This window comes from Nothobranchius furzeri, chromosome 7 (genome assembly GCF_043380555.1).
Source record: "Nothobranchius furzeri strain GRZ-AD chromosome 7, NfurGRZ-RIMD1, whole genome shotgun sequence".
Taxonomy (NCBI): Eukaryota; Metazoa; Chordata; class Actinopteri; order Cyprinodontiformes; family Nothobranchiidae; genus Nothobranchius; species Nothobranchius furzeri.
The window spans coordinates 29620964-29693052 of record NC_091747.1 but is presented as its reverse complement, the minus strand read 5'-3'; the positions used below and the strand labels follow the sequence as shown (position 1 = coordinate 29693052).

The 72089-nt window shown below is 43.7% G+C and overlaps 2 protein-coding genes and 1 long non-coding RNA gene across 6 annotated transcripts; 1 reads left to right on the top strand and 2 right to left on the bottom strand.

Annotated features, from left to right (window-relative positions):
* Positions 1 to 22871: 22871 nt before the first annotated feature.
* Positions 22872 to 24694, bottom strand: LOC139070654 (uncharacterized). Its single transcript, XM_070553310.1, has 2 exons — positions 23710 to 24694; positions 22872 to 23489 (listed from the first exon to the last, which is right to left on the bottom strand). The coding sequence occupies exon 1, from the start codon at positions 24467 to 24469 to the stop codon at positions 23825 to 23827; it is 645 nt and encodes a 214-aa protein (XP_070409411.1). The 5' UTR covers positions 24470 to 24694; the 3' UTR covers positions 22872 to 23489; positions 23710 to 23824.
* Positions 24695 to 25353: 659 nt separating this feature from the next.
* Positions 25354 to 50649, bottom strand: LOC139070653 (N-lysine methyltransferase KMT5A-A-like). 4 transcript variants are annotated; one of them, XM_070553308.1, is made up of 7 exons: positions 49853 to 50649; positions 48395 to 48510; positions 44228 to 44384; positions 43140 to 44046; positions 42477 to 42578; positions 28380 to 28419; positions 25354 to 28287 (listed from the first exon to the last, which is right to left on the bottom strand). In XM_070553308.1, exons 4-7 carry the CDS (start codon positions 43239 to 43241, stop codon positions 27998 to 28000), a joined length of 534 nt encoding a protein of 177 aa, XP_070409409.1. In that variant the 5' UTR covers positions 43242 to 44046; positions 44228 to 44384; positions 48395 to 48510; positions 49853 to 50649; the 3' UTR covers positions 25354 to 27997. The 4 variants fall into 4 exon arrangements, with proteins under 4 accessions (XP_070409409.1, XP_070409410.1, XP_070409407.1 ...); XM_070553309.1 differs by having other exon boundaries at positions 25354 to 28272; XM_070553306.1 differs by lacking the exons at positions 25354 to 28287; positions 28380 to 28419; positions 42477 to 42578 and having other exon boundaries at positions 43273 to 43738; positions 43854 to 44046.
* Positions 50650 to 50931: 282 nt separating this feature from the next.
* LOC139070655 (uncharacterized) lies at positions 50932 to 52281 on the top strand. The gene is made up of 3 exons (XR_011521146.1): positions 50932 to 51887; positions 51955 to 52134; positions 52206 to 52281. It is a non-coding gene; the product is annotated as an uncharacterized lncRNA (long non-coding RNA).
* Positions 52282 to 72089: the final 19808 nt, after the last annotated feature.

Here is a 72089-nt window from a genome sequence, read left to right as displayed (position 1 = left end):
TGTCCCCAAGGGAATACGGCTGATAGACTTTCTGGGCGTTGGGTTTATTCTGCACCAGGGGTAATTGGTAAGTGGGTGGTCCCATGGACCTAGTGTGTCTTCTTTCTAGTTCTGGGGATGGAGGGTGGGAAAATTCAAGCAGGTCCTTTTCTTCCTTAGACTCTTCCTTTGTGGGCGGCTTCTGCCATTCCTCCTCTAGAAGAGATTCATGACTCTGACTGGCTGTTGGAGGGGAATCAGATGATTCATGTCCCACCAGAACCATCTTAACCACTACACTTTTATCAGGGTCTTTCTGCTCTTCACCTTTTAACTGGGAGGTTGCAAAAATTGGTGTTTGCTTTTGTTCAGGTGCTTCAGGCCATACTGGTGGGCAGTTTGCCCAAGGCGCTGAAGGGGGAGCATGGGAGCTCATACCCGTGTTGTAATCAGGAGCAACCAGGCCCTGACTGAAGTAGGGAGTGGTGAATTGTTTCTGTGAATTATCTATGTCCTGTCGTTTAGCTCTTAATTCGAACGGTGCAGCTGGGCTGGTTGCAGACGGACTGCTGTTTAATGTTTCATTTCTTATCAGAAAAGGATTATGTGTCTCAGGGGCTGTGGGACTGACTTTAACGTCTGATCCTGAGGTCATAGTTACACTTGACCACTCACTCATATTATCAAGTGGGACTTCAGGCTGAATGTCCAATGTACCGCTTGTAACTTTAATTAATGGATACATTCCAGCTGGCGGAGCAGTAGTAGAAGAATAAGGAGGTGGAGATTTATTTTCCTTCTTCACTTTTTTCATGTTGGGCCTGGCGGCGTTCCATAACATTATCCACTGCATGTATTTACTCACACGAGCTGCCTGCTTATCAACCTCACTTTTTACTTTCTTCCTTGTCAACATTCCAGCTTCCCTCAGAGTCTCTGCAGCTTCTTGCCTCTTATCTCTCGCTTCTGCAGCCTTTACTTCCCAAATCCTGCTCCAATTACCTCTGCTGTTAACATCTACTCCTCTTTCCTTCATCGCCTTCTCTGCTGACTTTCTCAATAGAACCTTATTTCTCGTGGCTTCAACTGGGCTGCTTGTCAAATTTATTACAGTCTCCATGCAAGCTAATTGCTCTCCCAGTGCACTCAGAATGTCATCAGGTCCCCATCCATCATCCTCCGTTCCACAATCATGTTCTTTTTCCATCATTCTGTTAGTATGTTGCTGATTTTGGCGACAATTTGGACTGACGAGGGTTTCAGCCCATAGGGGGCTCTAACTCACCAGTATTAATTAGTGAGACAGCGCCAATGACCTCTGTGGTATTTCCTTCTTCAACCTGTGTCTCAGCTGAGGAAATCTTGCCTAGAGCATCCACAAAGGCACGCTGTATTTCTCTCACTTACACATACAATTTGTTAGTACAGTTCATTCATTCATTACCCATCTTAACTGCGGTGGGTGTGTGGTGATCACCGCTTATTCAACTAATCCCTATTAGTTGTGATATGAAAAATCTATGTGTTTTCACACTTATCCTTACTATCTGCACTTGTGAGAGCAGATAATATGTTTGCTAAGCCTAAAGAGACTTATTCACTCTCATTTGGAGTTTATTCTGTCTCTTTTATTATGCAATTCAAGTTAATCAGTCAGCTCCATCTGTTTTACCGATAAAGCTGATTGAGACTTGACATTCATACAGCATGTTCTCTAACTATAACGTGTGTTTTGTGTCAAAAAAAATACAGTTTCATATCCACATTGCTTATTTCATGCAGAAACAGCCAAAAACATAGCTCATTTTTATGCAGAAACAGCCAAAAGCACTGCTCACTTCACGCAGAAACAGCCAAAACATAGCACATTTTATGCAAAAACGATCAAAAACATTTTTCTCATCTCATACAAAAGGTCCTCGACCTTTAAAATCTAGGGAGCTCTCTTTAGCCTCCCCTGCCCTTAACCCGAACCAGGTCCTCGACCTGTACTTTAGGGAGCTCTCTTTAGCCTCCCAGGGCCTCAACACAAACCAGGTCCTCGACCTGTGGACTTTTAGGGTTCCCACACCTATGGACTCTTCGCCAAGCTCTTATATAACCTTGTTATATTTCTATTCACTCGTCAGCAAATAGTGTGGTCAGCCACGACCTGGAAACTGGAATTTAGGGCTTCTCTAATAACCCTGGGCCTCCAACCCTTCTTCTGTACTATTTCCTTATCTCATTTATCATTAAACCATTACAAAAATCCTTATCTTATTTCACCATTAAACCATTACAAAAAATCTCTTATTTTTTCTGCACTTGTCTCCACTTTCTTCTCCAACTATTATTTTAGGACCACAGCTACTATGATTCTGGACACAAAGGCTTTGGATAAATCCAATGAGCAGATTTTAGATAATAGGCTCTGCTTACCTTAGTTTTCCACCGCGGTGTTTTGTGCCAAGATCGTTCACTGGGTTGGTTGGTCGAATCGTCCTCCAAAATCTCCTTTTTCTTCAAAAAGAAAAAATCCTGTTCGTGACGCCAAATTTTGTTGGTCTTTCTTCTGTTAGACCAAGCACGGGTACGGAGAAGATGGAGTTAAACACCTTTTGAGTTGGCAGAATGTGGAGACAAATGATCAGAAGTCCAGTCACTGTTTTCACCGCTCATGAGGGGGAGAGCCTTTGCAACATAAAGCAGGTCCCGCGACCTGCTCCCGTCAGTTGCTTCGGACAGACTCTCGCCGTTCTGCTGAAACGGCTGATTTTTATTGAAGAGTACAGGAATGTAACATACGCAGTTTGCCATACACACACGTGATTCTGCCATCTGCACCTGCAGATGCACGTCAGCTAATAGCCTTGTTAATGAAAGACCAATTCATCCCAAGGACATGCAACCTTGAGATGACCAGGACACATCCTGCAACATCCTTTGCTAACAAAGACAGTTGTTCTTGTATTGAGGAACTGAAGGAAGGAACACTTTCACTCCCTTTTTTGTGCAGGGGAAAACATGCCGCTGTTCAGCTTGAGCAGAAAAGGCACAGAGAGGTTTTCGATATTATAACAAGATTCCAAGAAAAGGCATATAATAATGTATTCATGATAATATATAAGGGGCATAAGTGAGAGATACATATTTGTTCATATAAAAGAGCTTATACTAATATAAAAGAGCTCATATGAGAATATATTTTCAGTAGCCGTGGCTCTCAGAGGTTCTCCAAAGCGCATCTCCATCCTCAGGTTGCCGGTGGAAACGGTTGAAAGCGCCTCCGAGTCATCCGCTGTGTTCAGATTAAAGGCAAAGAGTGTATACCCCTGTTGATATTCCAACCTATTAATCGATAGAGGCAAATCTTTCAATTGTCTTGAAGTGGCTGTAAACAGATTATAAAATTCTCTGACCGATGTTCCCTGGTAAAAAGTAGGTTGAAAGGCTTTCGAAGGAATCTGTTTTCCGTCTCTGGACAACGCCAGATATTCCACATTCATGTGGCGAAAATTAAATGGAGAAAGGTCCCTGCGTCCTGTGTAAGCCTCGTGGTCCACCAATCCCAAGACGATATATTTAGGAATGGCGCCGAGAAAGAGGTTCTCCAGATTACATATCCTCGAATTTTGTGGAATGGAATAAGTTTTGACGGTCACGCGTGAGAGCGGATACATGGCGTTTGCTTTTAGTAAAGCAGACTCGTGACCCAAACGTACGGCGGGTGAAATATTAACTTTCTTCACAAAAAGCGATGCACCCAACAGTTTCAGCTTGTAGGTGGAATCACGCGCCCCATCAGGCAAAAAGCATCGCACGCTCGTGTCAGTTTAATTCTGAGATCGACAGAATTTAAAAGAAGTCTTTCACAGAAAAATATATCAGAATGCAGGGGTCCTATCAGATCCACTTCTCTGGAGTTTTCTGTAAAAGTCGCTCGTTGATTAAGGCCTAAATTGCGTCCGTTAATTACAACGGTGGAATCGTGCGCACCTGCGGTGTCTTTGAAGAACAATCCCGCGCTGAATTGAGAATTCAAACTCGCTTCAGAAAAGTTCAGCAGGGTTTCGATAATCGCCCTGTACGGGTGCGTGGCGCTGGACTGTGAAATCAGACGGTCGCCGATAACCACGTCACATTGTGAGAAAATCGTGTTTATCGGGTAATTAATCAGACCGGTGGCAGCACCATTATCTAGCGGGCTGCCGTCATCGTTTGTAATTTTCACCCGCAAAAATAGAAGAGTGTCGTTTAAATCCAAATATTTCTCTCCATCTCCGGGGACAAAAAATTCCACAGGCCCGCCGTCCGTCAGGGCCGCTATGGGTAAAATTTCGCTGTAGATCTTATCTTCGATAGACAACTGCGTCATGGGGACGGTGAAGAGGTCCAGTTCACTCAGCGTACCTTCTGACGATTTGCTGTGGAGCAGTGACATGATTAAAAAATATCAGAGCCCGGCTGACGATACTTCTTCCTCTTTTGCTTGCGTTTTGTAACTGGAGCTTTGATGCGCCGGTCGCTTCGTGATGTAGATGTCTTTAAACGCCTGCCGGGGGGTCTTTTGCGAACTTGCCTCGACAGAACCATGAGGCCTGACCCCTCTTGGGCATTAGGGTCAGTGATTTTACCGACGGCTCTCGTCAACACATCTGACACGATTCCTGTAGCGGCCTTTTTGAGATGCGGTTTAGCCAGAGCAAATCCTTTTTTAACAAAAGGTGATATGAATCGAAACAGTCTTGAAAATATCGATCCAAAGCCAAGTCCGTACATATAAGGAACACCGCTAAAACCTGGTAAACCATGACCGGCCTGAGTGACGTAATAATTGATAAAACGGTTGGGATCGTTTCTCTGCAGGTGATAAATCATGTTTGCAAGACGTACGAGCGTAACTGACTCTCACCCTGTTTCACGAGCGTTATATTATTGTATTTCTTTGATGTGCGGGCGTGAAATGAAGCCTCACCATTGTTTTTCCGTATAAGAAGTGAATCGGCTCATTCTGATCAGATTTTATTTCGATATGAATGCTTTCTATATGATTCGTAGAAACACTGATGTAATCCACAGGGTTAAACACATGAGTGACCGTGTGACTGAAGGTCCCTTCAACTTTCACCGTACGTAATAAAGGCGCAAAGACGTCGCCGACCAACTGCTCGGTCACGACATCCGTGTAGCAGTAAAATTGATATAGACCATCTGTTAAATCAGGGGGGAGAGGCGCCGATTTGATCGGTTCATCAAAGCCGGAAGTACCTTCAGGCGTCAACCACTTACCCGCGTTGAAACCTAACAGATAGGCCAGAGGCGCTAAAAATCTAAATTCTATTTCATCGCCGATCTGATATTTGAGAATGGGGTCGGGAAATCTGTGAATGAGATAGAAATCAGGATCAATCTTTCTCATAGCAGTCTCACATTCCATTCTAAGTGTTTGGATAGCTTTATAATATCCGGGAGTAATCGGAGCTCTGTTGATTTTCTTAGGTTCTTTCACTCGTCGCCATTCAACAAACGCACGATCGTTCGATAAATTAAACCACGAGTGCACGTAAGTGATTTCAGACAGTCCCACTTGCCACCTGCCATTGAGATTGATGTGACGGGCTAGATCGGTTCTGTAACTGGCAGTCGTGTTATTTTTAAACACTTCGTTACTGGCATTAGAGGGTATTGTGATATAAAAACCCTCCTCTTGTCTCAGATCCATTTTTTTTTTATTGTATCTGTTTTTAAACGTCGTACAGGTCTGAGGCTTTAATCCAACTGGAAAATTTTTGAGGCCAGCCAAGCCATTTAACAAAAACTTGCTTCTGGCCTCTGTAAGTTCTGCGCTTTAAAATTTTTTCAATGTGGAAGGATCGTTCGGTCGATAAGTTTACTTTCTGCAATTCGGGTTCATAAAATGACCCTTCAATTTTTTTCCCCATCAAAATCTTTGAGTTTATAAACCGGCGGCGATCGATGAAGACACTCGTCCACGGTGAACAGCTCGTGCGTGAAACTCTGCTCATATTTTTTATCAAAAACACCTCTGAGTTTGGAAATTCTCACAACGTCACCCCTGTTAAACTTCATTTTCTATGCAGGCTTCGATGCGGTGGTCCCGTAAAGGTTGCGAAACACTTGCCATTGATTTTCCGTGTTCACTTCAAAGGGGGCCATTTTGATAGAAGTGTGGTAGCTATGATTATAACCTTTCACCAAATCTTGAATCACTTCTATGTAGCGATGGGTGTTTTTGGCTGTGAAATATCTCCACATTCTACCTTTTAGAGTCCTGTTTAATCTCTCCACAACGCTGGCCTTTACGCTGCTGGCTGTAGCAAAATGCACAATTTCGTGTTTCTTCATGAGGGCTTCAAATTTCTTATTAAAAAATTCTTTACCGGAATCCGTTTGCAATTTTTTAGGGACACCGCTGTCTTTCAAAACTGAAGCAAAAGCTTCTGTAACATCTTTCCCCGATTTGTTTTTCAGGGCTCGTACATAGGCTTTCTTTGAAAATACATCTATGACGGTTAATAGGTAATTAAAGCCGTCGTTTGATTTTGACAAGGCCTGCATGTCGCATTAGTCAGCTTGAAACTGTTTTAGCGGCCCCGAGACAAAAACCTTATTTCTCGGGAAATGAACTCTTGCAGGTTTGTGGAGTGTATAAGCGTCTTGTTCTGAGAGAAAATCGCGGGTCTTATCCGATGAAACTTTCTCCCCAATCTCTTGTTGTAAACTGGTTCTAAACCTTTCCACACCACCGTAACTACCCTGATGTTCTGGTGAAAAATAAACCTTTTTCATTACCTCCTCCATCTCTGATGAATGGTTGGCAAAAATGATGCATATTTGTTTTCATTAGTTCTTTTTATTTCATAAATTGTACACACAACCGTCAAATATAATGAATAAAATCACACAGTCTAATCATACTGTAAAAAACAACCGTCAAATATAATCTAAACACTAGTCAGAAATAAAATCTAATGACGCTACCGTCAGAAATAAAATCTAATCATACTGTCGTCAAATATAATGAATAAAATCACACAGTCTAATCATACTGTAAAAAACAGCCGTCAAATATAATCTAAACACTAGTCAGAACTAAAATCTGATCATACTGTCGTCAAATATAATAATAAATTTGTAGAAGAGAACTCCGCAGCCCGCTCACTCCATCACCACCCCGGACAGCGCGTCCAGGTCAGCTTTGGATAGGCGATCGTACACCAGAAAAATGTCTTTGTGAATGGGCATCACAGCCCTGAATCCGTGCAGCTGCATCACAGCCATGGTGAACAGAATCTCAGTGTCCAGAGGCTGGAAGCCGTGCAGACTGAGAAAACTTTGAAGAGCCGGCATCAGTTTAGGTGTTAAAACCCTGCGAATAATGTCCGTAAAGTGAAAATCGTAAAATAATTCATTTTCAGCTACGTAAAGACATTCGTGTTGCCGTTGACTGGGGTGATCGATCTTGCATCCGTGGCAGATGGTTGGTAAGTGAGCTTTGATCGCCATGTTGACCAAGTGAAGAAGACCCATTTTCACACGGTCTACTTTGTCTTCTGAAAACACCCAGTCAGGCAGACGGTGAGGCTCCTCATTGGTGCTCTGGATGTCGAGGGGTTGCACATCCTCCTCCTCCTCATGACCTGGCGGCGGCTCAGGGTTTGATGTCACCAAAGGTGGATCAGTACTCGCAGGAGTCCCGTCGACCCAGGGCCTGAATGGTACGTTCTCCGGAACCTCCGTGATGGTGGGGAGTCGTGGTAGCTTATCCTCTGGGAAACACGGTGGCGCCGATGCGGGCCTCGGACTGCCGTTGTATCTCGGCGGTGGTGGTGATGGTAGCGATCTGGACCTCGGACTGGTGTTGTATCTCGGTGGTGATAAATCCGTTAGTACCCAGCTCGGTGGTGGGCTCCATAGGTCTTCAAGGGTCGTCTGATTGTAGAACCCCGTCATGCTGATGCCTTAGATCGTCTGGATGAAATGGTTTCTAACTGTAAGCTCTTTATAACTAGTGCTGGGTGGGGGGGGGGGGGGGGCGTGGTATGATGATGCAACCTCCTCCTCCTCCTCCTAAGGCAGGTCTTAGAACTCCAGCTTTTTTCGCACTGTCAGAATGTCGTTCCAACAGCGGCTGGTACGAAAAAGTGAAGTAATACGATCCTCCACTTCATTTATTTTTTCACACCAGGCTTCGAAAGGTACAACCTGTAGAAGGCGGTAAATTCCGCATACAGAATGCACATTTTCCAGCACAAAAAAGAGCTCAAATCCTCTTACACGGACTGAGGCCTTGAACATCCACTCTCCATCTGCATCCTCTTCCCCCTCCCATGAAGCGCTGAATGCTGTCACAGTGTTCTGGATTTCATCCAACGTTGGAAGAGCTTGCGGCCCACTGCGATTGACAGGCGGACGAGGTCTCTCACCATCATCTCTGTACACCTTGCGTGGAACAGCCAGCCTGAGCACAGCCCAGTCGTTGTAGGAGAGAACCGCTGGTGAGTTTGATAAATACGATTTAAGAGGTTCGCCCTCAGCCACATCTTGGATTAGACACAGTTCCTTGGTGTCATAGCTGAACCGGTACCCAAAACTACCGGTATAGCCATAAGGTTCCAACTGCCATATTTGCTCCAAGATCTCTTTACCGCCGAAAGGAGGAACCTGCACTCTACAGATGTAGAATGTAGATTTGCGGGGAGGACCAATCCCAGCTGGCATCTGATGGATCGCGATGGATTTTTCACAAAGCATGGTTTTTGACAGCGGCGTATCCACGCTCTCTTCTTTCACTTTTTGAGTTGAAGTTGAAGCGTCGGATGTAGACACCTCTTCCTCGTGGCTTGGTGCTTCATTCATCTCCTCGTGGTTCATCATTTTTTCTTAGAGGTCGGCTTTTCACCATTTGGACACGATCTGAGCTTTTATAGGATTACACTCAGAAGGGAGGGGGCTGTGGGAACCACTGGGCTAACACTAAAAGAAACTTCACGCACCATTACACACATTAGGCTATGACGTGGGGGATCATGGACATCTGGACGTTCAACAATACGCCATTGATGCTGCGGCGTGGGGGGTCTAGGCCATCTGCTCGCTCAACAATACACATGTCCATTTGATTGATGATAGGGAAGGGGGGCAAGGTCAAAGGTCAAAATGAACAATAGATCTGAAAGGTCAAAAAGGTCAAAGAACAATAGACCTGTCAAAATGTTTGACGAAAGGTGTCTTATTAAGTCTCTCTGCCATCAGTACTTCCTTTTTAAGCTGAGAACCAACAAGCTGGGAAAATCTGTTGCATGTTACCAACCAAGAGTAAAAGCTGAACTCAGTGACCCAAGGAGGGTCCCCTTTTGACGCTGTGAACCACCTGTCGCTTTTACCTGGAGACAATCCAAGGACTAGTTTGTCGTGCTGTGACGCTGTACTACTGGCTCCAGTATTGAAAGGAGGGTCTGTGGACCTGACATTCTGGATCCGTGACAGAGGTCTCATTGAGGGTATGTGTGGATGTGACAAATATGGCGTCTCATGTGTTTATGCAACTACTCCGGTCAAACTCTGATCATAGTTAGGTGCAAAACATCATCCCACTCAGATTTGCCTCTCCGGATACGAGAGTTCTGATAATAACACTCATTCACACACACCATCCATATCATACCTCATGATCATACCTCATACATCCATCATTAGTAGAGTTAGTCTTGTTTAAACTGTTTAAAATTATTTAGTAATAAATCATGTTAAATGTTTGAAGGACTCTCTCTCTTCTCTTGTCTCTCAGTTATACAAAGTGTTACAAATCCCTACATTAAAAAGTTCCGATCTTCTGGTTAAACAACTCAGTGGTCCATTAGATGGATTTCATACTCGATATGCAATCTTAATGTCTTACGGTCCTTAATTAGATGTAAATTCACTTCATTACATAATACTAATGAAGTCCATGATGGAATATTAACCTTTTGATCTTAATCTAACTTTACCTTGCTACAGAGGTCTTTCGAAGCTTCACCACCTACTGCCAACCCAGAAACATATACAGTTTCCTCCATTGAAGAATCGGAAGAAGGACTGTCTCATGAGTCCTCCAACATAGAGGACTCAAATGTGATTTTGTCACCCACCACAGTATTTGTAAGGCATTCTTTATTTTTAACCTCTTGTAAACTAATTATATCTCCAATTACTGGTCTATGCTATTCTCAGTAATTATTGTCTGTTAAAGGTTCCATATCATGCTATATCAAAACTTTGACAGCAACGGTGGGCACAGTATGTGATAAGATATTACCATTGACTAGGGCTGCTCAATTAATTGGATTTTAATCACAATTACAATTTGAGTTTTGAACGATTATAAAAACAAAATGAGGCGACTATTTGCTCCTTCCTCTTGCACTGCTCCGAGTTACAAATCCTCCCACAATGTTGCCAACTTAGCAAATTTGTCGCTATTTCTAAAAGCTTTTCAGACCCTCTTCTTGACTTTTTAAATCCTAAAAGTACCTAGTGAACAACATAGAAGCATTTCTGGTGAACCTTAGCTACTTTCTGGATATCTGTCATCAACATTCCCTGCAGGTTAGCAAAACACTCGACCTGCGCTACGGACCGTCCTTCCGCACATTAGGGGAAGGGAATGATGTTGTGTCTGTCATGATAGAAACGGCTTACAGAATCGGCCTCCTCTTGGATAGCCAGAGTAAGTGACACACCAGCAGGCTCCTGAACTGCTATAAAACTGCAAAATGTGCACTTGCGGCATGTTAAACGCTCACACGCAGCTTGCACCTGCATTGCTATGAGATCAGGTTGGGATTGGGGGGTTGCAGCACACCTCCGATCGCTGCCTGGGACAATAATTGCATTAACTGATGGGACCTGTAAATAAATAGTTTAGAAGTGAATAGGATTCAGTTTCTCTCACTGATAAATATTAATTCTTCTCTCTGAGCAACACATTGCTGATTCTGCAAAATATGTTGCGTCTCTACAGATCTATGAATTTAATCATATCACAGCAGCCTCGTCTCGTTTCCTTCCATCTATCCGGGTCTGGTTTGCGGGGGCAGTCTCCCAACAAGGGCATTCCAGACCGTCCTCTCCCTGGCCACCTCCACCAGCTCGTCCAGTAGGACCCCAAGGCGTTCCTGGGCCAGTTCGAAGATGTACTTTCTCCAACGTGTCCTGGATCGACCAGGGGGCCTCTTGCCGGCAGGACATGCCTGAAACACCTCCCTGGGAAGGTGCCCAGTAGATATCCTAACAAGATGCCCAAACCACCTCAACTGACTCCTCTCGATATGGAGGAGCAGTGGCTCTACTCCAAGTCTCTACTGAACGTCCGAGCTCTGCACCCTATTCCTAAGGATCAGCCCAGCCACTCTGCAGAGAAAACTCTTTTTGGCCACTTGTATCTGTGATCTTGTTCTTTCAGTCATTACCCAAAGCTAAAGACCATAGGTAAGGACTGGGCGGTAGATTGACTGGTAAATCGAGAGCCTTGCTTTCCGGCTCAGCTCCTTCTTTGCTACAACAGACCGGTTCAGTGTCCGCATCACTGCTGATGCTTCCCCAAATCTGCCTGTTAATCTCCCACTCCCTGCCTTCCCTCACTCATAAACAAAACCCCAAGATTTAACTCCTCCACTTGAGGCAGGACCTCTCTCCCGACCTGGAGTTGGCAAGCCGCCTTTTTCCAGTTGAGAACCATGGTCTCAGACTTGGAGGTGACTATCCTCATCCCAACTGCTATACACTCTGCTGCAAACTTCTCCAGCAAGAGCTGTAGGTCAGAGCCTGATGAAACTAGTAGGCCTACAGGGTGGGCCATTTATATGGACACACCTTAATAAAATGGGAATGGTTGGTGATATTAACGTCCTGTTTGTGGCACATTAGTATACATTCCATGTCCCAAAAGCCAGTTTTTGTGTCCAGGGATTGGACTGCCAAAACTCCCGCCTGCCACCCGATCCACACCTGCCACCCGATCCACATTGCACCAGACCCTTCATGTTCCTCCTGCAGGTGGTGGGTCCACAGGTGGATGAGCCCATTTATCTGGTTCAAGCTGGGCCCGGCCGAATGAATGAATGAATGAATGAATGAATGATCAATTTATTCAGTCAGTCATTTTAAGATAATGTACAATAACATGTCATACAAATAGATACAAATACCATTTCTCACTAACATATGCTTTCATTTGTATATGGTGTCTATTTGGTATCTCATGACTGAATAGGTTTAGGCAGAAGCAATAGTTTATATAATTGCCTAACCTACTTACAAAACAATTTTTCAATTTCCCGTAATGAGCCAACAACCCAAATAAAAGTAAAACACAAATCCATCCATCAACATCAAATTAATACTCTTCAAAAATATTTTTACTGATAAGTTTTTTAAGAACTGAAAGAGAAGTTGCTCATTTAAATTCTATTTTAGCCTCATTCCAAAATTTTACTCCTATTACAGAGATACATCTCCTTTTCATGCCCTTTTTGGCTTTTTGTAGAACAAACATACATACACCTCCTAAATCCTATTTACTTTCCCTCTTTGCAAAAAACATTAGTATATTTTTTGGCAGAGCCGTTAATTTTACTCTAAACATAAGTTGCATTATTTTATAATAATATAGATCTTATAATTTCATAATCTGTGATTTTAAAAACAACGGGTCAGTATGAGCATAATAATTGCTCTTGTTTGTAACTCAAATAGATTTCTTTTGTATAGTTTTTATTTCATGTATATATGTTTTAAAAGTTGAACCCCATATTCCTATACAATATGCCATGTATGGTTGTATTAGTGAACAGTATATTAGACGTAAGGCCTTATGGTTTAGTATGTCCTTCAGCTTATATAATAGACCCAAAGATTTGGCAATTTTTCCTTTTATATAATTTAAATGATGCTTCCAGGGTAAGTTAGAGTCAATCACAACACCAAGAAATTTTATTTCAGACACTCTTTCAATTTCAGTATCTGAAATTGTTAATTTAAAGTCCCCATTTTTTACCTTCTTATTTCCAAAAATCATAAATTTAGTCGTTTTTATATTCAGTGATAGTTTATTTACATCAAACCAAGATTAGAGGATATTTAACTCTTTTTCGGCCTTCTTTAAAAGTTCTTTTATATCTTTACCTGAACAAACTAAATTTGTATCATCTGCAAACATTATAAATTTGAAAAAATCTGTCACGTTACATATGTCATTTATATATAAAGTAAATAATATAGGACCTATTACTGACCCTTGTGGAACTCCACAACTTATTTCTCTAAATCCAGATTTTATATCTTTAATTTTTACATACTGTTGTCTGTCTTTTAAGTAACTCTCTATCCAGGACTTTGCTATACCTCGTAGTCCATAATTTTCCATCTTTTTCAATAATCTCCTGTGGTCAATGGTGTCAAAAGCCTTCTTTAAATCAACAAATATGCTAATAGAGTTCTTCACTTTCACTTGCTTGGGCTATTTCTTCTACCATCTGCATTATCGCATAGGTAGTGGTTCTGTTTTTTCTAAATCCATATTGACTGTCACTTAATAATTTATTTTTAGTAATATATACGTCTAGCTGGTTCACAAATAATTTCTCGAGTATTTTTGAAAATTGTGGAATAATTGCTATTGGTCTATAGTTTTCCATAGAATGCTTATTTCCAGTTTTAAATACTGGGATCACTTTTGTTATCTTCATAGTTTTAGGAAAATGACCTTTATGTAGTGATAGCTTATATATATACAGGTGCTGGCCAGTAAATTAGAAAGGTTGAAAATATTTCAGTAATTCCATTCAAAACGTGAAACTTGTACATTATATTCATGCAATGCACACAGACCAATGTATTTCCGATGTTTATTACGTTTAATTTTGATATTTATAGGTGACAACCAATGAAAACATCAAATCTGGTATCTCAGAAAATTAGAATATTCTAAAGGCCAATGAAAAAATGTTTGTTTCTCTAATGTTGGCCAACTGAAAAGAATGAACATGAAAAGAATGTGCATGTATAGCACTCAATACTTAGTCGGGGCTCCTTTTGCCTCAATAACTGCAGTAATGCGGCGTGGCATGGACTCGATCAGTCTGTGGCACTGCTCAGGTGTTATGAGAGCCCAGGTTGCTCTGATAGTCGTCTTCAGCTCCTCTGCATTGTTGGGTCTAGCGTATTGCATCCTCCGCTTCACAATACCCCATAGATTTTCTATGGGGTTAAGGTCAGGCGAGTTTGCTGGCCAATCAAGGACAGGGATACCATGGTCCTTGAACCAGGTGCTGGTGGTTTTGGCACTGTGTGCAGGTGCCAAGTCCTGTTGAAAGGTGAAGTCTGCATCCCCATAAAGTTGGTCAGCAGCAGGAAGCATGAAGTGCTCTAAAACTTCCTGGTAGACGGCTGCATTGACCCTGGACCTCAGGAAACAGAGTGGGCCAACACCGGCAGATGACATGGCACCCCACACCATCACTGACGGTGGAAACTTTACACTGGACCTCATGCAACGTGGATTCTGTGCTTCTCCGCTCTTCCTCCAGACTCTGGGTCCTTGATTTCCAAAGGAAATGCAGAACTTGCTTTCATCAGAAAACATAACTTTGGACCACTCAGCATCAGTCCAGTCCTTTTTGTCCTTGGCCCAGGCGAGACGCTTCTTGCGCTGTTTCTTGTTCAAGAGTGGCTTGACACACGGAATGCGACACCTGAATCCCATGTCTTTCATGAGTCTCCTCGTGGTGGTTCTTGAAGCGCTGACTCCAGCTGCAGTCCACTCTTTGTGGATCTCCCCCACATTTTTGAATGGGTTTGTCGTCACAATTCTCTGCAGGGTGCGGTTATCCCTAGAGCTTGTACACTTTTTTCTACCACATTTTTTCCGTCCCTTCGCCTGTCTGTTAATGTGCTTGGACACAGAGCTCTGCGAACAGCCAGCTTCTTTAGCAATCACCTTTTGTGTCTTGCCCTCCTTGTGCAAGGTGTCAATGATTGTCTTTTGGACAGCTGTTAAGTCAGAAGTCTTCCCCATGATTGTGGTGCCTTCAAAACAAGACTGAGGGACCTTTTAAAGGCCTTTGCAGGTGTTTTGAGTAAATCAGCTGATTAGAGTGGCAGCAGGTGTCTTCTATATTCAGCCTTTTCAGAATATTCTAATTTTTTGAGATACCAAATTTGGAGTTTTCATTAGTTGTCACTTATGAATATCAAATTTAAATGTAATGAACATTGGAAATACATTGGTCTGTGTGCATTGCATGAATATAATGTACAAGTTTCACGTTTTGAATGGAATTACTGAAATATTTTCAACCTTTTGATGATATTCTAATTTACTGGCCAGCATGTCAATGGTCTCACAATAGAGAATATAACTTATTTTATAATTCCCATATCAATTTCATTTTCATCTGTGGATTTTTTGTTTTTAAATTTTCTTACTGTATTTACAACGTCAGTCTCACTTATCTCATGTAGAAACATTGAGTTGATATTACTCTTTACCAGATTATTAAAAGTATCTGCATCAGGTGTGACTGCTATCTCATTTGCTAATGAGGGGCAGACGCTTACAAAAAATTTGTTAAATTCTTCCACTATATTTATTAGATCATTTACTTTATGATTTGAACTATTTAGAAAGTAGTTTGGCCGTTCCAAAGTTGTCATCCTTTTTTGAATTATATTATTTAATATTTTCCACGTCCTACGAGTATCGTTTCTGTTTTTATCTAAAATTTCATCATAATATTGCTTCTTTCTAATCCTGAACACCGTGGGCAAAAACCTGGCTACCAGGCGTTCGCTCACGGACTCCAACCCCTGGCCTGGTATCAGGGTGGGACCCTGGTAACCCTCCAGGGTGAGTACTCTAGCTCTTTGATTTCACTTCCATGAAGAGTCTTCGGGACTGCACTTTGGCTCACCCTTCACCTAGGACCATTTTGTCATGGGTGACCCTACCAAGGGCACAAAGTGCCCCAGACAATATAGCTCCTAGGATCCTTGGGACACTCAAAGTCCTCCACTACGATATGGTGGCCTTTCAAAGAAGCATTGGAGGAAATGACATTATCACATAGTAAAAAATTCCAGAAAGAAGATTTTTCATGATATGGAACCTTTGATATTTAATTATAGAAATGGTTGGTCTTGGCAAATGTTCATCTGTTATGTGTGACGCATCCAAACCTTGAGTTAAATTGGTTAGTTAAATCAACAGATTTTGTAATCTTTATCAGGATGCCCGTGGGATACTAGCTGCTGTTCCAGGTGGCCGTGACATCACAAAAAGCCTGGATGAAAGTGGGTTCATATCCAGGAAAGGATTGCCCTTGTTCAAATACTGGCATCTCATATGATGGAAAAGTTTGGGGAGAGGTAAACCAAGTCTAAATTTAAACCAATAAAATGTTGTATCTGAAGTTATGCAATGTTCTATTTTTACAGGCCAGCGACATATGTTAGAGGCCCTGGCGGTGCCATTGGTGCAGACATTTCCATCATTAAATGACGGTACTGAGCCTGGGCATGTGAGTTTTAAGCCTATTTTATAAAACAATACTGGCAATTTGCCACAACTCTGAGACAGCATCAGGGAGTGTTTGGTTGTTTATAATTGGTCATACCATGGTAGTAATGTAGTGCAATCGAGTGCTTTTTACAAAATATTACACAATGGCGATTTGAAGGGGGTATGGTGCCGTGTCTGCGCTGGCACAGACTTTTGTTTAGCTTGGACATAACTTGTTTTTTTAGTGCGATTGAAGCCACGCTCCTTAAGTTTCTACAAAGCTGATGGGGTGGGACAACGAGACTGGGTGTATGGTTTAGGGGCAAGGATATGAAACATTGCAAAGGGTGATTGGGTTCTATTTCTCCCCCCAGGAAATCTGGCTATCCAGAAGCTGCAAGGGTTTGAAAGATGACAAAACCCACTATTATCCAGCAACAGGGTTCTTGGAAGAGAGGCTCAGAAATGTCAGAAAGAAGAGGGGGACTCTTGGACCCAGTGGAACTGGTGTGGCACAAGAGCCATGCAGGGCATATATACCAGGTAATACAATTGTGATTATCATAATTTGAGTACCTGCACTTCTACTGAGGCACAGTTCCTAATTGTCTAAGATGGCAGCACTTCAGGGCTGTGGCAAATATTATTTTTGTAATCGAGTGAACCATTTAATCTGATTAAAAAAATCTTCTAATGACTCAAGCTTCTTTAAGAGCTATCACTCAAAATGGAAGTGAGAAGTGTCATAATTTTCAACCCCCCCCTCCACCACCACCGCTGGAAAAATTCCTAGGGGAAACACTGAATTCCTTCAAATCTTACCACTAATTGCCTCTTCCAGCCAACAAATCTCAACCCTAATGTTGACAGTTCTTAAAGAAGTCCCACACAGGTTTTGGATGGTCCAGATTAAAAAGTCACACCTGAAATCCATCTTCTACTCAGCTACAGACATAATATGTAGTTCATATTTTTGCCCACTAGAGGGCAATAAGGGATCAGAAATATAACAGGGAAATGGGTTATTCAGACAGAACTCAGCCAGTGTGGAGAGTTGTATGTCCATGATTTAAAAATCATGTATCACAGAAGGTCTGTTTTCATATAACACATGAATGGAAAGTGTTATGTACATTGCATATTCCCTATACGGCTAAAACATGTTGCAAATGGATGTAAATAGATTTTCTTGGTGGTGAAAGGTGCCAGGTGCTCTTTTGGACACTAGGGGGAGTATGGACCGGAACTCTAAATATGGTCCCACCACTCCCACAGCGCCCTGGATTGGCTCAATTTGATTGAACATGTGCACAGGTGCTCCATAGCCAATTAATGCTTGTTAACTGGTTTGCACTGGACTGAACCAGTCAGAAGCAGAACCTGACAGTCACTGTGGACCCAGCTTTGATGACAGAGCAGGTTTGACGTGCTTTTACAAGCTATTAGCCTGATGAAGACTTATTTAGGAGTCGAAACGTTGTGTTTGAGTTTGGTTTTTTTTTTTTTTTTTTTTTTTTTGTAAATAGTTCCTTTCTTTGTTCCAGTTAACTTTTACTTTTGTTTAATAAGTTGCCAGTTGCCAAAAGTTGAAGCTGCAGTTTTTTGGTTCTTTTTTTTAAATTTACTTGTTTTTCTAGATAGTTGCTGCACAGTTAGCTAGTTTAGCACTTGTTTTTTACCATCAGATACTGCCGGGATGACTTGGGACTATTTCCTACCGGACGAGATGGAGGAGGAGTCAGGCTGGACACAGGTCCGTTATCAAGGGGGACGGAGGCAGGACGTACAGTGGAACCAACAGAAAAGAGGACGTTTACAGCTGTGCCGCCCTCCCCAGCACCGACAGCCTCGCTATCAGCGGGACCGCAGCTGGTAGTCGCAGTACCCCCAGAGACGCAGGTCCTACGTGTCAGCCGCCAGGTACGTTCCCTTATCCCCAGTGTCCATTTCAACCCTCCAGAAGCCGCAGCAGGGGCTTCAACAAATGCTACCAGAGTCGCGGACCCCCAAGCTGGAACCGACAACAGACATGCACTCGGTGACCTCCACAGGGAAGCTACACGCAGCAAGGCGCACAGAACTGGAACCGCTCAGAAGCACCACAAAGATCAGATGATCCAGACTTCACCATAAAGGTCAGAACTATGCATAGACTTCTTAAAGCGGTACATCATCTGAAAAACGTGTCTGACAATGACAATAACCCACCCAGTATCCAGAATATAACCGCCTACCTGTCCACGATCATTAAACCCGCTGCCCCGTCAACCAGAACTTCCACCCTAATAGATGGCAATGCCAGATGGTGGGCCTACACCACCATGTTGATCCTCAGACAGCACTATCAAGATCAGATGGAGGCAGAAAAACACACCCTGAAAGACCTTGGGGGAAACCTACTGGCTCCATTAGAAACAGCCACCAAATGGGCCAGAAGGAATCTGGGGAGATGGTTCAGACCAGAATCGGTTGAAGAGGTGCACATCTTCCTGATAACAGATGAGAAAAATGGATTACAAGAACCAACAACTCCCTCACCTGAAGACTCTGGACCTGGTGAACCGACATCGGCAGTGCCTGCAGACTCTGGGTCCTCCACGCAGACCACACCCCCTCTGCACACTCAACAACACGTGGAGCAGAGTGGGGATGAACTTTCTGTCACCTCTTCTGCATCCTCTCTCCACACTCCCAGGGATTCCTTGAGATTTCAATCTCCTCCTCTAGCCTCCTCTCCTAGCAACTATGACTGAACCATCCAGGGCGGACTGGTCGCCCGCAGCATCCAAAGAGGAAGAGCACAGCATTCTCTCCCTCCCTCTATTTTCAGCAACACCACCATCACCATCACCTCAGGCATGCAGCACTCCACAGATGACAGCTCTTCCCCAAAGACAGCAGAGATCATCCAGTCAGTGGGAAACTCACACCCAGAGGACAACAGGATCCTCACCTTCAGTAGTGATAGAGTCTCCACCTACCCTACCCAGCGGCGTCACAGCAATGGAACAGGTCACCGTGGATGACATAGTGGAGTATGAAGCAAAGCTACTCACAAACTCACCGGTTGCTGCTTCTGGCCGCTCACTGCCGGGTGCCACTAAACTCCGGAGAGACACACCGATCGCCCCCCGGCGCCGTATGGAAATGAGCACCCAAAGGCCTTCCAGCAAACAACTCCCCCACTGTTCACCACCGCCACCGGGACTGATGAATTACTTCATCTCAGGTAAATGCCACAACTAGGGTTGTCACGGTAACCGGTATAGCGGTAAACCCCGGTAAAAAAGTTGACAATAAAAATAACCGTCCAGTTTTTAAAAAACTATATTATCTCGGTGGGTTTACCGTGGGTTTACCGTGGCCGCGGTTTCGGCGCGATGACCCTTACCAGCCACCGTCGCTTCAGCTGAAGTTCCCGCTGCGCGCACACGCACTTTTTAATTTGCAACGGCACCAAAACTTTGAAGCTGAAATAATGGCCGAAGGAGGCGACGGCAGCGCCCAGGACATCCATCAGCCCTCAAAGAAGACTAAATCGGAAGTATGGGCATATTTGGGATTTCTGAAAAATGCTGAGGGACAGTTAATAGAAGACGGCTATCCCGTTTGCAGAACGTGCAGGAAACAAGTGTCTGCAAAAGGCAGCAACACTTCGAATCTAATGGCACATCTGCGTGACCATCACCCACGTCTCCACAGCCAGTGCAAGGTAAGATAACATTAGCGTTTTAGCTTAAATGCATGATGTGAGGACTTTTGGTTGAAGGAGAATGCAACGAGTCACTATATACTGCAGCCGCAGCGTCCTCTGCCAGCATTTAAACCGTGTCACGGACACCCTGTTGCTGGATGAAGCATCTTATTTGTTGATGATGAAGAGAAATACAATTAGTTCCTTGTCATTGATTTGTTTACTTATTCAATGCCATTTATACTTGAACATTTGGATTTGATTACATAGTGTAGTAGTTATTTTAGTAATTTGTTTAAAGTGGATATTTATTTTAAATACATATTTTTTAAGGTTGACTTGTACAGCGCTCAAGTCAAGTGTGGACTGGAGTTTTAGATTTTCATTTTGATAATGAAGAAAACAAGTATATGCGAAAACAAGTGGTGTTTCTTTGATTTGTTTACATATTGTTTATGTTTTGAATGTTTGGATTTGTATCATTTAAACCTGCACTGACTACTGTAACATGTTCCAGAAAAATAAGCTATTTGTTCCTTTACTTGTGAAAAGTTGCACTTTTGCTAAGGCTTTGTGTTATTTTAGGTTTAATAAACACTGTTAAACCTTTTCAGAACTATTTCAGTTTGTGTAGAACAGGACTATCAATGCTTTCTGAACATATGCAACACCGTTTAAAAAATACCGCGATAATACCGAAAACCGTGATAATTTTGGTCACAATAACCGTGAGGTTAAATTTTCATACCGTGACAACCCTAGCCACAACCAGACACACAAACACTTGTTATAAATCATGTGACTGGTCACTTAACCTGAAAGCAAAATATGTGGTCCTGGGGGATTCAAATGTTGGAAACCTACCTGCTACAAATGGAAGCAACAGCAGCAACATGTAGGTGGACAGTTGTCCTGGAGCCAAGTGGAGACATGTCACCAGCCTGTTTCTCAAAACTGGACAAACGGAGCAGGTAGAGAGGCTGATTCTCTCATTTGGCATTAATAACAGAACGCAGAAGGACAAGGAGCAAGCCATGCTCACACACCTGAATGTTTATTTTTCCCAGCTCAACAGGTTTATTCCTGCCCTGGACGCTGCCTATTTCATGGTTAAATCAGACAAGGTCCATTGGACCCGATTCACTGCAGCCAGAATGTGGGATCACTGGTCTGCCTGGTTAAAATAGGCAGCCCTGATGGCCTACCAGGACAGGCAGGGCATAAGAGAGAATTATAAGACACCTTTCGTCAAACTTTTTGACAGGTCTATTGTTCTTTGACCTTTTTGACCTTTCAGTCCTATTGTTCATTTGACCCTTGACCTTCCCCCCCCCTTCCTATCATTAATCAAATGGACAGGTGTATTGTTGATCGTCCAGATGGCCTAGACCCCCCACGCCGCATCATCAATGGCGTATTGTTGAACGTGTCCAGATGTCCATGATCCCCACGTCATAGGCTAATGTGTGTAATGGCGTGTGAAGTTTCTTTTTGTGATAGCCCATCGGTTCCCACAGCCCCCCTCCCTTCTGAGTGTAATCCTATTGTGTATAACTCTTTAAAAGCTCAGATCTGTCCGAATGGTGAAAAGCCGAGCTCTAAGAAAAAATGATGAACCACGAGGAGCTGAATGAAGCACCAAGCCGCGCTGAAGAAGTGTCTGATATGTTCCTCACCTAAATTCAACACACAGAAAGTTTTTGTCATCTAAATTGTACTGCAAATGCAGAGAAGCAATAAAAAGAAGGCCAGCCTCACCAGTGAGCAGAACCACATCAGTCTGACGCTGCAGCCTCACCAGTGAGCAGAACCACATCAGTCTGACGCTGCAGCCTCACCAGTGAGCAGAACCACCAGTGAGCAGAACCACATCAGTCTGACGCTGCAGCCCTTACATTTACCAGCCCTTACTGGCACACTATATCAGTCTAACCTCGTGGGACTTTTTATATCTCAAATAATGGATGAATCATCAGAGGCTGTAAACACACATACACACAAACTCTTCAGAGTGACACATTGTCTATGTCATTAATACTCTCTTTGAGATGTTCACGTTGGATTTCGTATGTTCAGTCTTAAACTTTGTGTTTAAATGTGTTATTTACATGCAGCTCTCAGACACTTTTTGACCAGAACTAAAACTATTGTGTAAAACTCTCTGTCCAGCAGCACCTCAAATAATGGATGAATCATCAGAGGCTGTAAGCACACACACACACACACACACACACACACACACACACACATTCTGGTTTTTGCCCCTTATGAGGCCCACCGGTTTTTCTATGCTTTATGGGATCCACCCTTTCCAGTGGTCCTACATCGCTTTTAAAAACAAGGTTAGATGTAAAAAAAAATCTAAATCATTAATATCACTTCAATTTAACACATTTCTAAAGTTTTGACCAAAAAGGTATTTGGCCACTTGTGGGGACCGTTTCTAGCATTGCATACTTGTGAGGTCCATTCACATACACACGTACATATCAAGTTTTTATATGTTAATGGGGCCCACGGTCACTATCTGCAGCTGCTGATACCAGTCTTTATTATTACTCCCAGTTTCCTCATGTTGGACTAAAATATTTTTTTGTAATAAGTGATTATGTATATGTGTGAACATTTCTATCTGCGATGACAGATTACAAGACATTCAGCTTCAAAGACAGTTTAATAACAAAATTGAAATGACCAATTTAATTACATTTTATGCCATATGCTTGTGATTTTTTTAATTATTAAATCATTAATCTAATCTCCACTGAATGTTTTAACAATATCAGTTTGAAGTTCTATGCAAACCCAACATTTTTTGTTACATTGGCATTGAAATTATGCGTTTCATTGGACTGCATTCAAAATGCCTTGTTATTACAGGTGTAAAAAATATACAAAAAAAACCTGTGAAATGTTTTTATTTGTACACAACGGAACAGCCATAAAACCTGAGCAAACCCTTACAAAAACAACAAAAAGTAACAACAAACACAACAAAGGACAAAACATTTTGACATCCAATGTTTTGCTTTTACCTCCGTTCAATTAGGTGCTTTCATACTACTTTTCTTCTCAGGGCTGTAATGCGATTTTTAACATAATATTTACCAGCTTTCCAGTCTCTGTTTCTGAGAGCTTCAGGTGCAGCAGTAATACAGCGCTGACACTCTTCTTTACCAGGAACTTGACTCCTCACGATAAATCTCCTCAAATGTTTGTCCACTGCAGCACACTCTTCTGGGGTCCAGCTTCTCTTGACAGCTGTTTGTTTTTCTGTGTGGACAAAAACAAAACAATGTAGGTTTTCTATTATAAAGAAGTTTTAATCTTGATTAACACTGTAAGACCCACTGTTTTAGAATTACAACAATTTTGGTTATTGTCCAAAATTATTCCACAAATTCAGTCTCATAAATCCCCAAGGCCCTCTGATGGTGGTCAGCACAAAACTTACTGCATGTAAACAAATCAGGTAACAGAATTCCATTTGTACCATTTCCATGTACTTGAAGAGAGGTCCAGAGTCTGGGGGCTACAGCAGCAGATGATCTGTCACCTTTGGTCTTTTGCCTTGAGCTGGACTAACAGTAGGCTTTGGTCACTGGACCTCAGGTACCTGCTGGGGTGTAGGGTCTGAGAAGAGCACCAAAGTATGGTGGTGCTTGTCCATGTAAGGCCCTATAAACCAGAACCATGATCTTGAAATGAACCCTGAAGTTGACTGGCAGCCACTGAAACTGGAGGAGAAGCGGGGTGATGTGGGTGTGTTTGGAGGTCCTGGTTAGAAGCTGAGCTGACAGGCATTCTGAACCACCTGTAGACGGTTCAGGGAGGTTCTGCTCAGACACGTGAAAAGAGTTGCAGTAGTCCAAGCGTGAGAAGATGAAGGTGTGGAGAACTGTCTCAAGTTCAGAGCAGGACAAAATGGGACTCAGCTTTGCAATGTTCCTGAGATGAAAGAAGGAAGAGCGAACAAGAGAACGGACTTGAGAATCCAGGGTGAGAGCCGGGTCAAAGGTCACACTAAGACTCCTGACGGAGGGTTTGGTGTGAGAAGCAAGCTGACCAAGATCTCTGACTTTGGGAACCAGCTTGTCTGGGGCACAGATGAGGATCTCAGTCTTATCTTCATTCAGCTGAAGAAAGCTCCCAGCCATCCAGGTTTTGATAGAGTCTAAGCAGGTGTGTAACAGCTGCAGCTTAGACATCTCATGGGGCTTAAAGGAGATGTACAGCTGGGATGTCATCTGCATAAAGATGGTAGGAGATTCCTCTGAAAGAGCTCAGGATGTGCTGAAGAGGAATCAGATAGAGGAAGATGAGTAGAGGCCCCAGTGCAGAACCTTGTGGGACATCATGGGTGAGGGAGGTGGTGGAGGACCTTGGAGATGGCCACAGCGTTTTTAAAGTAAGCAGGGACCTGACCATAAACCAGAGAAGCATTAATTGTGGAGAGCACGCTGGGATCGATGGACTGAGAAGCACTTTTAAACAAAGATGAGGGTAAGATGTAGAAGGGGCATGCAGAGGTCTTCATAGAGTTGGCTAGTTTAGTTAACTCAGGCAAAGAAACAGGAGCAAAGCTATGTAGGATGATGGGCCTGGTTGGAGTCAGGAGAGGCAGAGATAAGGCTGAGGGAGAGATGCTAGATTTGACCTTATTGACTTTGTCCACAAAGAAAGACAGAAAGTTCTCACAGTCTACAACAGAGTGAATGGAGGCTGTAGGAGAGGCAGGGGAGAAGATGCTTCTGATGGTGTTAAACAGCACCTTGGGATTCTCTTTGCTCTGGGACACCAGGTTGGAGAAATAGTCAACCTTTGCATCTCTGACTGCAGAGTTAAAGGAAGTCAGAAGATTCTTTAGATGCAGCAGATGGACATGGAGACGGGTTTTCTTCCACAAGCGCTTGTAACAACAACAAGCTACTGACCATCAACCTCTGTGACGGGTCAAACTGACCCGACATGTGCCTCTGCTTTTACCTGGAGCCGAGATGGCTGCTGAGACACACTCTCCTTCTGCAAGGACGGCAGAGGCTGGGTTCTGATAACCAGTCGTCAAGGACGCAGTGTGGGGAAGGAGGACAGCTGAACTGTTCATCTTATGATTTTAATAAAGAATGAGATCTGTTGATGAATTAATTAATATGATCAACTGCTGAATCAATTTGTGATCAAACTTGTAAATGATGTTTAATGGAGATGATGTGATAACGAATAATACACCACATATTGTTAAACACACAGCAGGCAAGAGCAGAGCTTCTCAAGGGCAAAGACGTCACGATCTGGGAATGCCCCGGGAAGGGGGGTTGTTCTACAAAACTACTGACAAGCGAGCTGAGAGTCAGTTCGTTGAGACTTCACAGGGCCCGTGAATTCCTCTTCGACAACATCAGAACTTTGGCACGCTGCCAGGTTCTGGACACTTGCAAGCAAGCTGAAAACACCAAATGAGTTCCACCGTCAACCGTGGAACGGTTTGCTTAAACTTGAGCCAATCAGAGACTGATTTTGACCAGTGGACTTTAACCTCAAAGCCTCACGGATTGGGAGACCAGCTGGGAGCGACCGTGTTCCTCCATCGACCGGGGTCCGTCCAAGACACCCCCCAGGTGATTTAGGGCACTCATGATCACTTCTTGTTCCAAAGCGACACAGTAGACTAACCCAAAACATCATTTCTGTTTCAGACAGATGAACTAAGCCCTCAGCTAAGCTCTGCTCTCATGCACATTTTAGCTCATTAAACATCAGGGAATTGTTAACTGTGTGAGATTTTAAATTGTGATTTATAAATTAAATTATTTTAAAATTGTTGAAGGTTGATCTTTATTCAAGCGAGTCTAAATACCTGAGAATAAAAAGTTCTTTAGGTCTTCTGAGAAAAATAAGCGTTGTCCGAATTAATATTCAATCAATATTAATCATTTCCAAAGGTTGTTAAAATAACATTCCTTATTTCACGTAAAGGGAGCATTCTCCACTTTAACACGCTCAATTTTTCTGCATTGGTGCTTTAGGCTGCAAAGGCTGTCATTAAATGATAATGATAAATGACCCGCGCTTGTATAGCACCTCTCAGAGTAAGGACTCCAATGCGCTTTACACTACAGTGTATCATTCATCCATTCACACACACATTCACACACTGATGGTGATGAGCTATGATGTAGCCACAGCTGCCCTGGGGCGCACTGACAGAGGCGAGGCTGCCGAGCACAGGCGCCACCGGTCCCTCTGACCTCCACCAGCAGGCAAGGTGGGTTAAGTGTCTTGCCCAAGGACACAACAGCAGCATTCTCTGTCCGGAGCCGGGATCGAACCTGCAACCTTCCGATTACTGGACAACCCGCTCAACCTGTTGAGCTACTGCTGGAAGCCGGCAGCCGTCGGCGAAACTGTAGCTACAAAACAGGTAAACAAAACAGTTTCTGTGTTTAAAAAAGAACGAAAGCATGGAATATGAACTGATTTCACCAGACAGCGACCGTTGTTACTGACATTACAAGTAGCGTTATAGTTAAGGTTAGTGTGCACTTACCTACTGTTTATAGGTTGCTCCAATCTCAGGGCACAGACTTCATGGAGAGATTGCATGGCTATTAAGACATTTTTTCTCCTCAATTCTGCACGAGTACACAGTTACAGCGAGTGGAGAACAAGTACATAGTTGAAGAGGAAAAATGTCAAGATGAAGCTGAGCGAGTTTAGTTCATGTCATCTAACCCGATGGCATACAGTATGCGTTTAAGCCAGTGATGAGGAGGAGGGGCGCAGCGGCTACGGACAAAGATGACAGTGAGGAGAGGGTTGGCAACCCTTTGTAGTGCAAATGCGGTCACTGCTCAGCCGTGGAGCAACAACCATGGAGTCCGTTTGCTGCCATGAAGGAGACTTGGATAATGATAGGTATTTTTAAAATGCTCCTCTTTTTAAGTAATAAAATAATAAACTTGTGGATTAAAGGTTTTTTTCTTATCCTCAGTTGTTTTCAGTTAAAGGGCCTTTTTGTCCTCTTCACTTGGTCTTACAGGATGGTTACATTGGAGGTTGCAAGAGTGAGTGGTAACTCGTAGCTTTGGAAACTGAATTCCTGGCTGTCAGTCATAAATTAAGTAGCCAGCAGGTTTTGGCTTTCAACAAAAACTCTGTGACTTGAGAAATCCCCGCCTTAGACATGCGGTGGTTGGCCAAACCTCCTGACAGAGATTTACGGGTCTTTGTTTGGAAGACTGTGGGTGGAATAAAACCATTTGGAGTGCAGAGGACTGACCGAGAGCTGAGGTGTCGAGAGGCCTGGAACAGGCTTCTGGCGTGTTGGCTCTCCGCTGCTTGTTCTGACAGTGTAAAACCCTCTTTTCCTTCTATTATTAATGTTTGTCACGTGTGTCTTAATGTACTGTACGTGCATATAAATATATGTGAGTCCTTTCTTGTAATAAAATCCTTCTTTGAATCTATTTTTGTCCGTCTCTCTCACCCATGTATGAGGTAAACGTGATTTAAATTGTTCTAAATAAAACTAATCTTTTAATCTCCCCCTTGTGCAATCACAATTATTCAGCAGATAAATGTGCTCAGGGAATTGTCCTGCGTCACTTTATCGTGGACCTACCAGATGTTCTATAATGAGAGAGGTGTTTTGTAGCTATGCTATCCCTGCGTGAAGTCCACGCAGAGAGATTGAAGCAACCTATAAGCAGCAGGTGGATGCACGCTAACCTAAAAGTTAAAGCTGCTTGTAATGTAAGGCAGTACTAACCCAATGTTCAGTTTTAAAACTGGGGTTGTGTTTGACTGTGTTGATTGTGCAGCCTCTGCATCAGACAGGTCTCCTGACAGAGTTGCAGGAGGAGGAGGTGGTTGGGACAAAGGAGGGAGATGGGGTTGTTGATGCTAATTTTTGTCATGCACTGTGTGAAAATGCACCAAAGGTAAGAACTGCATTGAAGCTCACCTGTTGCAGACACTCTTTGGTTTTGACTTTCTGATATGGAGGTACATTCTTGCCTGGATGACATGCTGACCTCATCGTCTGACCCCTTGTCACCTAGCACACAGACATCTGGACATAAATAATTACTTGTAAGAATAAAATACACAAAACAGGTAAAACAGATAATTTAGCATCAATTTAAGAACATTGCATACACATACCTTCAATGTCCTCTGCTAAAGGTCCCTCCATGTGAATGGTCTAAAAAGATAGTTGAACAAATATTGGAAAGCTGAACTTGTGGGCAATCTGCAAAAGTATACAACTATAGAATTATTCTCTTATCCGGTCATCATTACTCTTAGGGCAGGAAATTAACTTTTTCATCCACCAGATTCAAAATTTTACTGGCCACTCAATGTTCTTAATGCCGCCTTTACAAGAAAGGATAACCACAGGTTGACTTGCAATAGTGGATATTTCATCAAGGGAAGGAAAAAGCATTTGGGCACAAAATCCTCGATAACTTTAAGTAAATGACGTGTTTTCACCAGCTCCAGACTAGTGAATTTCAACGCAGCAGCAGCGGTGATGTTCGCACATCCTTTCCTAATAATACCGCCTATCATGTTAACGTCATTAGCTTTATATATACACCCCCACACTAGCAGGCTCCAGCGACTAAAGTCTACGCTGTGGTGAGATTTTTTCCCACTCTGTTGAAGAACAAGAAGAAAATATCATTTCTATAGCGCCTCTCAAGATAAAAATCATGAGGCGCTTCACAAAAACAAAAACAAAAAATATAAAAAATTGTAAAAATATAAAAAAGCACTTAGAAAATGTTTTAAAATATATTTAAAATAAGCAAGAATAGGCAATTGCGACTTAAAAGAAAAAATGTTAAGAAAGAGAGAGTGTGACTAGGAAAGAGGGAAATCAGTGGATCCTGAGGAAGGTGGAATAGGTGGGGAGAGCCGAATAAAGAGAGAGTGGTGAAGAAGGTCATACAAAAGCCAGCTTGAACAAGTGAGTCTTCAGCTGCTTTTTGAAGGAGACCACTGAGTCCACTGATCTCAGGCTCAGGGGGAGAGAGTTCCAGAGTCTGGGGGCCACAGCAGCAAATGATCTGTCAAAGCTACAGCAATACTGCACCAAACAAGAAGATGGCTCTGCCTTCACAGGAAGCATAAAGGAGAATAGTTTGGAAAGATTTTTCCAACCAATACAGGTACAACTACTTATTTATCATAGATACACCGACAGTTATGATGCAGGCAGCCATGTGCTATTAGTTGTTTGCCACCACGCATCCAGTGAAGAGCACAGCGAAGAAGACGTGCTGCTGCCTAGACTCTCCCGGTGTGAAAAGGACCGCTTTGAAGTTTGCGAGTAAACCGTTTCGCTGTCGTTTTGTGCCACTGATGCTTCCAGTGTGAAACTGGGGACAAGTTTTCTGGCGGCAGCATAGGCGTATCACTGCCCCAAATGATCAGTTGCATAACACATTTGAATGCGCTGTACTGCCAACATTACCTGCCAGGTGTGTGGCTTGATGATTGTGACCCCCCAATAAGCCATTTCGGTACTGCGTTGTGCGCAATGCATTCTGGTGTTTTGGACCCTAAACTGACAGAAGCGAACATACATATAGATAGGGAAAGCGGCAAAATTTATGATTTGAACAGTGGAAAGTTGTTGAACTGAAAACATATTCGCCTTAGAGGGCTGCCTGTGAAAGAACTAAGTGCACTAGCGTATGCAGCTACAGTGCAGAAACTACTAATTGTTTTGACGAAATAAGTGGCGTAGTTAAGGCTGATTATACCAGCTTTTGACATTTCATGGAGTGACAATCCCAGACCCACAAACGCTATTAGAAAGACTGGGAAGGAAAAATGTTGGCATGTAGAAGCGACCTCAGCTACTTTTCATCCCAGAGCTCATGCATTCAAGATGTGCTGTATCATAATATCGCAGGTATTTTCTTGCTTGTGAAATGTCTGTGTTATGGGTAGCAGTTAGCACCTAGCCTATGAGCTTTTGCCATGCTTTTAAATTCTTACAATATGTATTCATGTATGGGTTTTTTACTTCTTAAAACCTGTAAGAGCCCGGATAAGGCTGTGATGCCCTGGCCGCCCACTGAATGGGACAAGCATGTATGCCCCCATCCTAACGGGAATGCATCCGTGAAAACAGAAACATGTGACATTGCACGACCAAGAGAGACTCCAAGCATCAAGATGTCGGGGTTCCCCCAGTGCTCCAGATCTCGTTTTACTGAGAGGAATGGGCAGCATATGTTGTTTGTGATGCAGCAGGTTTATCTTGAGATATCTGAACCAGCATTGGATGCGTGTCATATGTTGCAAACCAAGAGGAACTGCTATATGGCCTGCAGCCATCAAGCCAAGCAGCTTCATCACTGTAAGAGCTGTCACAGTGTGGCGAGGTTGCATGTGGCTGATTACGTGTGTTGAGACTGGGAGAGGTAGGCTCTCATGATGCTGGAGTTCAGCTTTATGCCCAAAATGGTGATCAGCTGTGATGGGATCACAGAACTTTTCTCCCAATTTATGGAGAAACCGAACATCCTAACGTGATTAGATGTTCTGTTAGTGTTCTCATCTGTGATTCCACGTCGGACTCTGAGGGAGCCAGAAGGAGCAGATAATCCAGATAAAAAGAACCATCAAGCCCACCGTGCGTAATGGCTGAAGCGATGTCTCTAGACAACTCTAGAAGGTGCAGGGAGAGAGGGAGTAACTGAACAGGAGTCTGTTGTACTGATATTGGACTCTGTTGAAGGACAAACACAGGAATTTCCTGTGTTTCGGGACCACTGGAATATGGAAATATGTGTCCCTCAGGTCGATAGAAGTTAACCAGTTGCCTGGACGAACGTAACTCTAAAACTGTCTCATGGTGATCATGCGGAAGCGCTTTTCCGCTATGAAGCGGTAAAGTTGAACAGGAACAGATCGTGGATGAGTCTGACACTTCTGGCCTTTTTTTGTAACAAGGAAATTGCGGGAATAGAACCCCAAATTCACCTCATCTTTTGGACCCCTCGAGATGGCTTCCTTTGACAGGAGCTCCTTCAATTCTGACTGGAGGGTGAAGAAGTGGTCCGATGAAGTCAGTCTCATTTCCACAATCCTTGAGAATGGAGGGGGATGGGACCGAAATTGAATGGTAAATGGCCTGTATATGATATTGTGTCTTCTAGAGTCCTGGAACCCCACAAGATGCTTTACAACACAATCAATCATTCTCACACACATTCACACCCTGGTGGTGATGAGCTACATTGTAGCCACAGCTGCCCAGGGGCACACTGACAGAAGCGAGTCTGCCATACATATGCGCTACCGGTACCTCCAACGACCACCAGCAGGCATACCATACCATACCATGTTTATTTGTAAAGCACATTTAAAAACAGCATGACAGCTGTCCAAAGTGCTGTACTGTAGTAAAAAAGAAGGAAACGTAGGGTTACATTATATAAACCCCGGTTCTTTGATAACAGAGTGAGGTGTTTCACTATGGGAATCGCCCTGGCGTGACCAACTACGGAAGATCCAATGACATCACGTCTGTCCCTGACAGACTGGTTGCGCAGTGCCCAGGCTCCGCTCACCCAGTATATACATGGCCAACCAACCCCTCTTACTCATTCGGATGATTTCTTACCGTTAATGCAAGAAGGGAATTGTTGGTGAAACACCTCACTGTTATCAAAGAACCGGGGTTTACATAACGTAACCCTATGTTCTTTTTCTAAATTCGTTCGGTGTTTCACTATGGGAGATATGGCCCACTCCTGGATTGCATATCCATCCCGAAGCGAGCTGCAGCAAAAACTCTGCTTAACCACTAAGCAGATGTTGTGCATCCTGCCTCCAGCACTGAATACGCCAGTGAAGGTTGAGACACATCCAGCCTGTAAAACCGCACAAAAGTCAGCGGCGTGGCCCAGCTAGCTACTGCACAAATATCCTGGACTGACACCCCACGAAACAGGGCCCAAGATGTAGCCATGCTCCTTGTAGAATGAGCCCTCACCCCCCAGAGGGGGTTCAGCACCCTTACACCTATATGAAAGGCTGATCGCTTCTACAATCCAGTGTGCCAGTCTCTCGCAAGACACAGGTTTGCCTTTATGGGCCATGGCCCAAGAAACAAACAACTGGTCTGATTTTCTGAGACCAGCAGTCCTGTCCATATAAGCCCCTAAAGCTCGAACAGGGCAGAGACAATGAAGTAAGTAAGTAAGTAAGTAAAGTTTATTTGTAGAGCGCCTTTCACAGATATAAATCACAAAGCGCTGTACAACATGAGTAAAATCAGGGCAAATACCTCTAACCAATAAAAACATCATAAAAACAATAGCAGTGACAATAGTAACCAAAATCAGGAGTAAAAACAAAGTCAAGGTGTGAACAAGAACAAAGCCATCTTTTAGAATATTTAGCGGGGAAAAGCCTGGATGAAAAGGTGAGTTTTAAGATGTTTTTTGAAGACCTCTACAGATTTCAAGAGACAGAGATTTGAAGGCAGACTGTTCCAAAGTCTGGGGGCAATAGACTGAAAGGCCCTGTCCCCTTTGGTTTTTAGTCTGGTTCGAGGAACAGCCAGGAGGTTTTCAGATGTGGATCGGAGGTTCCGTGAAGTGGTGTGTGGGGATAAAAGCTCAGATAGGTAGCTTGGAGCCTGGTTGTTAAGAGCTCTATAGGTCAGCACTAAAACTTTAAACTGTATTCTATATTATACCGGGAGCCAGTGGAGGGACTGTAAAACTGGGGTGATGTGAGCTCGTCTGCTGGATTTGGTTAGGAGTCTGGCTGCTGCATTTTGGATGGCTTGAAGGCGTGACAGGGAGGTTTTGCTGAGACCAGTAAAAAGAGCGTTGCAGTAGCCTAAGCGTGATGACACAAAGGCATGGATGATTTTTTCCAGATCTGCAGTAGAAACCAGTTTACGGACTTTTGAAATGTTTCTCAGTTGGAAGAAACAAGAGCGGGAGATGGTTTTGACGTGTGAGTCTAAACTTAAAGCTGGATCAAAAATAACTCCTAGGTTTCTGATGTTGGCCTTGGCTGATGGGCAAAAGGAGGCAATTTCCTGCTCGATTTTTGGTTGAAGTTCCGGGGGTGCAGAGATCAGGGTCTCTGTCTTGTTAGCATTTAGAACAAGAAAGTTGCTGGACAGCCAATTACTGATCTGGGTCAGGCAGAGTACAAGGGTGGCCAGCCTGTCCAACTGGTGTGGCATGAAGGACATATAGAGCTGTATAGCGTCAGCGTAGATGTGGTAGGAGATGTCTGGGAAAGACTGAATGATGCCAGCTAGGGGAAGAATATAGAATGCGTATAGTAGAGGCCCTAGAACTGAACCTTGTGGAACCCCGCATGTTAGAGAGGCAGTGTCTGAAGAGAAGGTTTCCGACTTCACTGTGAATGTTCTGTTTGTGAGATAGGAAGAGAGCCAGTCTAGAGCAGAACCTGAAATCCCAGCCAGGGCATTTAACCTGTTTAGTAGTACGTTGTGGTCTACAGTGTCAAAAGCTGCACTGAGGTCAAGCAGGACCATGACAGAACATTTCCCAGCATCAGCAGCCATCAGGAGGTCATTATGCACCCTTACTAGAGCAGTCTCGGTTGAGTTCTGCTTCAGTAAGCCAGATTGGAAGGGGTCAGAGATCTTTGACTTGGAAAACCAGGATCTGAGTTGGGTTTCCACAAGCTTCTCAAGTACTTTACTGATGAAAGGTAGCTTAGAAATGGGCCTAAAGTTACTGGTGGAGCTGGCGTCAAGGTTGGGTTTCTTTAAGAGAGGAGTCACTACTGCATTTTTAAAGTAAGATGGAACACAGCTTTGGCTCAGTGAGCTGTTGATCATAGACTATGTTTACATGCAGCCAATATCCGGGTTATGATCAGGTTAAGGTCGGTATTCGGGTTTCTGAGTTGATCAGAATAACCCGTTTAGAACCATAAATAGAAAGAGTTACCTCTAACTTGCATAACCCCATTTAAATGCGGACGTTGGGGTAGCGTCAGGACGTATGGACTACGTCCAGACGCAATATGCGTCATTTCCGGTTCTTCTAGTTCTGGTATCCGTGAAAACAACATGTTTCCCAGTTCGGAAGAGATAGTGACCGCATTTGTTTGCACTTTAGTTTCCTCGTCACTCAAAGTGTGGTGCTGTGCCGAAACTCGCCATGTTGCTCCCAACTTGTTGTTTACTTCCGGTGTTCTGGCGCATACAAGACGTCTCGCTACTCAAAAGACCAAGATTCCTTGCGAACAGAGCATGCGCAGAACACACGCATTGATGGGCATATCCCGATATGCGTTTACACGACCAAACATTCGGGTTAGAGAAGGGTTACCCCAGGTGTAGTAACCGGGTTTTTAAAAACCCGGTTATGAGCATATCCGGGTTTTTGGCGGTGTTTACATGGCCGTGCGGAACCGGGTTATTGTGAATATTTGGGTTTTAAAAGGGTTACTGGCTGCATGTAAACGCACTCATAGTCAACAGAGATGGACTGATAGAGGCAAGGGACCCGACTAAGACAGAGAGAGGTAAGATGTCTGATGAGCATGATGAGAGCTTCATCTGACTGATTATTGAGGCTAAGTCATTTAGTGTAATTGGGGAGAAGGAGGTGAAAGACTCGGAGCACTGGGGGGCCTCCCTTCCTGAGGGTGGGGGGGTGGGGAGCTGGTGGAATGCTGGATCTCAGATTCAGCACCTTGTTGGCAAAAAAGTGGAGAAAGGTGTTACAGTCATCAGCTGAAGAAAGCTGAGCCTGCTGCGGAGGAGAAGACACGATGCTGGAGATGGTATCAAACAAAACATTAGGATTATTCTTATTTTGACATATGAGGTTGCTGAAGAAAGAAGACCTGGAATTTTCTACACCTTTGTTGTATGACTCGAGAAGTTCTTTAAAATATTCGCGATGAACAACCAGACCTGTCCTCTTTCACCGTTGTTCCGCTTTTCTACAGGAGCGTCTAAGATCAAGAATCTGGTTGTTCAGCCAGGGAGAACTGGAGGCACTGGAACTGCGGCTGGTTTTGTAAGGGGCGACCTGATCCAGAATTTTGAGGCAGTGATCATTAAATGAGTTTGTAAGGAGCTCTACGTCATCAGAGGAAGGAGGTACAAAGTCAAAGAGGGAGGAGAAATTTAAAATGGTAGAACTGTTGATAATACGTCGTTGCTTGGCAGAGTCTGGTAAAAGAGATTCAGAATTTAGGTTAATATTTAAAGAAACTGACTTATGGTCACTGAACACAACATCATGTATCTGCAGTTTATCAACAAGAAGTCCGTAGGAAAAGACCAGATCCAGGGTGTGGCCTGCTCTGTGAGTGGGACCAGACACGTGTTGAGAGAAGTTAAAAGAGTTCATCATGTTTAGGAACTCCCTAGTGGAGCAGTTAGATAGATCCTCAGCATGGATGTTGAAATCTCCAGCAATGATTATCCTGTCTAGTTTAATAGTTGAAGATAGGAGATCCTGAAAGTCAGACAGGAAGGATGAAGTAGATCCAGGTGGGCGATAGACCAGAATTCCATAAACTGGTAGAGCTCGACCAATTTTAATCATGATCATCTCGAATGAGCTGTAGGAGTTTGAGGATATTATTTGGCACGAAAAGTGTTTCTTAAAGATAACAGCTGTTCCTCCACCGCGGCCTGTGGTCCGTGGAGCAGAGAAGAAAGAGCAGTCTTGGGGACAGAGCTCACGGAGATGAGTGACGTCATTTTCACACTGCCACCACTCAGAAATCCACAAAAAGTTTTATTTTTCAGTGCAGAACAGATCGTTTAGGAAGTGAGACTTGTTAGCGATGGAGCGCGCGTTAATTAACGTCGTTTTCGCAGAGAAATCTGGCGATGTGTGTACCGCAGGCTCCATAATGGCGGTCGGCTGGCGGGCTAAGCTACGTAGCGACTCCAGGCTACACCCGCGGAGGTTCTTTACCTTTAGGTAGCGTCCTGCATCACGGGCACCATTGAGCAGCGAGATCAGCCCAACTCCGCTGAGTTTCTGTGGGATCCGCCACAACGCAGCCACGGAGCAGCGATCGGGAAGAGCTTCACCTCTCGGGATCTTTCGGAGCTGAACGAAGAAGCCAGCTCTCTTCCCCCGTTTCCTCTTCCATGGTCTCCGGGGCAGGCCCACAGGTAACAAAGGGCCGACACCTGGGTTAACGCCAGGTTCCAGAGGCGGTGGAAAAGCGGGTCCGGTATCGGAGTTCTGGAGGTTGATCATCGCGGACCTAATCGACAATAGTAAGTCTCGACCATATCCGCACCAGATAGAGAAAAAACAATAAAAAACAACAACTAACCAAAACAGATCAGGAGCCTAGCAGACGCACAGACACTCATGGGCGCCAATTAAGCTTCTGCTCTTCTGCTGAGGAAAAAGGAGGTGGGTGAAAAGCCAGCAGCTCCACAGGGGAGCAACTATAAGACAACTCCATTACTTTAGGCACAAAAGCTGGATTGGGCCGCAGACACACTTTAGTGTAGCCAGGGGCCCACCGTAAACACGAGGGACTGACTGACCATGCCTGAATGTCACTCACTCTCTTTGCTGTAGTTAAAGCTAAGAGCAGCGCAGTTTTTAAAGAGAGAAATTTCAATCCAGCCCCATCTATAGGTTCAAAAGGATGATGACAGAGGGCCTCCAGAACTAGAGAGAAGTCACACAGTGGTACCAGTGGCCTAAAGACTGGTAGCTTACGGCGAGCACCCATCATGAAGCGACTCACTAATGGGTGTTGCCCCACCGGTTTGTCACCAAACCCCACATGGCATGCATAAATTGCAGCCAGATACACCTTAATAGTGGAGAAAGCTTTACCTTTGTCCATCAGACTCTACAAAAAACAGAGTACATCCACCACCGAACACTGAAATGGGATGACACGTTTCTCTTCACACCACACCTCAAAAACCCTCCATTTACAGCTGTAAAGAGAGCAAGTTGAGGGGGCCCTAGCGTTTTGAATGGTGTCAATGACACTTGGGGGCAGGCCTGCCACGCTCAGGTTCCACCTCTCACGGGCCAGGCCCACAGAGACAAGCGGTCTGGGTGAGGGTGATAAATCTCTCCCCTGGCTTGGGACAGGAGATTCCTGCGGACAGGCAGGGGCCAGGGTTCGTCCCAAAGCATCTGGATTATTTAAGCCACCCATGGCTTGGATGGCCACAACTGAGCCACCAAGATCAAAGACAGGCCCTGTTCCCTCACTCTTATTAGAATGGAGGAAATCAGACTGAGAGGAGTAAACGCGTACAGCAGCACTCTTGGCCACTGGTGAGCCAATGCGTCAACTCACAGAGGCGCGTCCGCGTCTGTCAGGGAGAAGAAGAGTGGGCAGTGGGCGCTTTCCCACGAGGTGAAGAGATCTACGGTAACCTGACCGGATCTCAGCCATATTTGGTGCACCACCTTGGGGTGGAGTTTCCATTCTCCGTACAGAGGATTTCCTCTGGACAGAAGGTCTGCCCCTCTGTTCAAGCTGCCCGCCACATGTGTTGCGCGGACTGAGAGGAGTCTGGAGCTGCACCACACAATTATTTCCTTGGCCAGTGAGTGCAGCTGTAGGGTGAGTGTCCCGCCCTGACGGTTGATATAAGCTACCACTGTGATGTTGTCTGTCTTCACTAAGACATGACGGTCCCTTAAGTAGGCCAGGAAGTGCTTTAAGGCCAGAAACACTGCTAGGAGTTCCAGCACATTTATGTGAACCTGTTTCAAACTGCGTGACCAAACGCTGTTCACTGCTCTCCCCATCAAGGTGGCCCCCCAACCTGTAAGAGACGCGTCCGTCGTCATGGTAACTCTGGACACCACCGCCCCCAGCGGAACCCCAGTTGTGAGAACTGTTCAGTCTCTCCAAGGCTGGAGAGCTGACATGCACGCCGGAGTTATCTTCACTCTGCGGTGGAGATGACGGCGGGAGCATAGTCTTAACAACCTCACCCACCACTGAACATCTCTCATCATAAGAAGCCCCAGTCGCACCACAGAAATCATTGACGCCATGAGGCCGAGAAGGCGCTGGCAAAGTCTCTACGACGCACGGTATCCTAACTGAAAACGTGCGACACACTGTGTGAAGGACGCAATCCTCTTCTGACAGCTAAACGCGATAAGAGAGAGAGTTTATCTGAAGACCCAGATATTCTGTGCATTGTCTGGGGAATAAACTGCTCTTTGTCCAGTTTATTTTCAATCCCAGGTCGGTCAGATGGCTCAACACCACCAGCGCGTCGCTGGCTGCTTGCTCCCGGGAGGGAGCGCAAATCAGATTATCGTCTATGTGAGAGAAAATTCTGATCTCGCGAGTCCTCAGTGAGGACAGCGCTGCCTCCACACACTTGGTGAAAACCCTCGATGCTAATGACAGCCCGAACGGGATGGTTTGAAACTCGTAGGCTGTGCCCCGATAGGCAAACCTGAGAAACTTCCTGTGTAGAGGATAAATAGAGATGTGAAAATAGGCATCTGCGAGGTCAATCGTGACAAACCAATCTCCTGGGCAGATGGAACGGCAGAGTGTTTTGTGAGTCAACATTCTGAAAGTGTACTTGCGTAAGTGTTTGTTTAACACATGCAGGTCGAGTATGGGACGGAGAGATTTCCCATCCTTCTGTGGAACAAGGAAGTAGAGCGAATAAAAACCCTGGTGGGCCTCGTCGCTCGGCACCATCCTGATCGCTTTTTTTGTTCAACAGCGAAGCAATTTCGTTTTCCAGGATATGCGCCGAATCCTCTCTTGCCACTGACGTTATTATCCCATTGAAACAGGGAGGTTTTGAGGCAAACTGAAGCCTGGAACCCCAACAAACTGTCATCAGAACCCACGAGGGAACTGCGCATGCGCGCCACCTCTTGGCCCGCGCCGAAAGCAAGCCGCTGTTGGGTGACGTCATCTCCGTCACCTGAGCAGCCTCGACTCGTCCCATGGGAAGAGTGAGAGGGCCCTCTGCTGGGCGCAGAGGGACCTGATGGGGTTTGTTTATTATTTTTTGTGGGGAGCTGTCTGCCCTTGACTGAACGCCTGGCTGCAGAAAAGCCGTCTTTATTTTTAAATGACCCCCCTGAACATTTCTGCACACATCTGGGAACAAAGTGCTTGGTGACACTAACTGCATGCTCATGAAAAGTGTTTGGTGACACTGCGTTTTCTGCTCCACACACTCGCCACTCCTGCTGGACCGGGAACCACAGGAGTGTCTGAACCCTGAACACAGAGGTCTGTTTGTACCTCTGAAAACCTCCTCTTTTTCTGGAGAGGAGAAGCAAGAGCAGCTAGGATGACTTCTTTCTCTTGCCCTCGCTGGGGTGAGACGGGCGGTTCCTCGCGGCTGCTGCTGCGAAAGAGTGCTTCCCCCATGGGCGAGGGTTCTCCGCCTTGTTTGGCTGACCACCTGCCGATCGCTGTGGTCTAGCCCCACCCTGTTGACCCTTTGCCGCTGGGGCAGCTGCTGCAAACCCAGGCTTGGGTGCCTGAGGTGGCTGAGGGTTATGTTTACGAGGCAAGCAGAGATTGAGGGCCTCACCTTCCTGCTTCCTGCGGGTGCTTGTCTCAGTCATCTTCTCCAGGGTGGGCCAAAGAGACCTTTGACAGGGTCAAATGCTGCATCCATGACATCAGCTTTCTGGCTGTCACCTAGGCCTGACAAGTTTAGCCACAAGGCTCTCTCACCTGAAACAGCCAAACCCATCACACGTCCACAGCCCTGGACTGCTCCTCTAGAAGAGTGCAGGATGAGATCATTCACCACACAGATTTCATCCCATAAAGCCGGGTTAGGCGCCCAAGAGTCCAGCTGACGACCCATTTCCTCCAGGATTTCTCCTTGATAAGCTGACATTAGAGTAACTGCATTGAGGGAACACACAGATTGGCCAGCATATGTGTGCATCCTCTGAAAAATGGATGCCGTGAGATGATCCGTTTTAGATGGGAGAGAGATGCTGGATGACGCTGACACGGATCTGCGGTTGGGGTGAAGGTGGTATGCCACTGAAAGCTCCACAGTTGGGGGTTTGGCCAGCCCCAATTCCCCCATCCCATGCACCTCCAGTTTGGAGTATCCCTTGGTGGGGAGTTTGCTTTTAAATGAGCTAGACCAGTAACACTTGGGTGGAGCGGAGGACAGTGGAAGCCTCATACAGGTCTCGTCCCACCCCTTCTGTCCCTTGGGCTGCCGGCCACTGAATGTTGAGCTTTGCAGCTGCTCACCTGCAAACCTCGTACACGTCGGTGTCCCCCTGTGATGCCACCCCAGTGCCGCTAGATGGCCTAGAGTGTTGAGCCGGGAAGGTGGAATCCTCTTCCTCCTCGTCCATGTCCAAATAGAGGAGGTCATCACCCGCATCGAGCAGCCCACTGTCAACCAGTCCCTCAAACAGAAGTGGTAGCGGGGGCTCCTCCTCCATCATATCTGCCCAACTTGTGGAGGCTCGCGGCTGATGGTTGTCACCTGCATCACAGGTGTGGCCAAGCCGAGGCCTGGGTTCCGGCCGTTAGCCACTGCCACTCTAAGCCTCCTTTTTCTCTGGCATGGAGGAGCAGTGAGGGCATGTCTGCGGGTTAGCCAGCGATGCCTGGGCGTGAGCAGCACCCATGCACACTATGACAATAGGATGAGGGTCCCTGCCTGAAATAGAAGCCCCACATGACGCCGGGCACAGGCGGGATGCAGCCTCTTTAGCCTTTGGTTCCGACCCTTCCGTCTGGGTAGGGGTGGAAGCCATAGCTGAAAAACCGACTGGTCGTGACAGATTAGCCTGAAAAAGCGTTAGCAAGCTAGTTAGCAGGTGTAAGTCTGCAACTATAGCTATATTTTATATGTAGGACAACTCGTCGTGACACATTAGCTGCAACAAAATAGCTCATTAGCGAGTAAATGCTAAATAAGAACAGGACAAGCTCGCAACAACGCGTTAGCTTGAGCCACACTCGCTAATACTACTCCGTCAATGACAACCGAGTAGCCGCGGGAGCAGTTCGCCGTGACGCGGTAATGGTTCCTAGCAAAGTGTGCCAAGTGACTTAGAAACACTTACTCAGCTCTAATCCAGACTGCATTGGGACTGCGTTCGGCGACGGATCCTGATGGTACGCCTGGGAACAGTTAAGCAGCTGACCAAAGATAGCCTGAAAATCGCTGAGGGAGCAAAGTGTAGTTTCTCACGGGAAGAAAGCGAGAAAGCGAGAATGAGTAGGAGGGGTTGGTTGGCCGTGTATATACTGGGTGGGCGGAGCCTGGGCACGGCGCTACCAGTCTGTCAGGGACAGACGTGATGTCAATGGAGCTTCCGTAGTTGGTCACGCCAGGGCGATTCCCCGTAGTGAAACACCGAACGAAGTTAGAAAAAGAACCCCGAAATAACAAAGAAGATTGAAAAAAATTATAAAGGATAAAAGGGATAATAAATTAAAAGAATTAAAAGATTAAAAAAAATAACGAGTAAAAACAAGGTCATGACTAAAAATATTTTAAAAAAACATACTAAAAGGTAAGCACATGTCAACAGGGAAGACACCACAGACTAAAACACTAACAGCCTGATCATTGATCAAAGTTAATGATAAAAATAGGCCTTCGGCACTGACTTGAACCGACACAGTGACGGGGCCTGTCGAACACTGAGGTGAAGAGCATTCCAAAGTTTGAGGGCAGCAAACACGTAGGCCCGCTCCCCACTGGATTTATATTTCATCTTTGGGTGCAAAAGAGCAGGTGATCTGCCGATCTTAGGCTTCTGGATGGTACATATGGCTTGAGCAGTTCTGACAGGGAAGCGGGAGCTGGACCATTTAGGGCATTGTAAACAATAGTTAAGACCTTAAACTGGATGCGGTATTCACAGTGGATGAATCAAAATATTGGTTTAAAAATGTAACAGCTCAGACGGTATACAATTATGAATGTTAAAATCACAGCTGAGGTCATGTCTGGTGTTACTATAGTGCACTAAAAACATCTACAAGAAGAACTGGACGGAAGGGCCCCACTTGGGTCAGACTAGACACACACGAGTGTGTAAAGGAGAGACTCCAGATAGAAATGTGTTTGGAAGATGGAAGGACCCCATAAGAACATGACTGGAAACATGACGGTGTGTGTGGCATTACCTGGCCTTCCCCACCCAATAGGTTCACCTGACTACCATACAGCCACATGAGCATTGGTCCAGTTTAGTAGTAGAACAACACCACATACATGTCAGCACAGAAGGAGGTGTTTGAATGTACTCTTACCTGTGTGTAGGTCTCATCTGGGATTGGTCCATCATTAAGCATCTGAGGAACAGGGCTGGCCTCATTCTCTTCTGCTGCAGCAGGAGTCTGAAGGCCTTTCATCTGAAATATAGATAACAGACAAGACTCAGAACTATATGAAGAGACTTTTGAAGGCAAAAAAGATCATCTAACTGTGAAACAGCAGCACAGAACAACAACTGAGAACATGGCGTGGCCTTCTGGACTACTGGTAATGAGCAGCTCTCATGACGATTCCAGGAGTTCACAGTGGATGAATCAAAATATTGATTTAAAACATGTAACAGCTCAGACGGTATACAATTATGAATGTTAAAATCACAGCTGAGGTCATGTCTGGTGTTACTATAGTGCACTAAAAACATCTACAAGAAGAACTGGACGGAAGGGCCCCACTTGGGTCAGACTAGACACACACGAGTGTGTAAAGGAGAGACTCCAGATAGAAATGTGTTTGGAAGATGGAAGGACCCCATAAGAACATGACTGGAAACATGACGGTGTGTGTGGCATTACCTGGCCTTCCCCACCCAATAGGTTCACCTGACTACCATACAGCCACATGAGCATTGGTCCATTTTAGTAGAAGAACAACACCACATACATGTCAGCACAGAAGAAGGTGTTTGAATGTACTCTTACCTGTGTGTAGGTCTCATCTGGGATTGGTCCATCATTAAGCATCTGAGGAACAGGGCTGGCCTCATTCTCTTCTGCTGCAGCAGGAGTCTGAAGGCCTTTCATCTGAAATATAGATAACAGACAAAAGACTCAGAACTATATGAAGAGACTTTTGAAGGCAAAAAAGATCATCTAACTGTGAAACAGCAGCACAGAACGACAACTGAGAACATGGCATGGCCTTCTGGACTACTGGTAATGAGCAGCTCTCATGACGATTCCAGGAGTTCACAGTGGATGAATCAAAATATTGATTTAAAACATGTAACAGCTCAGACGGTATACAATTATGAATGTTAAAATCACAGCTGAGGTCATGTCTGGTGTTACCATAGTGCACTAAAAACATCTACAGGAAGAACTGGACGGAAGGGCCCCACTTGGGTCAGACTAGACACACACGAGTGTGTAAAGGAGAGACTCCAGATAGAAATGTGTTTGGAAGATGGAAGGACCCCATAAGAACATGACTGGAAACATGACGGTGTGTGTGGCATTCCCTGGCCTTCCCCACCCAATAGGTTCTCTTTTGCTGCTGCAGGAGCCTTGTTTTTTCCCACCTGGATTGTAGATGAATAAAACATATCACAGATCAAAGATGAAATGCATTTCCATAGACAACCAAGAGTAATATTGGAAGCATGGTTAATATTGGAGAAATAGCAACCAACTCACCTTACTGCGCCAAGGCCATTTTGAATCACCATAGTTGTAATAAATTTCAGCTCCTATTTCTATTTTCTTCAGAGAAAAAAGGCACAAATGTGGTTTGTTGTCAACTATGATTTTTTTCATAACGCAATTAGGATTTTTGTGGTTGTCATTGACCAATCTTCCAAGAGAGCCATCTTCTTCAGATGCATCCAGGCTGAAAAGTATTAAAAAAAATTGTAATAGTTTTACATTTTTTAACAGTTTTATTGAAATAATTGTTTTCAAAAGATTTTAATATTTGTGCTTTAATTAGTTTATCAAGTATTAAACCCTTGTTCCAGGGATAACTCGGAATTTCTCTAATCAATAAAAATCATCCATTTTTCCATGTTTACCATAAGCAATGGTTCTGCCACTTAAAGCCAAAGAGAAATTTGCTTTCAGTCTCTGAGTATCGTCTTGACTCGCATTCTTCCTTTGTGAGGAGTTTACCCCTGTACTCCAAGACGAAGTCCCCTGGTTCATTGGGGGGTGTGGCAAACACTCCTCTTCCTATAAAATATATAATAATTAAACATTTCATTCTGGGACTCAAAAGAGATACTACAGTATTTTAAAGTGAGGCTGAGGTTCTTGCGTCTAGTCGGTATATAACCTGCAGACAATGCTCAACATTCTCCTTGCAGGTAAACAGATTTTTGATCAGGCTTTCTGTGGCCAAAACATGTTCTTGATGCCAACCCATCCATATGAATGTATCACTGAGGTCCTGTCTATGCTCTGTTACTTTCCCTTAATCTGAGAGTGCTGTGTACCATTTGGTCCACGTAACACACCAGTGAAGTGTAACAACACAGATGCACCCTAACCCATGCAACTCAGACTTGACATAAACCGACAAACAGATGTAGATGGATCCCAGACTGGAAAATTACAGTGGGGCCACAGCAAGGCATGGAACTATATATTAAATAGCAATACAAAAAAGTATTCCTATTTGCAATATATGAGACAGAAAAGCAATATAACAAATGTATATACAACAAATAGATTGACTAGTTCAATAATGTATGGTGCAAATGAGCTTTAAGTTGCAGTAAACTAAAAATGCATTTAAATCTATTTTCACAAGTGCAATGACATTATGATTTACAAGTTTGTAATAATTGAGATTTGACACCCAGAGATTGTGAGGAAAAAATGTATGCAGAGGAAGAAATAGAGAAGAAAGTGCTATTTCAAGGTTCCTGCATCTTTTTTTAAAATCTAAATAAATGCTTTTTAAATACCTTAGGAGCTCAGTAAATGACACATAAGTCCTAACAGGCCAAGAGAAACAAGAAAAGAACTGAAATTCATTCATGTGAATGATGACATCTACTTTTAATGTTTAATAATGCAATCCCTACTAACTTCACCCTTTCCTTGTCATTTTTGGATCAATACAGATGAAATTTGCCTTAAAGAGCAAACTGCAGCTTAGAGACAAACCAGAGGGAGAAATCATCAGCCAAAGCAGAGAGATTTATCTGTGGTGTCAGGAGGTTCTGTGGAGGAGCAGGTGTCTCTGTGAGTGAACGATGCTAGCTAGCTTGCTACAACTCGTGCGCTAACAAAATGTTACTGTCATGTAGAGCAGTGGTTCCCAAACTTATTTAGCCGCGCACCCCCTTCTATGTCCCGACCATGTTGACACACCCCCCAGCCACACATCAGGGCATGGCTATATATATATATATATATATATATATATATATATATATATATATATATATATATATATATATATACACACACATATCAGACGTCACGCTAAACCAGGGGTCGGCAACCTGTTCCCATCAAAGAGCCATTATTACCCGTTTCCCACAGTAAAGAAAACACTGCAGCAGCTGCGGCGTTGTGGGCGGGGCCTACCCTCAGACAGCAGAGCGCTGCTAACAACAGGTGACAGCAGCCGGTACCGGTCGCTCGTGTACGTCAAAGTTATCTTTCATAAGAAGGTAATCAATAAAACAATTTATATAAAGTGGATCCAGAAGTTGTAGCCCGTCTCTGCCGACAATATTTTGATATTTTTCACCCTGTTGGTGGTTTTACTGAGCAGGTGCCACTTTAGTCATACGTTTCTTTTTAAAACATGTTTAGACTGTTCAGAATACAAATCCAGGCTCTGTCACTTTTGATTGTTGTAATTAAACTTTGTAGGTGGAGAAGGTCAGAAAAGGATCCGATCATTTTGTTTTTCCCTCATTTACAGTGACGGAGATACCGGCGCAGTGCGCCTGGCTCTGGTGTTAATCAAGTTAAATTTGTAACAATTTTCACAAGAAAACAGAACAGTTAAAAGCAGGGCTTGTGTTGTGTTAACCGGATAGTTCCCGTATTTGACCGTTTATTTTTGATGGAGAAAGAATAGAAAGAATTACCCCGACGCATGCAGACGAACTGACACTTTATTCTAAGCAAATCGCAGACGTAGCTAAATCACTCAAGAAAAGATTTCCTTCTGAACATCTGAGCTGGACACCGCTCAGTCAGCGTGTACATAAGGTGCACAGCGAGCTGAAGGTGTGGAGAGGGGCTTGGAGCACGTCACAGAAACAGAGCGCATGTGGGAAGATTCCTTCCACTGAAGCGAGAGTTTTCAAAACCCGGTCTCTCAGAGAGACTTGTCACTTAGAAAATGTTCCCTGATGATGAAACTTTGGCTGAATTGTGCTTGTTCCTGTCTCCAATGTGGCGACTGAGGAGAGTCCCAGAATCTCACATCGTCTTCAGCTCAGGAAGCGCCTATGTTTACGCACATGCGTGACGCGTCAACCCGGTCTCACAGTAAGACCGGGTTGGACCTGTTCAGGTTTACGCAGACAATCTACATTTAGAATTAGCTTACAGATGTAAAATTAATTCAGTAAAATACAAAGCATTTTATTTAAATATCCATTCATTATTTTACAAGCACAGAGAGCCGCATGGAAGAGCCGCATGCGGCTCCAGAGCCGCGGATTGCCGACCCCTGAGCTAGGGCATGTGCGGAGGACACACACACACACACACACACACAAGCAAAATATACTTGTTTTCAATTACGTTCATTGGGCCCACTTACATTTTCTTAGGCCCACCCACAAATGAGTTTCTGGCTACGCTAATGGTGACTTTTGACAGACTTCTCTGAGCTCCGCAGCCATTAAACTTTTCACCTTGCGCACCCCCTAGCGGCACCACACTTTGGGAATCCCTGGTGTAGACAATTAAAATATTATTGGTCAGTTAATATAATATTGATTCTTGGCAATGAGCATTTGTCAGCTGTTTAATACTTGCTAATATCCATTCACGTAATGTAGCTTAGCGCTTTAGAGAGAGGGAGAGACGCATGTCATCTTATCCAGAGCACAACCCAGAAACCAGCTTCCCTAGCCCGCTAGCATCTTTTAAAAGCTTTGCATCCTCTTCTTGAGGTTAGGAGCACAAGTTCCTAGCCAGTTCTGACCTAGAAACCAGCATCCCCGCCTCGCTAGGAATTTTTGAAAGCTCTATCCTCTTCTAGAGCTCCAATGCTAATCTGGGTAGGAGCCATCAAATATTTTTCAAAACTCCACCAAGTGGCTCTGGAGGATAGGAGGCATGTTGAACTCCCGTCACATCACTGGGATTGTAATCCTCTGGTCTGGTGTGGAGCAGAAACGACCGTGTTTTCAGCTGCACAAAATGCACCAGAAAAGGAAGAAGGTGCTGTTCATCTACAGACTACTGGAGTCTGTAGATCCTCCACACAATAGTTTACCATTTTTTTCGAAAAATCAATGGTTCCACTTATATTACATTATCTATGTGAACTCTCCAAGATTATTTAGAGCTGAGAGGCGCAGAGCTCTGATCGTTGATGCACTCCAGACAGATGCATCCTGAGCACAGCCACAGCTACATTCTCAAAGTGTCGCCATCTCAAAAACAAATTTAACACATAATCGTTCATGTCGGCTCATATCCCTTCATGTTTTCTGTCTTTTATTTGTGCCTGATGCATTTTGCTGCTGTGGAGCAGAGCGCATCACCTGTTTCATTCTGCTGTGACTTCACCTCACTGATGCGGTCTGTGCGTAGCACACACTCCTCTATATTTGCGGTCGGTAGATCTTTTAGAACTGCAGTTCAAAGGTAACTCATAAGGTGAATATATATGAAGCCAGATAGCAGTTTTTCTTTAGGATTGAGATGAGATGTAGGAAGATGATAAACAGACAGGACAGAAAAATAGTCAAATAAAAATAAGTTCCTTTTTGTACCTGCTGGTAGCAACAAACAGACACCATTTAAGGTAATCAGAAGTCAGCAACAGAAAATTAAATCATTCTTTCAACGTTTAGAGCAGCATGAACTCTGAGAGGCTGCAGGCGCATCAGTGAGTTTGCAGTAAAGATGAAAAAACTACCGTTGTTAAAAGAAATGTGTTTAACTTTGAAAATGTGGGCGCAATTTTAATTACTTGTCAACTTGTCAACTGCTTTGCTTTTGAAAAACACAAGTTGTGTCAAGAAATTTTCGCAAATTACCTTTGTAACCGTCAATGTATCTCGACATAAACCCAACCTTGTCAGTACAGGACAGGATGTGTGTCTTTGCATCATCTATAGGCTTTTTCCTCCTCTTTCTTGTGGACATAATGGCTCTGTGAAAATAATCGTAATTAGTACTTAGTCAAGGCAAATCTCACAGAAAGGTTTTTGAAAAATAGCAAGAGAAAAATAAAATCTAGAACATTCATACAAACACACATACAGCAGCTGTGCATTGAGCTTTGCTATTGCATGATGCACATTGTTTAACATCAAACACAGGATAATGAAATATACAAATTCTGAAATGTGTACACTGAGAGCTGACCGAGCCTGTTGAAGCCAAGAAGTTAGTTTGTTATATAATAACCAAGCTGTGCTGCAAAGACACTCAGTCACTAATCTAAACTAGGGCTGTCAAACTTCTGGTACAACAACATCACTGACACATGCAGCATTTTCAACCTGGACCTTATTTTTTTAGCCTGGCCAGCCAGACTCACTCTGTTCAATTCTGCACAGAGCGAGTCTGGCTGGCCAGGCTAACTTTTTTAACAAATATTACGTTAATTTACTCACCCAAACAAGTGTGGACCTACTTGGCGTAGTTCAGGAGGAGTTTTAATCAGGTTGCTATCACTGTATATCCATATAATGGGAGCCTATCAGGGCAGGATATTATAAGATTATCTGCCCCAAAACTCCTTCATTTAACAATGTTTTGTTGAGAATAGTTAAAAAAAATTCCTCTGTGAGTTCAGCACGTCTCAAAGGTGCTAACATATTAGCTTCTGGAGTTTTACAGGCTTTTAATGCAACCGATTCCAACTGAGATTTCAATAACGTTGCAGCCCTCCGCCATTACGGCTGTAGTCCGCGTAGGTTGCTGAAAGAGTCTGTAGAAGCTGAATTTAGTCCAATTGGTCATTCGATTATTGCAATTTGGAAACACGCAAACCCGAACTACACTGATGTCAACAGCAGCAAGTTCTGTCAAACCGACCGTTGCAGAGCACAGAGTTAAAGTGCTGGCCGGACTACAACCAAGATGGCGACTGGCCGTGACGCTGTTTTAATGCACAATATTGTTGTATTTTTGCCTTGAAATCACCCCAAACCGAACAAATAAACACTTACGAGATTTTCTGAACTCCGATGGGAGTAGTGTTAACGTTTAATAAGAACACTTGGTTAAATGAAGGAGTTTGAGGGCAGATAATGCAGCAACAACTCCTGCAGTTTTGCTCCCATTGGCATTATACGGATATAAGCTGATGGCGACTCGATAAAAAAACTCCTTCTGAGCGGCTCCAAATAACTCCAAACTTGTCTGGGTGAGTAAACAACGAACTATTTATAATATTATGTTGCTAAAGTTAGCCACATGGCAGCCAGCTTAAATACATCCCAACAGAACGCCAAAATATAAACTCTTCTGAACCATGCCTAGCTTACCTGCTGCATGCAGAGGTCGGTAAATGTAAAAATATTCAAAATAATCCAATCACTCCGTCGTCTTTTTGTCTTCAATCCGTGTTGTTTTCTTCTTGTTGTGAACTTCCGGTAGTTTTCCTCAGTGCAGCAATGTCATTGGCCAAAGGTTTCAGACTCCCGCGGTGTGTATACGATTTTGCGGGAAGTGTATATCCTGACTTCCGGTTACGGTCGGCTGCAGGATACACACCTTTACACACTTGCCCACTTTTTGCTACCTTAGGGGACAATTTTTTGACATGAAAAAAAAAGCAATGGTAGCATCAGGGGAGGCTGCTGAGCTCATTTTAATTGAAATCGGAGTGGGGTCCACCATTTTGGGCCCCACTTGGATTTTGGACCTCCTTAGGTGGGTGTGCTCCCACCCATGGGAACCCACACCGAGAGAAATGTTAGGACACACACACACACACACACACACACACACACACACACACACACACACACACACACACACACACACTTCTCTAAGAAGTAAAAGGATTACATTCAAACATTTGTCTTTGACTAAACCATTCAAACATTTCTCTCACTTCACAAAAGCAATGGTTTACCATCCTAAACCATTTATGGTCCTGTTGTAAACCACCCTGCATACTCAAGCCTATAAGAACAAAAGTTGATCCTTACCTCAGCGTGATGCTTTTAAGATCTGTTGAGCTTTTTTAAAGTTCATTCTAAACAATTTTGCACGGCCAGCGACTTCTGACAAAGCAAATTACTTCTTTTTTTTTTTGCAGGTGGCGGGAAAGTTTTAAAAACAAAGAACTGGTTGAACCAAATCGTCACAGAAACAACACACAAAAAGCAAATTACTTACTTTTTTTGCAGGTGGGCTGTATTGAAAGAGTGGCGGGAAAGTTTTAAAACAAAGTTCTGGTTCATTCTAACCAAGTCGGCATGGTAACAATTCACAAAAGCAAATGACTTGCTATTGTTTCAAAGAGCTATTTAGGTGAACAGCATCTTTGGTTCGTCAGCAGTGAAAGCTTAACCATCGCCTCCTGCCTTTAGTGTCACATTTTGTTTTCACTGTCACACACACACACACACACACACACACACACACACACACACACACACACACACACACACACACACACACACACACACACACACACACACACACACACACACACATTGCTTCCTGCCTCAGAGAAAAGATTTGATCCATTTTGTAGGACCTATAACAGCTGAAATAAATAAAAAGCTGTTTATGAGGTTTGTTTTTTGGGAGGGGTGGATTAGTAAAGTCTCAGAGCAGACGTACCTCTGGTCAAACCTTTAATGTCATACCTCTCAGAATAGTTAAACTAAGGCACATGCATGCCGTAAACGGATTTACACACGAGTGAAAGAGCTGCTACATTTTAACCAAAACATGAGCGAAGAAGAAGAATAAGAAGAACCGATGGATACGTGTTTTGAATATAGCCTTCCTCTGCTAAAAACAACGTTCGAATTGAGACATGATGAGATTTCAGGAAGAAATGTCCGGTACAAAAACGGTACGGTATTATTTTTTGGATCGTAAAGGTTTTTTTATTTCTGCTCCGGGGAGTTTTGATGAAGCAATGGATACGAGCACACACACACACACACACACACACACACACACAACTCTAAACACCCATTCATACATTTGTCTACCTATACAACAAAGCAAATTACTATGTATTGTTTATAAACATTTTTTTTTCGACCAATCGCAACCGTTTTCTATTCAAGATTTTTTTTAAACAGCTGTATAAAATGTAAACCCGCATTTTCGGAGTCGTGATTTGAGGTGTAACAAGCTAAGATGACGGGTAAGTTTTTAACTCAAGACGCAAATCTTTTTTTTCTCTTTCTGGTTTAACATCTTTATTTTCAGACGCTATTGTCATATCGGACGGCGAGTGGGAAGAAATTCCTATTGAGGAATTAACTTGTAAAACTCCGGTACCTTCCCCCCTGGATGATTTGTCTAAAATTAATCGCGCGGTCGAGAATCTGAGTGAGTGGATTTTATAAATATATACATAACGTTCTTTTCTTCAGCTGAGAAATATCTCATTTTACAGAAAAGGAGGGGGTTCAACCTTACCCCGGAAGTGATAACTTTTACCCAACCACGCCTCCATCCACCAGCCGAACCGTCTTACATCCGTATCAGCCCAGCCATACCGTCAGATCACACGCGAATGCGAACGTGAAAGCTGTTCGTTACAGGAACATCACGCCACAGACGATCCTCGAAGCTGGTAAGTGATTACAAAATAGCGATTAATAAGTCAGAGATGTGTCGTTCATATTTATCGTTTTTATTCTCCAGAGCAACGGCCGACGGCCTACGCACCCCCAATATCTCAGCCCCCACCACCTCCAACCCCTTCTCATGCGCAGACGGATGGTAACGATAAAAAAAACAACTGATTAATAAGTCAAAGATGACTCGTTCACATTTACCGTTGTTTTTTATACTTTCAGAACAACATCCGACAGCCGCTTCAATATATCCGCCCACACCTCCTCCTCCTCCCCCTTCTCCAGCACAGGGTAAGAGATTTATAAAAAGGTGGTTATTTACTTCAAAGATGATTCGTTCATATTTTTCCTTGTTTTTATTCTTTCAGAACAATCCGACAGCGACTCTGAAACCGCTGAACGTGCTCCTGAGCAGCCAGCCGGTAAGCTGTTTCACAAAACCGCTCTGCATAGTATATTTAATTTTTGAAGTAAAAAAGATGATGTTTTTTATCCTTTCAGAACAACCCACGACCGACGAAGAGAACGCCCCACCTCCTGCACCTGTACAGAGTAAGTTAAATTTATATATATAATTTATTAAAAGCTCGTTCATTTTATTTATTTTTATTTATTTTTTCATCAGAAAAACGGTTGAAGAAGAAGACGCGGGGCAGATTTACGCCATTGCAGAGATTAAACAGGATGAAGCTTGGGTACTTGCTCCTGCAAGTCAATTCCGGCCTGGTCGATGTGATGCAACAAGTTCTGGCTCTGTAAAAGGACGACGCAGATTTTTTTCTTCATTTTTAGTAGGTTTTTAATGTCTTTTGTATCATGAGTGAAAATTGGTTTGATGACCTTTCAGATTTGTTTGAAGTAGATGATGAATTAAACGTAGTTGATGATGAATTAAACGTAGTTGATGATGAAATGTTAGATAGAATTTTAGCCAGCCAAAATCCCTCAGTGGAGGAGGCCGATAATTTGGTGTTAACTGACTGGTTTGATTTAAGCGGACTGAGTGAAGTAGATGAATTAGCTTCAGATAGTGAGATCTTAGACGATATTTTAGCATCCCAAGCCGTTTCAAACGAGGTCGATCAAATACTAGCAAATTCAGATGAGCCTTCATCAGAAGCAATAAACAAAATTTTGAGACAAATAGAACACCAGCAGCACGTAAACGAGATCGATCAAATACTAGCGAATTCAGATGACCCATCTCCACAAGCTGTAGATGAAATTTTGAGACAAATAGAACACCGACAGATCGGAGGGAGCGTAAACGCAGCTTTTAACCAGCGTGAAATTAGAGAGAGAGTGTCTTTTCAAGCAATCAACGACCCAGCCGAGTTTTATATTAATCTGATGGAAATATTAAACAGGTTTGCTGAAAGAGGAAGCCAGATCGCGCGTCCCAACGATAGAGTCCAGTTTGAAATTAATACTTTGCACACGACGCACCACGTTAATTTTAATTATGACGGATCAAATATGTTAAATCAGCTTCAGTATTTACTGGATCTGTTAGTCCAATCAAATGAAGCATTAGAGGCCGACAACGAATTTAATTTCAGACTGCAAGTGATAAATAATCCATCCGGCGGTGGAAAACGAAAAATCGAAACCATTCTGGATCACGAATTAGTCAATAAAAAACGAAACCATCTCATTTGCCCTCCAGAGGCCAATCAGCCGTTGTGTTTTGCGCTAAGCATAGCCGGACTGTTAAATCCCTCAGCGAGAGATACAGAAGTATTGAATGTGGCTAAAAATATTCATCAACAGGCAGGGCTTCAGGAGCAATCAACCGTTTCATTTAGCGACGTGATTCAATTTGAAAATATTGTTCAAAGAAAAATAATCATTTTTTACAGATCCGACAGAATCATTTCTAAATTTGAAACAGATTTTAGCGATCGGTCAAATCCGTTGTTCATTTTGCTACTGAATCAACATTATTACGGCATAAAAAATATTAAAGGTTTCTTAGGAGCCAAATATTTTTGTTCATGGTGCTTTTCTCCTTATAATAACGTGAACGGACATCATTGTAAATGGTTCTGTCGCGTATGTAATACCGATTTATGCAAACGAACAGAAACGTCTCTCATCACATGTTCTGATTGTAATCGAATATGCCAAAATGTAATATGTTTTCAAACTCACAAAACACCTGTTTTAAGGCCTCAAGCAAACAGGTTAGTTTCTCCTTGCGAAATGTTTAAAAAATGCACCATTTGTAAACAAACTTATTACATCGCCATGGGTGGAAATGGTTCACAGCACGTTTGCTCAGCGACCAAATGCATCGTTTGCAAACAGTCGGTGGTCACGGATGATCATCGCTGTTTTATTCAGCTTGAAAAAAAAGATGACGGTTTAACGGAAAAGGTTATTTATTACGACACTGAAACGTTTACGGATCAGAATGGTGTGCATACACCTTTTTTAATCTGTGCAAAATCCGATTCAGGCGACGTTTGGGAGAAATTTGGTTTAGATTGCATTAAAGATTTTATTATGCAGATGCGTCGTCCTAAATTCAGCAATTATACATTTGTTGCACACAATGCGCGTGGATTTGATGCTTATATAATTTTGAGCGCTATGTGTCAATTAAAAATTGTTCCCAAAAATATACTCATGCAAGGCTGTAAAATACTGAGTTTTCACGATCCAGACTTTGGGCTGAGATTCATTGATTCCTTAAGTTTCCTCATGATGAAATTAGCCAACCTTCCAGCTGCTTTGGGCTTTACAGATAAAACTAAAGGTTATTTTCCTCACAGATTTTCATCGCTTGAACATCTGAATTATAAAGGACCTTACCCAGATGTCAGCCATTATGGGTTTGAACAAATGTCTCCGGAGCATAAAAAAATATTTTTAGAATGGTACACCGATGTGTCTAAACAGCAGCTGTTTGATTTCAGAAAGGAGGCCGTGTTTTATTGTAGAAACGATGTGGAAATTCTGCGTAAAGCATGCGGTATTTTCAGAGAGGAGTTTTTTAATGAAACAGGTATCGACCCGCTGAAATCTGTCACGATCGCTTCAGCTTGCATGCGTGTGTTTAGATCAAAATTCCTAAAACCAGACACATTGGCCATTCCTTGTCCGCTCGGCTATCGACCGCAACAAAAACCATTTTCAAGTTCAAGCATCGTGTGGTTGGAATGGGTTTCACGCAGTCAAAATGTAGACATTCAACACGCTTTAACACCTTTGGGGGAGTATAAAGTGGGAGATTTTTATCTCGACGGATATGCTGTGATTTCAGGCGTCGAGCAAGGGTTTGAGTATATGGGTTGTTTTTTCCACGGCTGTCCAAAATGTTTCTTACAGTCATCCATATGTCCTCTGAGAAAAATCACTTTTGGTGAAATTTATGACAAAACCGTCGAAAAGCTTCAGTCGTTGGAAACTGTGCATCGATTAAAAATGAATGTCATTTGGGAACATGATTGGCAGGAGATGGTAAAAACTGATCCGGACGTGAAACAGTTTGTCTCAAGATTTGATCCACCGCCGGCTCCTCTTTTACCTCGTGAAGCCCTGTATGGAGGCAGAACTTGTCCGGTTCGGCTGAGGCATTCTGCTCAGAGCGGTGAAAAAATCCACTATGTGGATTTTACGAGCCTGTACCCTTATGTAAACGCCACACAGACTTACCCCATAGGCCATCCCAAAATTCATGTTAAAAATTTCAGAGATCCGAGTCACTATTTTGGTTTGATTAAAGCTGTCGTTTTGCCACCCAGAAAACTGTTTTTCCCTGTTCTGCCTTTTAAAACATCCAAAGGTAAACTCGTTTTTACACTGTGTCGCACATGCGCTGAAATGAATAATCAATCTGATTCTTGTTCACACAGCGCGTCTCAACGTGCTTTGACGGGCATTTGGGTGAGTGTAGAGTTCAATTACGCTTTGGATTCAGGTTACAGTCTGGTGAAAATGATTGAAGTCTGGGATTTTGAGAAAAGCAGTAAAGATGTGTTCGCAGGTTACATTAACACGTTTTTGAAGCAGAAACAACAAGCGTCTGGTTTTCCTGAAGGATTGATTGACGATGAGTCGAAAAGAAAATACATTCAGGACTACCAACTTCGTCAGGGAATACTATTAGATGCGTCTAAGATTCAGCACAATCCTGCTAAGCGTGCCATTTCAAAATTATGTCTCAATTCACTCTGGGGAAAGTTTGGTCAAAGAGATGATCTTGTACAAACCACATTTGTTCAAAAACCTGATGAATTTTTTGACATTCTGTTTTCAGGGAGATACAATGTTAAATTCTTCAGTTTTCTCACTTCAGGAGCCGTTCTGGTGCAACACAGTTTGGCAGAAAAATGCCTAACGACTCCTGGCAGAAGCAACAACATTTTTATCGCCGCATTCACCACAACTTATGCCAGATTGAAATTATTAAATGCGTTGAACAAACTGGGAAATCGCGTCATTTATTACGATACAGATTCTATAATTTATTCTGTCAAAGAGAATGAGTGTGTTTTACCAACAGGACCGCTGCTGGGGGATTTAACCGATGAACTGCACGGCGATTCCATCACGGAATTTGCATCAGCCGGTCCAAAAACGTATGCTTACAAAACCCGGGACCGCCAGCAGGTGGTGCTAAAGGCTAAGGGTATCACACAGTCATTCATTTCATCTGATCACATCAATTTTGACAGCTTAGCGCTGCTGGTTGAGGGGTACGTGTCTGGAGAAAGGGGAAGATTTTTGCAAACTCGGCAGGAGATCGTCAAGAGGGATAAAAAAGATCTCACTCTCTCAAATGTTTCATTTGTGAAAAGGTTTCGTGTGATTTTTGATAAGCGGAGGTTATTTGCTGACGGCAGTACAGAACCATTTGGGTATTAAAAATGGAAACTGATTTTGACGCTAGACTAAAATTTCCATTCAGTGTACAAATTGCTGGTCCGTCAGGCTGTGGAAAAACCTTTTTTGTAAAAAGTATTTTGGAAAATTGTATGCAATGTTTAACTGAAATGCCTGAAAACATCGTGTGGTTTTTTACATCTTATCAACCTATGTATGATGATCTTTGTAATAAAAGTATTCGATTCGTTCAAGGTCTCCCGCTTTCATTCGACGATGATGATTTATTTCCATCGGGTCATAACCACTTGGTGATCTTGGATGACATGATGTCTCAAACGTCCAGCCATCCTGGAGTGCTAAAATTATTTACGCAGCTGAGACATCACAGAAATATGAGCGTCATTTTAATCACTCAAAATGTTTTTCATCAAGGAAAACATAGTCGTTCCATCAGCTTAAACACCAATTATTTGATTTTGTTTAAAAACCCTCGAGACAAATTGCAAATTAATGTTTTAGCAAATCAAATATATCCTACCCAAAAAAGATATTTCATGGAGAGTTTTCAAGACGCTACGTCAGAACCGTACAGTTATTTAATTGTGGATTTAAAAGCGGAAACGCCAGAATCTTTCCGTCTCCGTACGGGTTTACTTCCGGATCAGCTCACTGCGGTGTATTTGTCTAAAACAGAGCCATGTCAGCCCGGATAAAACGCAACGCCAAGATTCTACGTGCTTTGTCACGTATGAAGCCTCGCCAACGTCGGGAGTTTTTAAAAGGGTGCTCCGAGGACGTTCTGAAGGCTTTGTGCGAGATAGCTTTAAACGTAATCAAAGGAAATATACGTCTGTCGCCGCGTCAATTTCAAAAGTTGTCTAAAAGCAAAGAATTGCTCAGACAGTTGACTCATAACAAAACTAACCTTTTTAAAAAAAAGAAGCTTTTAGTCAGCCAGAAAGGCGGATTTCTACCCATACTCTTAGCAGCCGCTGCGCCTCTGATCGGCGAACTGATAGGTGGCTTAATAAGGAAATAAACGATGGCTTCTCAAAAAATGTTTATGGTGACCCCCCAACAATTACATCAGCTTGTTAAACCTACGATACGGGACGTGGCTGAAGAGAATCTTGACTCTGAAATGAAATTAATTATGCAGGAGACGGGATTAACGCCGTATGAGAAAATTAAAAAATACAATGCGCTGCTTCAGCGTTATTTAAAGTTGATGAGAAGCGGATTACACGAAAGCGCACCGCCCACTGTGACGGCTGAGCCTACGTCAGCTGTAGAAACAGCGGCTGACACACTCATTAATGAAACGCTACAGAATCTTCCTGTACGTGGAAGAAAAAACGCCGAGTACCTGCTGAAAATGACACGATTAAACTGGACTCCGACGGGGGAATTTAAATATAAAGGCGATGTGCAGAAAGGATCGCACATCCTTGACTTGATTAAAAGCATCAGCAACCCGTTAAAAAAACATCCACAATCAGAACCGACGGGTTGGACTCCTTTCCTAAAAACTCTAGTAGAAAAAAATGTGCCCTTATCTATCGTGTCCAATCCGCTAGCGAAACGTCAGATTACGCAACTCAGGAACGGAGGGATTGTGCTTCCGGATTCTGAAGATAGTGTTTTGAAGAAAAAAAAGAAAAAACCGAGGAGAAATATCATTTTATCACCAAGCTGGAGCGATGTCCCCACTTTGAAGAAATGGATCAGCTTTACACCTTAACTCTCTTGTTTGTTCAATAAAACTTTATTCAAAACAAATTTCACAGTCCGTGACATTCTTTAAACATTTCAAGAGTACAATTCACCTGTGTGAAGTATACATCATGACGTTTGATGCAATTTGAAAATTTTTTAACAAAATGATAAACCATAGCATCATTTTTATCTACATTTTTATGATATTTAGACAGAATTTGTTTCAGAGAAAGTCCACAAGCCTTATGACACAGGAAAAAAACACAATGCTGGCCACAACGGTCGGATGCAAAACTCTGTAGCTGACGATCCTGATATTGTATTCGTGAACAACGTTCTGTTAGAAAATTCAGGATGTTTTCAGGGTAATATTTAAATTCAGGCGATAGACCGTAAGAGTCAAAAAATGTCCCGAGGCCATTTTGTTCCACAGCTAGCGCCAACCAGTGTTCACCGGGTAAATGGACAGGATGAGTGTTTACCACAAAGTAGGCCGGTAGTCGAATGTTTTTTGGGACGGTAGACAGCTGATCAGACGCGTACACGCCACCAAAATAATCTCCCAGCAGGCTCGATAATATGCCGTCCAATTCGTGATTATCCATTAATAATAATCCACCAATACCTCTCTCTTTGAGTTTATCTCCAGAATGGAGTCGTAACACGCATACACAATGAGTGTAGCCGTGGCTCTCAGAGGTTCTCCAAAGCGCATCTCCATCCTCAGGTTGCCGGTGGAAACGGTTGAAAGCGCCTCCGAGTCATCCGCTGTGTTCAGATTAAAGGCAAAGAGTGTATACCCCTGTTGATATTCCAACCTATTAATCGATAGAGGCAAATCTTTCAATTGTCTTGAAGTGGCTGTAAACAGATTATAAAATTCTCTGACCGATGTTCCCTGGTAAAAAGTAGGTTGGAAGGCTTTCGATGGAATCTGTTTTCCGTCTCTGGACAACGCCAGATATTCCACATTCATGTGGCGAAAATTAAAAGGCGAAAGATCTCGACGTCCTGTGTAAGCTTCGTGATCCACTAATCCTAAGACGATATATTTAGGAATGGCGCCGAGAAAGAGGTTCTCCAGATTACATATCCTCGAATTTTGTGGAATGGAATAAGTTTTGACGGTCACGCGTGAGAGCGGGTACATGGCGTTTGCTTTTAGTAAAGCAGACTCGTGACCCAAACGTACGGCGGGTGAAATATTAACTTTCTTCACAAAAAGCGATGCACCTAGCAGTTTCAGCTTGTAGGTGGAATCACGCGCCCCCATCAGGCAAAAAGCATCACATGCGCGTGTCAGTTTAATTCTGAGATCGACGGAATTTAAAAGAAGTCTTTCACAGAAAAATATATCAGAATGCAGGGGTCCTATCAGATCCACTTCTCTGGAGTTTTCTGTAAAAGTCGCTCGTTGATTAAGGCCTAAATTGCGTCCGTTAATTACAACGGTGGAATCGTGCGCGCCTGCGGTGTCTTTGAAGAACAATCCCGCGCTGAATTGAGAATTCAAACTCACTTCAGAAAAGTTCAGCAGGGTTTCGATGATCGCTCTGTAGGGGTGCGTGGCGCTGGATTGTGAAATCAGACGATCGCCGAGAACCACGTCACATTGTGAGAAAATCGTGTTTATCGGGTAATTAATCAGACCGGTGGCAGCACCATCATCTAGCGGGCTGCCGTCATCGTTTGTAATTTTCAACCGCAAAAATAGAAGAGTGTCGTTTAAATCCAAATATTTTTCTCCATCTCCGGGGACAAAAAATTCTACAGGCCCGCCGTCCGTCAGGGCCGCTATGGGTAAAATTTCGCTGTAGATCTTATCTTCGATAGACAACTGCGTCATGGGTACGGTGAAGAGATCCAGTTCACTCAGCGTACATTCTGACGATTTGCTGTGGAGCAGTGACATGATTAAAAAATATCAGAGCCTGTCTGACGAGACTTCTTCCTCTTTTGCTTGCGTTTTGTAACTGGAGCTTTGATGCGTCGGTCGCTTCGTGATGTAGATGTCTTTAAACGCCTGCCGGGGGGTCTTTTGCGAACACGCCTCGACAGAACCATGAGGCCTGACCCCTCTTGGGCATTAGGGTCATTGATTTTACTGACGGCTCTCGTCAACACATCTGACACGATTCCTGTAGCGGCCTTTTTGAGATGCGGTTTAGCCAGAGCAAATCCTTTTTTAACAAAAGTTGATATGAATCGAAACAGTCTTGAAAATATCGATCCAAAGCCACGTCCGTACATATAAGGAACACCGCTAAAACCTGGTAAACCATGACCGGCCTGAGTGACGTAATAATTGATAAAACGGTTGGGATCGTTTCTCTGCAGGTGATAAATCATGTCTGCAAGACGTACGAGCGTAACTGACTCTCTCACCCGGTTTCACGAGCGTTATATTATTGTATTTCTCTGATGTGCGGGCCTGAAATGAAGCCTCACCGTTGTTTTTCCGTATAAGAAGTGAATCGGCTCATTCTGATCAGATTTTATTTCGATATGAATGCTTTCTATATGATTCGTAGAAACGCTGATGTAATCCACAGGATTAAACACATGAGTGACCGTGTGACCGAAGGTCCCTTCAACTTTCACCGTACGTAATAAAGGCGCAAAGACGTCCCCGACCAACTGCTCGGTCACGACATCCGTGTAGCAGTAAAACTGATATAGACCGCCTGTTAAATCGGGTGGGTGAGGCGCCGATTTGATCGGTTCATCGAGGCCTGAAGTACCTTCAGGCGTCAACCACTCACCCGCGTTGAAACCTAACAGATAGGCCAGAGGCGCTAAAAATCTAAATTCTATTTCATCACCGATCTGATATTTGAGAATGGGGTCGGGGAATCTGTGAATGAGATAGAAATCAGGATCAATCTTTCTCATAGCAGTCTCACATTCCATTCTAAGTGTTTGGATAGCTTTATAATATCCGGGAGTAATCGGAGCTCTGCTGATTTTCTTAGGTTCTTTCACTCGTCGCCATTCAACAAAGGCACGATCGTTCGGTAAATTAAACCACGAGTGCACGTAAGTGATTTCAGACAGTCCCACTTGCCACCTGCCATTGAGATTGATGTGACGGGCTAGATCGGTTCTGTAACTGGCAATCGTGTTATTTTTAAACACTTCGTTACTGGCGTTAGAGGGCAATGTGATATAAAAACCCTCCTCTTGTCTCAGATCCATTTTTTTATTGTATCTGTTTTTTAAACGTCGTGCAGGTCTGAGGCTTTAATCCAACTGGAAAATTTTTGAGGCCATCCAAGCCATTTAACAAACACTTGCTTCTGGCCTCTGTAAGTTCTGCGCTTTAAAATTTTTTCAACGTGGAAGGATCGTTCGGTCGATAAGTTTACTTTCTGCAATTCGGGTTCATAAAATGACCCTTCAATTTTTTCCCCATCAAAATCTTTGAGTTTATAAACCGGCGGTGCTCGATGAAGACACTGGTCTACTGTGAACAGCTCGTGCGTGAAACTCTGCTCATATTTTTTATCAAAAACACCTCTGAGTTTGGAAATTCTCACAACGTCACCCCTGTTAAACTTCATTTTCTTTGCAGGCTTCGGTGCGGTGGTCCCGTAAAGGTTGCGAAACACTTGCCATTGATTTTCCGTGTTAACTTCAAAGGGGGCCATTTTGATAGAAGTGTGGTAGCTATGATTATAACCTTTCACCAAATCTTGAATCACATCTATGTAGCGATGGGTGTTTTTGGCTGTGAAATATCTCCACATTCTACCTTTTAGAGTCCTGTTAAATCTCTCCACAACGCTGGCCTTTACGCTGCTGGCTGTGGCAAAATGCACAATTTCGTGTTTCTTCATGAGGGCTTCAAATTTCTTATGAAAAAATTCTTTACCGGAATCCGTTTGCAATTTTTTAGGGACACCGCTGTCTTTCAAAACTGAAGCAAAAGCTTCTGTAACATCTTTCCCCGATTTGTTTTTCAGGGCTCGTACATAGGCTTTCTTTGAAAATACATCTATGACGGTTAATAGGTAATTGAAGCCGTCGTTTGATTTTGACAAGGCCTGCATGTCGCATAAGTCAGCTTGAAACTGTTTTAGCGGCCCTGAGACAAAAACCTTATTTCTCGGAAAATGAACTCTTGCAGGTTTGTGAAGTGTATAGGCGTCTTGTTCTGAGAGAAAATCGCGAGCCTTATCCGATGAAACTTTCTCCCCAATATCTTGTTGTAAACCGGTTCTAAACCTTTCCACACCACCGTAACTACCCTGATGTTCTGGTGTAAAATAAACCTTTTTCATTACCTCCTCCATCTCTGATGAATGGTTGGCAAAAATGATGCATATTTGTTTTCATTAGTTCTTTTTATTTCATAAATTGTACACACAATCTAATCATACTGTAAAAACAGCAGTCATCAAATATAATCACACAGTCTAATCATACTGTAAAAAACAGCAGTCATCAAATATAATCACACAGTCTAATCATACTGTAAAAAACAGCTGTCAAATATAATCTAAACACTAGTCAGAACTAAAAACTAATCATACTGTCGTCAAATATAATAATAAAGTTGTAGAAGAGACCCTCCGCAGCTCGCTCACTCCATCACCACCCCGGACAGCGCGTCCAGGTCAGCTTTGGACAGGCGATCGTACACCGGAAAAATGTCTTTGTGAATGGGCATCACAGCCCTGAATCCGTGCAGCTGCGTCACAGCCATGGTGAACAGAATCTCAGTGTCCAGAGGCTGGAAGCCGTGCAGACTGAGAAAACTTTGAAGAGCCGGAATCAGTTTAGGTGTTAAAACCCTGCGAATAATGTCCGTAAAGTGAAAATCGTAAAATAATTCATTTTCAGCTACGTAAAGACATTCGTGTTGCCGTTGACTGGGGTGATCGATCTTGCATCCGTGGCAGATGGTTGGTAAGTGAGCTTTGATCGCCATGTTGACCAAGTGAAGAAGACCCATTTTCACACGGTCTACTTTGTCTTCTGAAAACACCCAGTCAGGCAGACGGTGAGGCTCCTCATCGGTGCTCTGGATGTCGAGGGGTTGCACATCCTCCTCCTCCTCATGACCTGGCGGCGGCTCAGGGTTTGATGTCACCAAAGGTGGATCAGCCCCATCGACCCAGGGCCTGAATGGTACGTTCTCCGGAACCTCCATGATGGTGGGGAGTCGTGGTAGGTTATCCTCTGGAAAACACGATGGTGCCGATGCGGGCCTCGGACTGCCGTTGTATCTCGGCGGTGGTGGTGATGGTAGCGATCTGGACCTCGGACTGGTGTTGTATCTCGGTGGTGATGAATCCGTTAGTACCCAGCTCGGTGGTGGGCTCCAAAGGTCTTTAAGGGTCGTCTGATTGTAGAACCCCGTCATGCTGATGCCTAGATCGTCTGGATGAAATGGTTTCTAACTGTAAGCTCTTTATAACTAGTGCTGGGTGGGGGGCGTGGTATGATGATGCAACCTCCTCCTCCTCCTCCTAAGGCAGGTCTTAGAACTCCAGCTTTTTTCGCACTGTCAGAATGTCGTTCCAACAGCGGCTGGTACGAAAAAATGAAGTAATACGATCCTCCACTTCATTTATTTTTTCACACCAGGCTTCGAAAGGTACAACCTGTAGAAGGCGGTAAATTCCGCATACAGAATGCACATTCTCCAGCACAAAAAAGAGCTCAAATCCTCTCACACGGACCGAGGCCTTGAACATCCACTCTCCATCAGCATCCTCTTCCCCCTCCCATGAAGCGCTGAATGCTGTCACAGCGTTCTGGATTTCATCCAACGTTGGAAGAGCTTGCGGCCCACTGCGATTGACAGGCGGACGAGGTCTCTCAGGATCATCTCTGTGCACCTTGCGTGGAACAGCCAGCCTGAGCACAGCCCAATCGTTGTAGGAGAGAACCGCTGGTGAGTTTGATAAATAGGATTTAAGAGGTTCGCCTCAGCCACATCTTGGATTAAACACAGTTCCTTAGTGTCGTAGCTGAACCGGTACCCAAAACTACCGGTATAGCCGTAAGGTTCCAACTGCCATATTTGCTCCAAGATCTCTTTACCGCCGAAAGGAGGAACCTGCACTCTGCAGATGTAAAATGTAGATTTGCGGGGGGCACCAATTCCAGCCGGCATCTGATGTATAGCGATGGATTTTTCACAAAGCATGGTTTTTGACAGCGGCGTATCCACGCTCTCTTCTTTCACTTTTTGAGTTGAAGTTGAAGCGTCGGATGTAGTAGACACTTCTTCAGCGCGGCTTGGTGCTTCATTCAGCTCCTCGTGGTTCATCATTTTTTCTTAGAGCTCGGCTTTTCACCATTCGGACAGATCTGAGCTTTTAAAGAGTTATACACAATAGGATTACACTCAGAAGGGAGGGGGGCTGTGGGAACCGATGGGCTATCACAAAAAGAAACTTCACACGCCATTACACACATTAGCCTATGACGTGGGGATCATGGACATCTGGACACGTTCAACAATACGCCATTGATGATGCGGCGTGGGGGGTCTAGGCCATCTGGACGATCAACAATACACATGTCCATTTGATTAATGATACGGAAGGGGGGGCAAAGATTGAACAATACACCTGTCCATTTGATTAATGATAGGAAGGGGGGGGAAGGTCAAGGGTCAAATGAACAATAGGACTGAAAGGTCAAAAAGGTCAAAGAACAATAGACCTGTCAAAAAGTTTGACGAAAGGTGTCTTATAATTCTCTCTGGCATAGAAGCATTGTGAACAACAATGTCTGTAACGTGTCCAGAACCTTGGTACTTTCTGATGCACAGTGTTCTTTGTTAAACAGGGGCTTAACCTTCATTCCCTCTCACAGCAAAGCTAAAACTGATGATGCAATGTTTCAGGTCAGACATGACTTACAAAAATATCACAGGAGAATCAAACTAGCTGTTCATTTTAAAGATGATGGGGATGGGACTAACACCATAGCAGGTAAAGCAAAACCTTTCATGCCAGAATCAGGATGGGCGCCCCTTGCTGGCACTCTGCCCCCAGAAGTTAACTGACTTATTGAGAAGGATCTGGATCGCTTTAACAAAACATTTTATATGAATAAATCCAAACCTAACTTAGTATCAACCAAACCAAAGCGCTCAATGAACTATTAGGCAACAGGAAAATTGTCATCAAACCAGCTGACAAGGGGAGCTCTATTGTAATCATGGACAGGGAACAATATGTATGGGAAGGTAAAAGACAACTGCTAGACACCACCTACTACAACTGATTAGATAACCCCATTTATCCAGAGACCATCCCCATGGTGACTAAAATCATTGACTCTCTGTATGAGAAAAAGTTTATTAATGCAAAACAGCACAATTATCTCAAAGGATCATCAGAACCAAGAGCCAGAAGGTTCTATTTATTACCAAAGATCCACAAGGAACCAGCAAAATGGAGTAAACCCCACGAGATCCCACCGGGTAGACCCATCGTGTCTGACTGTAGTAGTGAAACATATCAAACAGCAGAATTTATCGATTACTATTTAAATCCCCTATCAACAATACACGAGAGTTCATCAAGGACACATATGACTTCGTAAACAAAATAAAACAAATCATCCTGCCAGACAACTTCATTCTATTCACCATGGATAGTTTATACACAAACATTGACATAACTGAAGGCATTAATGCAATTAAACAAAATCTGCTTAAACACTCCAATAGCAAAGAGCCACTTCAGCTATTACAAATCAACTTGCGAAGAAATGATTTTGAGTTTGAGGCCCAATTTTACCTTCAAATCAAAGGAACAGCCATGGGGAGAAATTCGCTCCAGCATATGCAAATATTTTTATGGCACAATGGGAGACTGAGGCGTTAAATAAATGTCTAAAAAAACACTTTATTATTACAGATATCTAGATGATATCTGGGGTGTCTGGACTCACTCGGAAGAAGATTTCCAGCTATTTCTACACACTTTAAATTCACACAATCCATCCATAAAGCTGAAATAATCCACCAATGCCAAAGCAGTTGATTTTTTTAGATACCATGACATTTAAAGGCCCAAATTTCAGCGCCACACACAAACTGGATATAAAAGTCTACTTTAAACCTACTGACACACATGCACTGCTTTTCAAAACCAGTCACCATCCAAAGCACACATATGCTGGTCTAATTAAATCCCAGCTACTTCACTTCCATAGAATAGCGACTCGGATGCTGTTCTCAGTCTTATCCTTAAGAGGATATTCCAAATCGTTTTTGAGAACATGCAAAGCTTCCTTCTTGGAGTCCAGACCCGAGGATACGTCACCACTGTTGCCCTTTGTTACCACTTATTCCCCCTCAGCAGGAAAACTAATTTATAAAATTAAACAGAACTTTTCTAAATTCCAATCAAATGCTAAACTACTCCAAAATCACAAAGTAATTGCGGCCTATAGAAGGAACCAAAACCTAAAAGATCTCCTTGTTCAGGCCAAGCTGAGACCCCTACTACAACCAAAGATCAATGGTCAAAGTGACTCTTTTAATCAAATGCGCTGGACACAAAATACGCTTAACAAAATCGTTTATCCCACCAAACAAACAGGAAACCCTGAAACCAAAAACTGTGTATACTTAATTCAGTGCAAAATCAGATATGTAGGAGAAACAGGAAACAGCATTTTAACATGCTTCACACAACACAGGTATAACATTACAAAAAAACAACAGTTGCCCTTAGTCAAACACTTTATTGAACATGGCTGGGAAGTCCTCACAGCCATGATTCCACTGGTCCAAAAAAACTACGAAAAAGAGCTGAAAGGCTCTCGATCCGTAGGTTGGATAAACTTGTTGCCACAGGCCTGAATGAGGGATATCTTTGCATCAGTGGACTAAAAGCAGGAAAGGCTGTGCACAAAGTCTCCGTCGCCTTCTTTCTTTTCTCTAATTCCTAACCCGAATGTAATGCAGTTACCATACATCTAGACCCCAACTAGAGACCTGAGAACCATCTGTTTAGCTCAAATTGAGATTCATTAAAGGCATTTGGCCTCAAAATCTTACCTCTACCATAACCTCACTCTAACCATAACCAAGGCTGTATGACAGCACGTCTGAAAAGGTTCACACACCTACTTTGAAGCTCTGACCTCCTTTAAGCTCAACCTGAGATGGGCCACATCCCTAGCCCTAAACCTTCAACTCTAACCATAGCCTTGTTTTATAATACATAGAAAAGAAGATCCATTAGGTTACAGATAAAACAAAATAACCTTCGACTTGAATCATAGCCGAGACTACAAAACATTCCAATCTCCATTACACTTCTCTTCTCTCTCCCATTCCTTCTCCTTTATTTGGGAGGGGTCATTAGGGGAGCCAGGTTAAGCCTAGTCCAGCTCAGTAGTGGTTAAGACGTAAACACGTTGCCACCACTGCTACCTGGTCTCTATACTCTCTTTTGCTCTCTCTTGCTCTCAATCTGGAAAAACCAACAATGGAAATGGGTTTCTGAGTGACATGCGGTGCCCGTGCACCACCAGTGATCACTTAATTAAACTGTTTCGATCATTGGACTGACTCAGAGGGAATTCATTGAGTTATATCTACTGAACCTCACCCCAACCCAAACACCTGCATTAAAGGAAAAGTATCGGAGACCGGTGAAATGCTGCACAGAGCAGAGGAGGATGGTGTAAGGTCATTCCATCCATCCTTTTTTTTTACAGCTATAAATACCACCTCCGGTTCTGAGCCCCAGTTTTGAGTAGCTTTGGCACAGGAAACAGGCTTGGAGCCGGACCTGCTTGGTTGGCTGGCGTGGGTGGAGTTGGGCCTGGACTCTGGGGGACTGCTTGGTGTGCGGCTGTGCTTCTCCGCCACCTCTCCAGTATCCTCTGCCCCTGAACCTCACAAAGAGGCGAGGCATTTGCCCTAGACCTGCGGGTTAACAAGCCCAAAAATGGTGAGGCATTTCCACATTACGCATGCACAAAGCTGTCGGCATGTGGCTATGGGCACGGGGCTGTGTGGACGGTAAACAGGCTGGTTGTGCGCTTCGTGGACCTCTGGGGGATCTGGGTCTGGACTTGGCTGTGTCCTGGCTGTTCCTTGCTGGGTTTTGGCTACTCGCCCTGCTTTTTCATAAATCCTACTTCAGAGGACATTCATCAGCTAACACCTGCAGACAGGAGACCCACAGGTAAGGCTCTTTTTTTTGCATCTGTTGGTTCTAAGTCAGAATATGTCTAAGATATTTTAAACCCTAAACTGGGACTTCTAAGGCCCTTTTGTGTCAGTGTACAGCTAAAGCAAATAGATTTCACTCTTGTTAAAACTCATGAATCCGCAAATGTGGATTCTAGTCTTAATAAGTCTGCAACTGTGGACTTGGTTCCAATACACTGGCAACTGTAGGTGTCAGCAAACCCCCAATAGCATTGAGTCTAAAACAAAATCTTAAAGTACACTTATGATTAAAATAAAAAATACTGCCATTATTAGGTATTTTTTTGTTTTAATGTGGGTTTGCGGAACCTCAAATAGGACTTTACAAAACCCAAATGGGCACGACGGACACACGCCAAGAGTTGATCTCCTCGGTGGGCCTTCCCAGAATAGAGTATTCAGTAACAATGGCAGAAACACTCGATTTTTGGGTCTACTGCTGATGATGTGTCCTAAAATTGTATAAAATTAATTTGAAGGAACGTAATGCAGTTACCATGCATCAAAACCCTAAAGGTACCTGAGAACCATCTGTTTAGCTCAAATTGAGATTCATTAAAAGCACATGGCCTCAAAATCTAACTTCTACCATAACCTCACTCTAACCATAACCAAGGCTGTTTGACAGCACTTCTTGAAAGGTTCACACACCTACTTTAAAGCTCTGACCTCCTTTAAGCTCAAACCTGAGATGGGCCACATCCCTAGCCCTAAACCTTCAACTCTAACCGTAACCTTGTTTTATTAAAGGCTCATCTACAGGATCCACATTCACAAGGGATCATAATTTGCTGGGAATTAAATAATACAATCATGAGTTCTTGAAACCAAAACTGCTCATCTGGTAATGCTAACCAATGGTTTTTTCTCAGCAGACACTGCAGCGGGGTTCCTTCTTGGGTCCCAAGGAGGGGCAAATATTAATTCCACCCAGCTTACTGTAGGAGTGCCCGTGCACTGGAGTTCTGGAGGGTTCTGTCCTTCAGATCTCTCTTTACATAACTCCTAACCCTAACCCGACGTTAGCTGGTCGACCGAAAGCCTATAATTTGAATTAAATGAAAGTAATTACAGTTTTTTTGATTGCTAAAACATGTTTTTCAAAACTGCACACACAAAACCCCAAACATAACACACAAATTCCTAAACCGTGGTTTCCGTTTGCAACAAAACCCTGCCACCACATATCGTAACATGTTCCCAAAATGGAACACGTGTTTTCATTTGGTAAACACAGCCACATTTTCACATGACACACACATACCATTCATTGCTTAAACACATGTAGCCTTTGGGTGAACACTATCAAGCATGGAAAGAACACTGAAGAGCAAAACTGAAAACACAGTTGTCTAAATGGAACACAATGAATTACACACTGAATGTATGACAGTGCCCACTTTTCTCTGAGACAAACATTAGACATCACACAAATTTTGAGACAAAGCATTATATTTTTACAGCCCCCCCCCCAAATTTTTGGGACAAAATATTTTATTTTTACAGTTAAACCCCCCCACCCCCTCTCCCATTCAAGCATAATCATGGGGCATCATGCCCCCGGTCTCTGTCTGACCAGAGGGCCTCATCAACATCACAGGCGATGTCCTCCTGGTCCAAACAGCTCTGGAAGTACCGCCTCGAGTGCCTCATGAAGCCCTGACAGGCCTCAAACGCCACATCTCTACAAGCCTCCTCCATGGCTTGAAGCAGTGGGACCTTGCTCTGTGGATTCCTTTCGTACACCTTCCACCTCCAGGCTGAGAAAAACTCCTCAGTGGGATTGAGGAAGGGGGAATAAGGTGGAAGGTATAAAATGGAAAACCGTGGGTGGTCCTGAAACCACTCATACACCTGGGTAGCCTTGTGGAAACTTACTTTTACTCTGCAGTCCATGATTGCAAATTGCTCGCCAGACCCGAAAGTTTAGAGATTTGAATATTTGTGTGTTGTTGATTGAAGCTTTGAGAATTTATGTGGAAAGTGTGTGTAAACCTGAAAATTGTGTGCTGTGTTTTGACAGCAAGGTAATGTGAAATTGACATCAGAGTGTAAAGGAGGAAATTCAGAGTTCTAATATGATAAGGAAATCTTAAGTAGTGATAAACTGAGTCAAGCAATTGGGAACAGAAGTAGAGGTTGTGAAAATTGTGCCTCATTTTTGCTTTTTGAGTTTTAGCAATCGAAAAAAACTGTAAATAAATTCTTCGGCGGACATATTGCCGTTTATTTTTACAGCGGCTCTCGTCTTTATTTGCCCGTAAAATGCGTGTGCATGGAATGAACGTCGTGGGACTGTCTGTATGTAAAGTTATGGTGGGTGTGTCCGAATCCACGGGAAGGATGCTTGTAAGAGTGCATTTTGAGGTCGATGGTGTCACAGCGCAGCGACGAGTACTGTCCGAATTCCAAGAATACTCATTCTCGCGTCCTCAAATGCGGTCTCGCTCCGCCCACATTTCGAGGACGGGTCTGTTGTATCCTCACAGAACAAGGCTATCCCAGCATGCTTTGCACGCCGGCTGTGGATTTTCAACAGGAAGAGATAATGGGGAGAGCTACGAAGTTTTAAACATAAGTTTGTTAAAAACTAGCCGTCGTCTCCCCTCCCCCTGCCACACCTGGTGTGGGGTGTGGTGCCTTGGTCTGCCTGAGTGTTCGTGGCTCCCGGGTCAGGGGGTTTAAGATCTTTGGCGCCTGCCTGGTTGATCCCGGTGGCTGCCTGGTGGGGTCTGGGTCCCTGGGTTCTGCTGGGTCCCCGGCGGGGTGGTCGCCCCTGGGTCCCGGGTCGCTGGGTCCCAGGCTCGGCCAGCTAGGGGCTGGGAGGCTGCGGGCGGGCCTGTGGGCTTGCCGCTGAGATTTCCAGAGGCTCTGCCGGCTGCTGATTGTGGCCCCCCAGGGTGACCCTCTGTGCCTCTCGAGGGGGGCGGGGGCCTTTCTGGTTGCAGTCTCTTTGGGGTTCCTGTGTTCTGGGGCAGTGCCTGGATCTCTGGGACTTGGAGCTCCCCCCGTCTTCTACGCATCTTTGGGGGGGCGGATCTGTGGTCCCTCACACTGTCTATTGGATGTAGGGATGGGTACCTTTGACATTTGAATCGATCCGGTACTAATTCCCGGTACCTACGAATCGATACCGGTACTTAACGGTACCAATTTTCGATACTTTTGAGTGATTATTATTTTAATTCTTTTATAATTAAATATATATTTTTC

Bases quoted from the DNA above. Each gene is read 5' to 3' on its own strand.
- LOC139070654 (XM_070553310.1), bottom strand. From the start codon at position 24,469: ATGCAGATGACATCCCAGCTGTACATCTCCTTTAAGCCCCATGAGATG.
- LOC139070653 (XM_070553306.1), bottom strand. From the start codon at position 48,503: ATGTCCACAAGAAAGAGGAGGAAAAAGCCTATAGATGATGCAAAGACA. The intron at 44,385-48,394 runs GTAATTTGCGAA...TATATTTTATAG, and splicing joins ATACATTGACGGTTACAAAG to GAAGAGGAGTGTTTGCCACA. The intron at 43,739-43,853 runs GTGAGTTGGTTG...TCTACAATCCAG, and splicing joins AATGGCCTTGGCGCAGTAAG to GTGGGAAAAAACAAGGCTCC.